Source organism: Artemia sp. Qi Xiang Cuo, chromosome 12 (assembly GCF_049724085.1).
Source record: "Artemia sp. Qi Xiang Cuo chromosome 12, ASM4972408v1, whole genome shotgun sequence".
NCBI lineage: Eukaryota > Metazoa > Arthropoda > Branchiopoda > Anostraca > Artemiidae > Artemia > Artemia sp. Qi Xiang Cuo.
In genome coordinates, this window is record NC_142805.1 from 31,122,573 (window position 1) to 31,183,520 (window position 60,948).

General features: G+C 34.8%; 1 protein-coding gene across 2 annotated transcripts; it reads left to right on the forward strand.

Annotated features, from left to right (window-relative positions):
• Positions 1-32,341: 32,341 nt before the first annotated feature.
• LOC148946009 (anillin-like) lies at positions 32,342-59,568 on the forward strand. 2 transcript variants are annotated; one of them, XM_089097938.1, is made up of 7 exons: positions 32,342-32,421; positions 43,735-44,023; positions 46,918-47,105; positions 48,891-49,043; positions 52,410-52,601; positions 55,534-55,706; positions 57,118-59,568. In XM_089097938.1, the coding sequence occupies exons 2-7, from the start codon at positions 43,783-43,785 to the stop codon at positions 57,242-57,244; spliced, it is 1,074 nt and encodes a 357-aa protein (XP_088954064.1). In that variant the 5' UTR covers positions 32,342-32,421; positions 43,735-43,782; the 3' UTR covers positions 57,245-59,568. The 2 variants fall into 2 exon arrangements, with proteins under 2 accessions (XP_088954064.1, XP_088954065.1); XM_089097939.1 differs by having other exon boundaries at positions 46,918-47,066.
• Positions 59,569-60,948: the final 1,380 nt, after the last annotated feature.

The window sequence follows — 60,948 nt, forward strand, 5'->3', positions numbered from 1 at the left end:
CAGAAAGTTCAGAAAGACACAATAGCCTTATTTAGAGTGAAGAGTTTATTAGTATTATTTTTACACAAATATTCAACCCGTACTATTTTTAAACACCATCCAAAAAACTCAATTCCTCCTAGAATTATTTAAACTAAATACTAACCCGCGCCTCCCACAGACAGTTCAGAAAGACGCAATAGCCATATTTATAGTCGAATGTTTACCCAAATATTTAACAAGTACCATTTTTCCACACCAGCCGCAAAAATCAATTCCTCCTAGAATTATTTAAACTAAATAGTTACCCCTGCCTCGCACAGAAAGTTCAGAAAGACACAATAGCCTTATTTATAGTGAAGCGTTTCTTAGCCGTATGTTTACCCAAATATTCAACACGTACCATTTTTCAACACCATCCACAAAACTCAATTCCTCCTAGAATTATTTAAACTAAATACTTACCCCCGCCTTCAACAGACAGTTCAGAAAGACGCAATAGCCATATTTATAGTCGAATGTTTACCCGAATATTTAACAAGTACCATTTTTCCACACCAGCCACAAAACTCAATTCCTCCTAGAATTATTTAAACTAAATAGTTATCCCTGCCTCGCACAGAAAGTTCAGAAAGACACAATAGCCTTATTTATAGTGAAGCGTTTCTTAAACGTATGTTTACCCAAATATTCAACATTACCATTTTTCAACACCATCCACAAAACTCAATTACTCCTAGAGCTATTTAAACTAAATACTTACCCCCGCCTCCAACAGAAAGTTCAGAAAGACGCAATAGCCTTATTTATAGTCGAATGTTTACCCGAATATTTAACAAGTACCATTTTTCCACACCATCCACAAAACTCGACTCAACCTATAATTATTTAAACTAAATAGTTATCCCTGCCTCGCACAGAAAGTTCAGAAAGACACAATAGCCTTATTTATAGTGAAGCGTTTCTGAAAACAGGGAGCCCGATTTACGAAAAAAAAAAGGGATACCCCCCCGTGCAACTGAACCCCCCCTTGTAACTGAACCCGTGTATAACCGAAATCCCTCCGTGCAACTGTATCCTCTTTAACTGAACCCTCGTGCAACTCACCCCTCTATGCACCCCCCCCCCCGCCTACCACTTTTCAGCCATTTATTTTTAAATTGACAATATTTTTAAAACGTTACTTACGTATTATACAGACCACATCGGCGAGGTAAAGCTAGGTCAAGTCACAATGTCATTCTATCGTTACTTTTCAATTAAGCTATTGAATACTTTCTAGCAATGCCCCTTGTAAGCGTCTACGCAAATATCTTTTCGCAAATATCTTTTCGCAAAAAAAAATTCGCAAATCTCGTAAACTAAAGAAGTAATTACATCACTGTTGTTAGCTCCATCATTAATCTCCAAAAATGTAAATGCATCCCTCATTTTTTTCCTCTACTAATATCCTTGCAAATAAAAACTATTCTCTTTGAATTCAATTCTCTTACTAATATGAAATACAATGAAAATTACTCCTTATATCCGAATCCAACTACTAATCAAGTAGTTAGTGTGACCGTCGCTCTCTCTCTCTGGCTGTCCTCCAAAAATGGGTGTCATAATAGAAAACATGTCTATCAACCCATGTAGAGTTCATTGTAATAGGCAAATGACCCTGGTAACCGTCCAATGCATTGAAAACCTAAACACATATCTATGCCTTCAGGCGTAAGTTCGCATTTAGGTTTTTAATCAGCACCTCTCTTACTACTTACATCCCAGCCAAGAATAACATCAAAGCCTAAGCCTAGGACCACCAAAAATTCCCAAGAAATTTTTCGGGAATTATTTCCTTCAAAAATTGTAACATCCGAAGCTACTTTTAATGAAGTAGGAATTGCCTTTGAATTTCTACCAATGGGTTTTATTCTAGCCAAAGACGGCTCAGCTTTCACCTTTTGTTTGTCAAATATCTCAAAAAGTCTTTCATCTATCAAAGATTGATGAAAACCAGGGTCTACGAAAGCTTGACACTCAATACTATTAACAATAACTTTTTTCATAATAGGGTACTCAGTTTCACCTAATCCCATATAACAAAAATACTCGCAATAAGGGGAATTTTCAACTTTGCCAGATATCGCCCCCTCTTGGTCAATCTGGCCTACTTGTTTTCCTGTAACATGCCCGGCTTCACAGGGGAGGCTCCAGACGATTGAGCTTGAAAACGATTCATACATTCATAGGCTCTATGATCCAAAATACCGCACACAAAACAGGCACCCCTCTCATGCTTGTAATTCCGCTTGTAACAAAACTTGGCACTATGTCCCCTTTTCCCACAACTGTTGCATACTCTACTCGGGCACTCAGCCGCTAAATGACTGAAGCTCTGACAGTTATAACATTGTCTATTGGCGGGAACAACACTTTTATCTCGAGGGGACACATCACCATAGGTTTTACTCAAATCTGAGTTCCTATAACTATTTTTTTCCCTAAAATTTCTACCTATGTTCCTATTTTGACCCCTACCTCCTGCACTAAAATATCTCCCCCTCCCCTGGTCTCGTTTTACGTCAGGCCAGTTCTGACGGAGTCCTTCCTTCTGTCCCGTCCAACGAAATTCAGTATCTACCGCGGTTGATAAAAATTCCTGCCTTTCTTCACCAATTGCATTTGCAATAGCTTCAAAACGCTGCGCATCTTAAACGCTTCAGAAAGGGAATTATAATCATCCTGGTGTTAGAATAAATATTTCTTAATATTTAGTCTCGAGCCTTCAATAAAACAATCCAGGCCTAGACTATTAGAAAAACTTACTGAACCGCCTCATCCAGATCGATATGATTTTGTGGCAATCTCCACCCTCTTATAAAACTGATACACTGTTTCATTGGATGATTGCCTCAATTCAGCTAAATCTTTGAATTTATTTCAGGCTGTCTTTCCTGGTAAATATGCCTGCGTCATTTCCTTTTCAAGTTCCTCTAAATTTATAATATTGGAGGAATCTCTATCCTCAAAAAAATTAAGTAATGGCCCTGTTACTCTAAGTGGTACTGCATCTATCACCTGCGAGTCTGACCAGCCCAGTAATGTTTTTACCCTTCTCAATTGGCTAAAAAAAGGTTTTATAAATTTTACATTTTCAAGAACTGGAATATTTCCCAGGGGATTCATTACTGACCCAATTACTCTTTGATTCAAATTCTCCTTGTTGCTCTTATCCTTAATTGTTGTATCTGTTATATCGTCCTCAGAATTGTTCCCCATATTTATACTACTTCTTACAGTTGGATTTTCTTTGGCCGTTTAATTACCCACAGTAGTAAGAAATTTTTCGATTGAAGTGGGATTATAATCACAACTTGAAGAATCAAAATTCAAAAGAAAATTTAAACCTTTATTTCTTATTTCCTTTAAAAGGGATGAAGCAATATCTTTATCGAATTCAGGATCTAAAATTGGAATTGCACCCATTTTAAAAGAGAAAGAAAAAAAAATGAGTAAAACAAATTAATTAAGTCAAAGCTGTAAAAACAAGGAAAAATCGTTATTCAACACTCCTAACAGATTTCCTACTCGCGTGCGAACTTAAAATGCATGACTTACTTTCGTAAATTGTCCTTCGACGTTCTTCACTTTTTCTCAAAAACTGGAATCTGGAGCTGGAACCTTAAATTGAAGCGGGAACCTGGAACCTGGAACTGAAGCTGGAACGGAACTGGAACCTGGAACTGGAATCTTTGACGATGCAAACGTCACCAATTTTTTTAACTTCCGACGTCAAACGATGAAAAGTTTTTTAGCATGTATCAATAACACAATTGTGCACAAGCCAAAACGGCTTTCAGCGGATAGTCTCTACGCCTCCATTACAGTTGAAAAAGATGAATTTTACCAAAATTGGAAGGTTAAGAAACTTACGACGACAATGTAGGTGAGGGGGCTCAAAAGAAAATGTTAACTTGATATGTAACAACCGCAGATTGAAATGGTATGAACTGCAATCCTCTCCGGCAAAAACCGCTGCACCACTTTGTAAACTTTCTGTGTTCACTTCTCTGTGAATTATCTACTTCTCTGTGAAGTAAGACTTCCTCTCTTTGGGGCCTTATGGTAGCGCTGGCCTATTATATAGGTTCTACCGGTGGAGGATGTCTAGAATCTCTAACCATCACATAGTTTATGTTTAGAGTATAAAATGTTTATTTGTACATATAATACAGTGAATGTACATACTGCAAGGACAGATACAGAATTCAAACTGACTCAACTAATTTAAATTTTTAACATATATTCAGCACAATATTCAGATACACAATGGGCCGTTTGACAGAACTACTCTAATTTAATCTGTCAACTTCCAGGAATTACAGAAAATATTCAGAATTAATATATTTATCAAGGAAATGGGATTTGATTAGCGACTGGACCTTTTTACAGATATTTAGAATTTTAATTATAGTTTTCAACCTAGCAAAACCCACTTCCAAAGTTCACGGGGGGGGAGGTTAAGGCATAGCATTAAATTTTTAACCTAACTTAACCTAGGTACCTTTCCCCTCCCTTAAACCCCTAAAAAAATAGTTTAAATATTGTAAATATTTGCAATCGCTTTAGGTCTTGCAAATAGCCGTTTGATGGGTTTTGTCGGATGACTGTAGCATTTCCCGTTTGACATTCCACATACAGTATAAGGCGGTGTCAGCATAATACAGAAGTACCAAATAACTCAAACAGTTTTTACGTAATTTTTTCAAAAAATCAATGAAATATTTTGGTTACAATATGGAAGCCTCCTGTTTATGCCCAAAACTTTTTTTTATTATTAATTCTTCTAGAACATCCAGAGAACTTTGATTTCGATCAGATATACAAGCCGAGGAGTTCAAGTGTGACGTCGCTTGTTTTTTTTTGATTGATCAGATTCACCGTCTTCTTTCACAGTCTGGTCTGAGTAGTACAATATTATATTTTATTTTCCAAGATCTACATCACTTTCGTAGGATTTTGACCTAGTGAAAAAGCCCATCTTCTTGAATGATTTTGTAGCCAATCCAAAATAAGCTAGCTTATTTAGTTTGAAGGAACCACGCCTCTTTTATTATAAATTATTAATTACGTAAACATAGCTTATACTAGAGATTAAATAAAAAAACAAGTTTTTTAAACTGAAAGTAAGGAGCGACATTAAAACTTAAAACGAACAGAAATTATTCCGTATATGAAAGGAGCTGTCTCCTCCTATACGCCTCGTTCTTCACGCTAAAGTTTTTTATTGTTTTGAAAAATAAAGTTGTGAGACAGAGTCAAACTTTAGCGTAAAGAGCGAGGCGTTGAGGAGGGGACAGCCCCTTTCATATACGGAATAATTTCTGTTCATTTTAAGTTTAATGTCGCTCCTTACTTTCGGATTAAAAAACTTGTTTTTTTATTTAATTTCTGATCGTTTTTTAGTTAATGCAGCTTTTATTTTGGCTCACCGTCATTGAATAAGTAAACAATATTTGCATAAAAATTTTACTTTTCTTTTGCTAAATGGCTGTCTAAATTTGGTTCTGACGTAATTTACAAATTAACTTACGTAACGAACTTCTATATTCGTATATTTTTTTCTGGCAAAAAATACAAAGTTGCAGATTTTTGCAGATATGAGCTTGAAACCTATGTAATAGGGTTTTCTGATACGCTCAATCTGACGGTGGGATTTTTATTAAAATTCTTTCATTTGTAGGGGATGTTTCCCCCCTCTTTAAATATCAAGGAAATTTTCTCAGGCTCGTCGCTTTTGATACTAAACCTAATAAAATGTATATATTTAGAATCAGCATTATAAGCCCATTCTTTTGACACATTTATTGACATCAAAATTCCGTTTTTAAATGTTTCGATTACTATTGAGCTGTATCGCTTGTTTTTTTTTATATTGTTTTTTTTTATTACGTATATGTTATTACGCATATGAGGGAGTTCTCCCTGTATTCAATACCACGCTCTTTTGGTTAAAAGTTAATTTTTTTTTTAATTCACAAACCCCTGAATCACAAAGGCCGTTTATTAATTAGAATAGATATCTCTTTTGAAAGCATTAAAAAAAACTGTAGCGTAAAGAGCGGGGTATTGACTTCGGGGAGAACCCCCTCATATAAGTAATAATTTCTGTTTGTTTTAAGTTCTAATGTTGCTTCTTACTTTCAGTTGAAAAAACTTGTTTTTTTTAAATTTATTTTCTGATCGTTTTTTAAATAATGCTTGGAAATCCGGCGCCCCCTTCATAGAAATGTCACTTACCCCAAAGAAGCATCCTCCACGGAAAGATTCTCCCGAGTACCCCCCTCGTACAGCCCCCCCCCCCTCACCAGAAAAAAATCCTTCCTGAAAATGTATGTATAATTCCCAATAACCAATAGGATATGTAAGCAATGGGCAAAGTTCATAACTTGTAGCCCTTCCCCGGGGACCTGTGGGGGACTAAGTCATCCTAAAAGACATATTTATTAGATGTTAGACTATGCTGAACAAAATGGCTATCTCAAAGTTGTAATTGGGTGACTTTGAGAAAGAATGAGCGTGGGAGGGGGCCTAGTTACCCTCCATTTTTTTGGTCACTTAAAAGGGCACTAGGACTTTTAATTTCCGTTCCAATTGGCACTCCTACGATATTCTAGGACCAGTGGGTCAATATGATTACCCCTGGGGAAAAGAAAAAAAAAAAAAAAAAAAAAATAAACACGCATCCGTGATATTTATTCTGGAAAAAAATGGAAAATTCCACATTTTTGTAGATAGGAGCTTGAAAACTCTACAGTAGGGTTCTCTAATACGCTGAATATGATGGTGTGATTTTCATTAAGGTTCTATAACTTTTAGGGGGTTTTTCTCCCTTTTTTCGAAAATCAGCCAAATTTTCTCAGGCTCTTAACTTTTAATGGGTAAGACTAAACTTGATGAAATTTATATATTTGAAATCAAAATTAAAATCTGGTTCTTTTGATGTATCTAGTGGTATCAAAATTCTGTTTTTTAGAGTTTTGGTTAGCATTGAGCCGGATCACTCCTTACTTACAGTTACAGTACAGATTACAGTACAGATGGTCTGTCAGGATAAATCGTTACATCAGATGCACTGGACTCACAATCAGTTAGTGGCAGTATTGCCACTCGACTGGTACCGCTCCTCGGCGCCGGCCTCGTCAAAAAGTGGCATTTCCGCGGCATCCTTGAACCAAAATGCGGTAAAAACCGCGGTTTTGTATTTTTTAGAGAGAATGGGTGAAAAATCTCGCTTTAATAAGAATGTTGATTCAGTGTCAAGTGAAGGGTGGTGAAGATCTGTCATAAATTTGAGAAAACACATACAGTCTATCCTTCTTTTCAGCGGTCAAAGGTAAGCAAGGTCAGCTCAGTCCGTGAACACACATTTGTCGCTCATCGTTTTCGTCAAGCACGCCACAGAAGTAAAAATGCAGAGATACCACAGCAGGGAAAGTCCACGGTGGGAAAACCGTATAAATATGAACTTAATAGTGATGAAATTAAAAGCGATTTTCCCTTGGGCCTTCAAGCCTATCCAATCGAATAATTAATGGGTAACTAGATTCTCGTATCTCAACCTTTTTCGATTAATGTTTAATGAAATCAATATCAAAAGCTTCAAGAAGGAACATTCAGATAAATAATACAAGACAAATAGACAAGATTAATTTCAGATAAATAATTGCAACAAAGATATTTGTGAAAGATAAGAAACTTAAAGTTGGACAAATTTTACATACGGGAACAAATGCGGTATAAAAAGCCATTTCGCGGCATAATCGTGGCGTGCGGCAAGATCAAAATTTTTGGCATTTCTCTCAGAATCGCGGCGTAATGCCGCGAAATGCGGCATAAGTGGCAACACAGATATATATATATATATATATATATATATATATATATATATATATATATATATATATATATATATATATATATATATATATATATATATATATATATATATATATATATATATATATATATATATATATATATATATATATATATATATATATATATAAAAGAGTTTTTTATAAGTAAAACTCTTAAGTTTTTTAAAAACTTAAGAGTTTTTTATAAGTGGTGAGGTGAAGAATTTAATTTTTGACTTATCGTGCAAACACTTGAATGTTAACATCAAAAAATGGTTTTCTTCTTATGAGAGTGGCACATCCTCACAATCATCATTTTTGATAAGTTGCTCACTTCTACAGTATCTGTTTCGTTTTTTTCTTTCAAAAAATTAGTCAATGTGCTGCTATATATTCCTCTTTCATTTATTTATATTATTACAATATGCTATAGAATTTTCTTTCCTTTATTAATAATCTCTTCTTATAAAACGATATATCATAACTTTAATGAAGAATCTGTCTGTGCTTCTATGTATTTCTCTTTCCTTTACGAAGAATCTTTTTATGGACTGCCATCTCTTTCCTTTATGATTAATGTGTATGAGCTACTATCGCTTTTTCTGTACTGTAGGAAAATCTCTGTTCTTAGATCTCTTAAACTTTAATTTATGTATAATATTCCTATTTTCTACCTGATATTCTTTATTTTATGGCTCACATCTTCTTATACAATGTTATATCCTTCCTTTAATGAAGAATTTGTATGTGCTGCTATCTCTTTCTCTTTCCTTTGCGAATAATCTTATTATGGACTGCCATCTCCTTCCTTTATGAATAATCTGTATGTGCTGCTATCGCTTTTTCTTTCCTTTATGAAAAATCTCTATGTGCTTCCATCTCTTTATCTTTCCTTTACGAAGAATATTCTTATATACTGCCATCTATTTCACTTCTGAATAATTTGTACGTGCTCCTATCTGTTCCTTTTTCTTGTATGAATAGATTATTTATTAGCTGCTATTCTTCTGAATTCACTTACGGAAAATCTCTGTCTGTGCTTTTATTTCTTTTTTTTACGAATAACCTGTCTATGAGCGACTATCGGTTTCTCTTTGCTTTAGGAAAAATCTTCCTTTAACACACATAAAAACACAAAATAATACAAAATAGAGTATCTTACCTCGCAGAATCAGTCTCAATCTTCTCCTCGCACCCCTTGTCCCCACAGAAAGGAGCAAGGATCATATTCTTCTTATCCAGTTCTTCCACAAGATCACTGAGAATAAAACACTCCTTGATGTGGCTTTTCATCTCCTGGTTGATCTTTTCAAACATCGAAAAATGAATAATATCAAGTAAATTTTTCGAGCTTTCTGACTCATCCGCACAAGAAAAGGTTGTATTATCACACGTGTCCCTCCGAATGGCGGCAAATTAATTTTTTTTCAATTTCCCATTGACTAAATTCAATTCTCAAAGGAACATACTAAAATTAATATTACTATAGTCGCATCACAAAAATCAGCACAAAATGGCCTTGTTTTAAGCCATAAAATTTAATAAAAATAAAAAGGCCTAAAGAGGTAAAATTTATAGAGGTCAAATTGACCCAAAGTCCAGAAAAAAAAAAAAAAGATGATAAGAATAAAAAATAAAAAAAGACAGACATTTTGATTCTCGTAGATTTCATCTCGCGGGTAAAATGGCAAGAATTTTCTCGCACTAGCTTTCACAGTCGCCAAAAATGTCAACAAAAGACAAAAATGAAGACACGGTATTGGGAAAAGACAGATAAAAAAAAGAGACAGAAAACAAAAGAAAACAAACAAAAAACACAAAAAAACAAAAAAAAAGACATTTTGATTATAATTAATTTCATATTGTGAATATAATGGCAAGATTTTTCTCACGTTCTCTTGTATATTTTGAAATTTTGACAGGATTTTCGAAGTACAGTTTATAATGGGGTTGGTAAAAATGGCTTCTAAAAATGATTAAATAGATTAGATGGATTTATTTAGCATCTAAGCCCTATGGCCCAAGGCTTGAAACAGTTATAAAAATTTATGAATTTATATAAATTTATTTTTAAATTTATTTATAAATTTATAAATATATAAAATTTACAAGACCGTAAATAACAAATATAGAAAAACAAAAAAACAAACAGACCTGCCCCTGATTATAAAATTCTGCAAAATATTAATTATTTTTTTTTCGTTTTTGTTTCATATACCAGTTTATAAACTTTAAAATTTTTTATTGATACTGAAGCACGAGTCCCCTTTCGTATTTTTTTATATTATGATCTAATTTAAATTTGTCAAATATTTCACTGACCTTGAGTTCCCAATGGCTATACTTCTAATATGGCAAATAGTTGTCCCTGTAATCTCCTTTTACACGAATACCATTACGACCCAATTCCTTTTCAAGCTGATTACATAATTCATAATGGCGCTTTCGATCTCCTTCTTTGGTTTCGACGGTTATTCCACAGGGAATTACAACAACCTAAAAAACAAATTAATGGGTCATTGGAATGGAAACAACAGATTGAAAACAAACTAGTGGGTCAAAGGAGATACATGCCATTTTTGTTTTGTTTCACAAGAGCATTAACCAAAAGTTTTACGAGAGTAACTCACTTGACACTATTAGTAGACTAAGAAGTACCATTTCTGGGACTCCTATGTACCAAACAGGTTTTTCTGGTAGGTAATCTATTCTACAGGTCATTACATCTTTGCCAAGAGATTTACGCAATTAATTAAACCTGTATTATAAAACAAGCGCGTCTTGTTTCGAGTTTTAACGGACGAGTTTTTGAAAAGCAGACAGTTTTTTTTTTGTTTAGCATTTGAAAAAAAGGGGTAATCAGTGACTGGAAAATTTTTTAATGCTTGTACAATCGGAGATATTTGATTAACCTTTGCAAAAAAAAGGGGTAATGGGATTTGCAAATTGGAAGAGATGCCATGATTGTGTAATGAATAATACACAAGTGATGTTTTGGAGCGTATTGTCAATTTAACGAGAAATGGCTGAAAAGTGTTTTGAGGGAGATGGGTTGCATGGAGGGTTGAGTTGCATGAGAATTCAGTTAAAGAAAGGTTCTCCGGGCTCGAGGAATGGGATGCTATAATTAGAATGGTTTTAAGTTGAAAATTGTGACGTAAAAATAACTCAGTTATTTGCTTGCGTGTATAGGAATTCCCATGTTATTTGCTTGTCTGTATTTTGTGTTAAATAAGTAGTTTTTGTATCTTTTAAAAGAGCTTTAAGGGGTTTGAGAGATTCAGTTGCCTGATTCCGTGTGCTTTTTGTTTACTTGATGGTCATTAAAAACAAAATTTTTTTGTTAAATAAGTAGTTTTTATATCTTTTAAAAGGGCTTAATGGGGTTTGAGAGACTCACTTGCCTTATTCTGTGTGGTTTTTCTTAACTTGTCGGTCATTAAAAACGAAATTGTTGTGTTAAATAAGTCGATTTTGTATCTTTTAAAAGAACTGTAAGGGGTTTGAGAGACACACTTGCATGATTCCGTGTGGTTTTTCTTTACTTGTTGGTAATTAAAAAAGAAATTTTTGTGTTAAATTAGTAGTTTTTATATCTTTTAAAAGGGCTTTACGGGGTTTGAGAGACTCACTTGCCTTATTCTGTGTGGTTTTCCTTCACTTGGCGGTCATTAAAAACGAAATTTTTGTGTTAAATAAGTAGTTTTTGTATCTTTTAAAAGAGGTTTAAGGGGTTTGAGAGACTCACTTGCATGATTCCGTGTGGTTTTTGTTTACTTGGTGGTCATTTAAAACGAAATTTTGTGTTAAATAAGTAGTTTTTGTATCTTTTAAAAGAGCTTTAAGGGGTTTGAGAGACTCAGTTGCCTGATTCCGTGTGGTTTTTATTTACTTGGTGGTCATTTAAAACGAAATTTTTGTGTTAAATAAGTATTTTTTGTATCTTTTAAAAGAGCTTTAAGGGGTTTGAGAGACTCAGTTGCCTGATTCCGTGTGGTTTTTCTTTACTTGGTGGTCGTTAAAAACGAAATTTTTGTGTTAAATGAGTAGTTTTCGTATCTTTTAAAAGAGCTTTACGGTGTTTGAGAGACTCAGTTGCCTGATTACGTGTGGTTTTTGTTTACTTGGTGGTCATTAAAAACGAAATTTTTGTGTTAAATAAGTAGTTTTTGTATCTTTTAAAAGAGCTTTAAGTGGTTTGAGAGACTCTGTAATGCAGTAGTTTTTCAGTAAAGACACTCGATATCCTAAAAGAGTTTAATTCAAACTTTTTTAAAACTTCGAAATTTTTCTACTTTATTTATTTTTTTCTTTTTGTACATAACTTAAAATGTCAAAATATGCTTACAGTTCTAACAATTGCACTCTGTGATTGGTCAGAGACACGATGTGACTTTCCCACTGGTATTCTATGACCGGTTATTGACAGCGCTTTTTTTTTATTTCACCTCTTGGATATACAGTACAGATACTTCATTCAAGAAATTATGAAAAAAAATCGCAAGTAAGTAACTTTTTTTTCTCTTTATCACAAACAATTTTCACTTAGCTACACGATGTAGAAATTTAATTCAGGACATTATGAAAAAATTCTCAGTAAGTAACAATTTCTTTCTTGTAGTCAACTCTTGGATACACACTACGGAAATTTCATTCAAGAAATTTTGAAAATATTTGTAAGTAAGTAACAAGCTCTTTATTGATTTCACCTCTTGAATATACAGTACAGATACTTCATTCAAGAAACGTGATTAAACACGTTTTGAAACTACATGCTATTTGCTTGCCTTTCCTTGGCACCTTTCCAAATGAGCGAGGATTCCCACCGGTTCCTACACATTGCAAAAAAGTGAGCAGTACGAAAACTCCACGTTTTCAACCAGACTGGTTTTTTAGCTAAATCTTTGGAAACAGCCCAGCCTCTATTTCTGACCGTTTAAGTTTTAATGTTAGTGTTGTCAGTCAAAATCTATGACCTTGAGAAAAGAGCTTGAGAAAATTGCCTGATTATCGAGAAATGGGAGAAACATCCTCAAAAGTCGACAGGAATGCCCCCTCCAGCGCTTTCTCGGTTATGTTGAATAAAATATGCAAAGTCGACATAGCTTTATTTCATTTTTTAATGTTAATTTAGACGAAGTTACATGCGCGCACGTAACCTCGTCTAAATTAACCTTAAAAAAATGAAATAAAGCTATGTCGACTTTGCATATTTTATCCAACATAACCGAGAAAGCGCTGGAGGGGGGCATTCCTGTCGACTTTTGGAGGATGTTTCTCCCATTTCTCGATAATCAGGCAATTTTCTCAAGCTCTTTTCTCAAGGTCATAGCTTTTGACTGACAACACTAACATCAAAACTTAAACGGTCAGAAATAGAGGCTGGGCTGTTTCCAAAGATTTAGCTAAAAAACCAGTCTGGTTGAAAACGTGGAGTTTTCGTACTGCTCACTTTTTTGCAATGTGTAGGAACCGGTGGGAAATCCTCGCTCATTTGGAAAGGTGCCAAGGAAAGGCAAGCAAATAGCATGTAGTTTCAAAACGTGTTTAATTGCGTTTCTTGAATGAAGTATCTGTATTGTATATTCAAGAGGTGAAATCAATAAAGAGATTGTTACTTACTTACAAATATTTTGCATAATTTCTTGAATGAAATTTTCGTATTGTGTATACAAGAGTTGGCTTCAAGAAGAGAAATTGTTACTTGCTGAGAATTTTTTCATAATGTCCTGAATTAAATTTCTACATCGTGTAGCTAAGTGAAAATTGTTTGTGATAAAGAGAAAAAAAAAGTTACTTACTTGTGATTTTTTTTATAATTTCTTGAATGAAGTATCTGTACTGTATATCCAAGAGGTGAAATAAAAAAAAGCGCTGTCAATAACCGGTCATAGAATACCAGTGGGAAAGTCACATCGTGTCTCTGACCAATCACAGAGTGCAATTGTTAGAACTGTAAGCATATTTTGACATTTTAAGTTATGTACAAAAAGAAAAAAATAAATAAAGTTGAAAAATTTCGAAGTTTTAAAAAAGTTTGAATTAAACTCTTTTAGGATATCGAGTGTCTTTACTGAAAAACTACTGCATTACAGAGTCTCTCAAACCCCTTAAAGCTCTTTTAAAAGATACAAAAACTACTTATTTAACACTAAAATTTCTTTTTTAATGACCACCAAGTAAAGAAAAACCACACGGAATAAGGCAACTGAGTCTCTCAAACCCTGTAAAGCTCTTTTAAAAGATACAAAAACTACTAATTTAACAAAAAAATTTCGTTTTTAACGACCACCAAGTAAACAAAAACCAAACAGAATCAGTCAACTGAGTCTCTCAAACCCCTTAAAGCTCTTTTAAAAGATACAAAAACTACTTATTTAACACAAAAATTTCGTTTTAAATGACCACCAAGTAAAGAAAAACCACACAGAAACAGGCAACTGAGTCTCTCAAACCCCTTAAAGCTCTTTTAAAAGATAAAAAAACTACTTATTTAACACGAAAATTTGTTTTTAATGACCACCAAGTAAAGAAAAACCACACGGAATCAGGCAACTGAGTCTCTCAAACCCCTTAAAGCTATTTTAAAATATAAAAAAACTACTCATTTAACACAAAAATTTCATTTTAAACGACCACCAAGTAAAGAAAAACCACATAGAATCAGGCATCTGAGTCTCTCAAACTCCCTTAAAGCTCTTTAAAAAGATACAAAAACTACTTATTTAACACAAAAATTTCGTTTTTAATGACCGTCAAGTTAAGAAAAACCACACAGAATAAGGCAAGTGAGTCTCTCAAACCCCATAAAGCCCTTTTAAAAGATAAAAAAACTACTTATTTAACACAAAAATTTCGTTTTAAATGACCATCAAGTAAATAAAAAGCACACGGAATCAGGCAACTGAATCTCTCACACCCCTTAAAGCTCTTTTAAAAGATACAAAAACTACTTATTTAACACAAAATACAGACAAGCAAATAACATGGGAATTCCTATACACGCAAGCAAATAACTGAGTTATTTTTACGTCACAATTTTCAACTTAAAACCATTCTAATTATAGCATCCCATTCCTCGAGCCCGGAGAACCTTTCTTTAACTGAACTCTCATGCAACTCAACCCTCCATGCAACCCACCTGCCTCAAAACACTTTTCAGTCATTTCTCGTTAAATTGACAATACGCTCCAAAACATCACTTGTGCATTATACAGTACATAATCATGGCATCTCCTCCAATTCGCAAATCCCATTACCCCTTTTTTTGCAAATGTTAATCAAACATCTCCGATTGTAAAAGCATTAAAAAATTTTACAATCACTAATTACCCCTTTTTTTCAAATGCTAAACAAAAAAAAAACTGTCTGCTTTTCAAAAACTTGTCCGTTAAAACTCGAAACAATACGCGCTGGTTTTATAATACAGGTTTAATTAATTGCATAAATCTCTTGGCAAAGATGTAATGACCTGTAGAATAGAATACCTACCAGAAAAACCTGTTTGGTACATAGGAGTCCCAGAAATGGTACTTCTTAGTCTACTAAAGCAAGACACATAAAAACAATTTTGTATAGGAATTCTGGCAAATTCCCCCAGCGTATAATTTCTCCTGACACTTTCCGCCCCCTGGACACTTCTCTCCCCATGGAAAATTCCCCTGTGGAAAAAAAACCGGCTTAAAATTAGCCCCCCCCCCCCATACCAAAATGTATACATACTTCCCAATAAAAAGTACTATGCGTATGAATATGTTACAAACACTATGTAATGGAGACATTTTTTAACTTGTTTGTAGAGGAGTTGGCCCCTCTTCCCCTGTTGATGAGTTTAATAGAGTTAGTATTTTTTTTTCTTCTTCTTCTTTTTTTGGTGGGTTGAGGAGTCTGGAAAGGTGAGTTATCTATTGTTGTTTTGCATTTGATTTTTAAGGGTAGTTTGAAATAGAAAATTGAAGATTTTGGCTTAAATCTATATAACTAGAATATTAGTAGCGGTACAATTAATTTAAATCTATGTTTTTTTAACAGTTTTCTGTTCCAGACTCTGTCGAGTTTTCTCTCCGTTGGGAATTTAATATGTTGTGTAAATTATAATTAATAATAAAACCTTGAACCTTGAATACCTTTCCCTTGGAGCTATGGGGGGTCATGTTACATCAAAAGGTATAGGTGTTGGGCCTTTCAATTATGATGAACAAAATGGCTATATCAAAATTCTGATCAGACAATTTTGGCGAAAAAGGGGCAGAGGAGGGGGCCTAGTTGCCCTTTAGTTTTTTTGGTCACTTGAAAATGGCACTACAATTTTTAATTTCCGTTCGAAAAGCCTTTCTCTCGAAATTTTATGACCACTGGGTCGATACGGTCACCCCTGAAAAAAAAACGCATCCCTGATCTTTCTTCTTGCAAAAACTACAAGATTCCACATTTTTACAGATAGAAGCTTGAAACCTCTACAATAGGGTTTCGGATACGCTACATTTGATGGTATGATTTTTATTAAGATTTTAATACTTTTGGGGGGTGTTTCTTCCTTTTTTCAAAAATCAGGCAAATTTTCTCAGGCTCGTAGCCTTCAATCGGCAAGACTAAACTTAATGAAACTTATACATTTAAAATCAGCACAATAAGCCAATTCTGTTGGCATATCTATTGGTATCAAAATCCGTTTTTTAGAGTTTCGGTTAGTATTGAGCCGGGTCGCTCTTTACTTACAGTTCGTTACCACAAACTGTCCGACTGAACCCAGCATCCGGGTAAATCTTAGCAAAAACTTTTCTGAATTCACTTTTTTTTTATCTTTTTTAGAATTAGCCTGCGAAAATTGTGGTTCTTGCAGTATTTGAATCCTCCAAATGATTTTTCCACACTAATTTGAATGTGTATAGTGTAGAAACCCCCTGTAGCTTTTAACGGAAAGCGCCCTGAAGAATGTTTCCTAATATTCTTTATTATTTATATTTCTTTGTGTTTTTTGTCCTCAGAAATATATATCATCTCCCTTCCACATAAGTTTCAACGTAGGTGAATACAAAAAATTACTTTTAAGTAATTTTTAAAGATTTGTAAGTCAGCCATTACCAAGTCTAGGAAACTTCAACTTAGTCTAGGAAAGTCTAGAAAATACTAAGTCCTAAGTCTAGAAACTCCCCCAAGTCTAGAAAATGCTTTTCCAGATATTTCAGATTTTTACATTGAATCTTACTTCATCCATCATTATGTTGCATCAGTTTTGATTTGGCAAATAATACCTTATTAGATTAATGCAATCACGTTTAGTATTTTTACTAGTTTTTAAGTTCAATATGATATTTCTATCATAGACAGCGCGTTAGCGCTGCCTAAGTAAAGAACGATGTGGAAACAATGTGTTTTTGGTTTTTTTCTCCATACCCGGGCACTTCGTATATAAGAAGTTGTCGTAAAAACTTCGAAAAGGGCTAATTCGATTGGAAATTGGAGTGGCTAGTGCCCTTTTTAATAGTCAAAAGTAATTGGAGTGTAACTAGGCCCCCCCCCCACGCCCATCATTCCCTCAAACACACCTAATCAAAACTTTTAGATAGCCATTTTGTTCAGCGTAGTTGATTTCCAGATTGAAAATAGGTTTTTGAGGAGGACACTCTCCCACAACCCTCAAGACAAGGGAATTTAAGTTATGCCCTGGGGGCATATAAGGTTTTTATGAAGGCGTTGTCGTAGAAACTTCAAAACAGAATCATTCGATTGGAAATTCAAAGGGCTAGTACCCTTTTTAATAGCCGAAGTGATTGGAGGGACACTAGACCCCCCCCCCACACTCCGCATTCCCCCAAAACACATCCAATCTAAATTTTGAGATAGCCATTTTATTCAGCGTAGTTGATTTCCAGATAGAAAGTATGTGTTTGAGGAGGACACTCCTCCACAACCCTCAGGGCAAGGGTTTTAAGTTATGCCCTGGGGGCATACAAGGTTTTTATAGAAGGTCTTGTCATAGAAACATCAAAAAATGCACATTCGATTGGAAATTTAAAGAGATAGTGCCCTTTTTAATAGTCGTAAGTGATTGGAGGGCAACTAGCCACCCCCACGCCCATCATTTCCCCAAAAACATCCAATCAAAATTTTGAGATAGCTATTTTGTTCAGCGTAGTTGATTTCCAGATAGAAAATATGTTTTTTAAGGGGGACACTCCCCCACAACCCTCAGGGCAAGGGTTTTAAGTAATGCCCTGGGGGTATATAGGGTATTTAAAGAAGGCGTTGTCGTAGAAACTTCAATAAAGCTCATTCGATTGGAAATTCGAAGGGCTAGTGCCCTTTTTAATAGTCGAAAGTGATTGGAGGGCAACTAGCCCCCCCCCCTCACACCCATCATTCCCCTAAACACATCAATAAAAATCTTGAGATAGCCATTTTGCTCAGTATAGTTTATTTCCAGATAGAAAACATATTTTGAGGAGGACACTCCCCACGACCCTCAGGGCAAGGGTTATAAGTTATGCCCTGGGGGCATATATGATTTTTATCGAAATCTTTGTCGTAGAAACTTGAGAAAGGGCTCATTCAATTTGAAATTCAAAGGACTGGTACTCTTTTTAATAGTTGAAATTGATTTGAGGGCAACTCCCCCCCCCCTAACCTAACATAAACCAGAGACGACACACACAGAGACGATACACACACATAGAGACGACACACACACAGAGACGACACACAAACACAGATGACACACACAAAGAGGCGACAAACACACAGAGACGACAGACACACAGAGACGACACCCATATAGAGACAACACACACACAGAGACGAGACAAACACAGAGACGACACACACACAGAGAAGTCACACACACAAAGACGACACACACAGAGAGACGACACATACACACAGACGGCAAACACACAGAGACGACAGGCACACAGAGACGACACCCACATAGAGACAACACACACACACAGAGACGACACAAACACAGAGACGTCACACACACAGAGACGTCACACACACAAAGACGACACACACAGAAGACGCACACACAGAGACGACAGAGACGACAGACACGCAGAGACTACACACACACAGAGACTATACACACAGAGAGACGAACTAGCCGCAGAGAAGACACATAGAGTGAGACAACACACATAGAGATAATACCAATACATAAACATATAGATAAAGTTTTTTACTGGAATTTTTGTTGTATTAACTTGAATAATCGCTTGTTTAATATACACTTCTAAATGCTTGTGCCATTGTAAATAGTTGAAATTGATTTGAGGGCACCTAACTCCCCGCTCATGCTCATCTGTTACCCAAAACCTCCCCCACAACCCTCAGTGCAAGGATTATACGTTATATCCTGGGAACATATAAGGTTTTTATTGAAATCTTTGTCGCAGAGACAATACACATAGATACACATAGAGATAAGGTTTTTGCTGAAAGCTTTGTCGTAGAAACTTGAAAAAGGGCTCATTCGATTTGGAACTTAAAAGGCTAGTACTCTTTTTAATAGTCGAAAGTGATCTCAGGGCAACTACCCCCCCTCCTCTCATGTCCACCTTTTCCCCAAACACATCCAATCAAAATTTTTATGTAACCATTTTATTCAACATAGTTGAAAGTTTTGGAAATTAGGTCTTTAAGAATGATACCCCCCTCCCCCCACAGCCCGCAGGGCAAGGGTCATAAGTTATGCCCTGGGGGCTTATAAAGTTTTATTGAAAGCGTTGTCGTAGAAACTTCAAAAGGGCTCATTCAATTGGAAATCGAGAGGGATAGTGCCTTTTTTAGTGGTTGAAAGTGATTGGAGAGTGACTAACTCCCCTCTCGCACCCACCGTTTTACAAAACACATCCAATCAAAATTTTGATATATCCATGTTGTTCAACGTAGTTGAAAGTTCTGAAAATGAGGTCTTTTAGGATGATAACCCCCTCAGAGCCCTCAGTGCAAGGATTGTAAGCTATGCCCTGGGGGCATTAAAGTTTATATCAAAAGTTGTTATAGAAATTTCAAAAGGGGCTCATTGATAAATGTTTTTACTTTTATAACTTTAATAAATCAAAAAATAATATTAAGATTTTGATTACTAAATATCAGTAGCCTATATGTATATTAAACTGACAATGCACATTCATTTGTATTTTTTTCAGTAAAGTGCAAATTATGTTCTGGCCTTGGGAAAGCATAGGGGTTTTGAGCCCTAATCATGTTAATTTCTGCTCGTTTTGAGTTTGACTCCGTTATTTATTGTAATTTCTGTACGTTTTGGTTTTCATTGATTTATCGATGCTGCTTTGAGGTAGTTTCACACTTGGTAGATTATTTGATTTTATTTTTCCTCTTTTTTTGTTTAATGGAGTTCTTTACTTTTCTTTGAAAAACTTTTTTTGTAGAAAAAGTTTTTTTTAATTAATCCAGGAACAAGGTCGTCTGACACGAGCTGTGAAGCTGTCCTTGGACAACCCATGTACTGAATTTTGTCAAAAATGTCTTGTTCGATGTTAACGTTTTGACGTTTCTCTTTTTCTATATATATATATAAAAAGTGTATATCTTTTTAACTGAACATTATAATTAACATATAACAATAATTACGCTGCTTCTGCGAGCTCATTTTTATGCATTTTTAAGAACTTTTAAATCAGAGCGTTTTCAAAGACTTTTATTACCTGAAAAAAAAAACGATTAAGAAAAAATTTAGTCACACTAAAAAAGAAATGTCGTTGACATTTATTCAAAAACATTTCCTGAAATCTTAAACTTCAGTAATTACTGTACGTGACTTAATTCTCCATTGTTGAACTATTACTCATGGGATATAAAAATAAAACTCTGTAATTTATTTGCATTTTCAATTCTAGCTGCAATGAGGACAGACACATTTTCTCTCGTACTTGCTGTTGCTCTATGTGGGTTTTTAAAAACACATCTTTTATTCCTAAGAAAAAAAAAATCTAATTGCAAGTCTTATTTATCTGTAGCAATGAACAACAGAAGGCTTTGAGGTATTAAAAATAATCAATAAAATTTTTGTAACCCTGACCTGTACGCGTATTTAAATTTTTGCTTAATTTGTACGAAAAGCCACAATTCACCAAGAAGTTGTCAGGATAGTTATATATATATATATATATATATATATATATATATATATATATATATATAAAAATATATATATAAAAATATATATATATATATATATATATATATATATATATATATATATATATATATATATATATATATATATATATATATATATATATATATATATATATATATATATATATATATATATATATATATATAGGACAAAGTGGTCATTCAGTTTTGATGAAAGAGACATCCACATGCTGTTGTACAGTTTTTCATAGTAGCAGGCACCAAATTTAAAAAAAGAAGCATAGGTAAAAAAAAATCAGAAAAAAATAAGCTAAAACCTCTGACAAAAAGAGCTCAGAACCAACAGATCGTTAATGTTTAAATTTCTGCGCACGAAAAGCGCGGTGGAATTTAACAAATTAGATTTCCCTTTTTTTCAAGATTCAATGCTGCAACGTTGACGAATATTGGATACTACACTAAAAACTTCCTAAATTTGAAATTAAAAAAAAAGAAAAATCTATTTTGTAATCTCATTTATTTGCAAAAATTATTAACATTTTAAATAAAGAGAGTAGAAGTCTCTTTATTAATTAACGGGTTAATTAGTTATGAAGTCATATAACATGCTCCCAAATGATAACAAAAAAAATCCAATGAATTCTCAGAATTTGGAATTATGAACTATTCAAAGTGAAAAATACTATCGTTGCTTTACATGCGGGAAAATTTTCCGGGGGAAAATTGTCTGGAGGAGGTTTCTCCCGGGAGATTTGAGCAGGGGGACAAATTTCCATAATGCAATGAATTTGGTTTGCATACCTTTTTCTTACTCTTTCCATATGTAATCACTTAGATACTTCATATACATTTAGGGTTTATTCAAAGGATAACTTTATTCAAACTTGGATTAACTCAATCGCGGAAGGCATGACGCTTAAAAAATTTTAATACCCTAATGAAAAAGAATTATCAAGGGGGGGGGGTACTTTCCTTGAATTTCAACAGATTTATTCTTTCTGGGATTTTCTCAATTGGGGGAAGCATGAAGTTTGAAAAAAAAACGATGTTTGTGCTTATCGATTCAGTCCCTTATCGTGTTTTTCTAATTATAGGCTCAATACCTCAAATTTTGGGCATTGGGGATGGTCCACGGGGGAGTTCTCTGTATTCTTAAATTACAAAATATGATCGTTATTAATACGCGGGTAGAAATTATGTGTGGTTGGAACCTTGCATTATTACTTTAAACTGCATTTACAAAGGGAATAGTTCTTTTATTGTTTTTGGTTGCCCTACTCCTGTCCCTAAGGAGAATAAGCCTTTAAAGAAGTTCTCATCGTAACAGGTAATAACGGTAGCAACAACTTTTTGCTAGATCATTGACAAGTTGATAATATTTGAACTTACTAATAATTTTTGTATGCCTCCATATAAATTTAAGCTTCAAAAAGGAATAGGCAGCACTCATGGCCCGACAGCACTGTAAGTTGGGAGGCTTGTTTTGGGGAGTCATGATGTTTGTCTTTCGTTTTGTTCAATAATTCACACTCATAGCCTCATTAAGCTTTACAAATACGGGGTCAGTACTTGCAATATCCGTACTTTGTATGATGTGTATACTCATGTAATTGATAAAATCAAATTGCCTGACTTAACTACTACAGAGATTGCCATGACTGTCAGTCCTGGCATGAGATATGGTGCCCTTACATTTCCATTAGCGATTGATAACTGTTTTTTGGACGCACAATCCCAAGTTGTTACGCCTTGTATTTTGGAAGGTATAGATGTATCTTTTATTGCGTATGCTGATGATCTCTTCATCTCCTGTCGAACAGTACTGGTGTTTAACTCCCCATCTACTGGTGTCATGGGGAGTCGAACTCCCCATCTACTGGTGTTTGAGAAACATTTTGTCCTTTAGAGTCGAGAATGTTCAAAGACAAATCTTAAGTTTAACACTGAAAAGTCAACCGTCGTACTATTCAATTTGGGACCAGTTTCTGAAGGCCTTAAAGTTAATCTTAATGGAGTGTCGGTTGCTCCTAAACCAGAATTAAAATATCTAGGCCTTCCATCCGGTGATTCTCTTAAAGCTACTAGAAGGCTCTTTATCCATTATTTCCAGCGCCAGACATCTGGTGGCAATAAGTATTCAGTAAACTTTTCTTTAATCGTCGGCTGCTAGCTAAAACTGTATAATCCTTGCGCACTCCCTTTTTCTTGTCCCTTGCCCCTTTTTGGCCCCCTTTCTCGGTAAAAGATTTGAAAAAGCTCCGGTAAATTTGCTACTGATAGGCTAAGTTTCTCCTCAGCACCCCCACTTTGGGAATGTAACTCCTGGGCCACAAGGAGATACAACATCATAGACCCTAACGCTTCCATCTGCAGGATCATTGATGCGTGTGAAAACCGCATCAATGGCACACCCAGGGTGTGCCATTTTAAAGCAAGAACTATGCCGCGTTTTTTTGTCATTATTGCGCCTGTGTTTTCTTTTTTTGTTATATTTGTCATTTTCCACATTGTGTTACCATTGCGCGTGTCTTGCTTGTATTTTATGAATCCCTGTTTTTAATATCTCATTTTCTAGTTTTTCTACCTCCATTTCTAGTTTTTCTACCTCTTTACTAACCTCCATTTTTTAGTTTTTCTTTTTTAATATGGTGAACCGACCACAAGTTTTTATCTAAATTTTAGATTTCGCAGCAAAGGTACTAACGAGGAAGGTTGGGATGTAGTTCCACCAATAGCCCCTGACTCGGGAAACAATAATATACTCTAAAAAAGTTAAATCTCTTTCAGAAGCAAATGGAAGCCCTTTAAGTCGTGTGTATTTTTTTTCAAACAGTTCGTGGTAACTAACTGTAAGTAAGGAGCGACCCGGTTCAATAGAAACCGAAACTCTAAAAAAAGGGAATTTTGATACCAATACACACATCAAAAGAATCAGATTTTTATGGTGATTTCTAATACATAAGTTTCATCAAATTTATTCTTACCCATCAAAACTTGGCGCTTGAGAAAATTTGCTTTATTTTCGAAAAAAGAGGGAAACACCCCCTAAAAGGCATAGAACCTTAATGAAAATCACACCCTGAGATTCAGCGTATCAGATACCCCTACTGTAGAGGTTTCAAGCTCCTATCTGCAAAGAAGTGGAATTTTTTATTTTTTGCTAGAAGAAAGATGCGAGTTTTTTTGTTTTTTTTTGGTTTGTTTGTTTTTTTCACCAGGGATGATCGTATCGGCCCAGTGGTCCTAGAATATCGTGGGAAGGCTCATTCGGATGGAAATTAAAAGTTTTAGTGTCCTTTTTAAGATACCCTAAAAAATGGAGGGCAACTAGGCCCCCTCCCACGCTCATATCCCCCCAAAGTCAACCGATCAAAATTTTGAGGTGGCGTTTTTGTTCAGCATGGTCGAAAAATATAATAGCTATGTCTTTGAGGATGACTTAGTCCTCCCCAGTCCCCGGGGGAAGGGCTACAAGTTATGAACTTTGCCCAATGTTTACGTATAGTATTGGTTATTGTGAAGTATACAAACGTTTTCAGGGGGATTTTTTTCTGGTAGTGCTAGAGGGGGTGGATCGGAGGTCATGTGGAAAATATTTCCATGGAGGAAGTTTTTATAGGGGAAGGGACATTGCTATGAAGGGGGCGCGGGATTTCCGAGCATTATTTAAAAAAAAACGATCAGAAATCAAATATAAAAAAACAAGTTTTCAACTGAAAACTTTTCAACTGAAAACTTTTCAACGTAAAAACTTAAAACGAACAGAAACTATTACGTATGTGATTGGGGTTACCCCCTAGTCAATACCTCGCTCTTTGCGCTAAAGTTATTTCATAAGAGCTTTTTATTCTAATTAACGGCCTTTGTGATTAAGGGGTCATTCTTAAAGAATTGGAAAAATTTGAATTTTAGCGTAAAGAGTGAGGTATTGACTAGGAGGGCGATCCCCCCAATATACGTAATAAAAATATACGAATATAGAAATTTGTTACGTAAGTTAATTCGTAAGTTACGTATATTTATTACTAATAAAAACGTTCGTAAATAAAATTAAACAACTTTCGAGAAAGCCATTTAGCCAAAAAGAAAGTAAAATTAATGAAGAAGTTTTTTATTGTTTTAAAAAAAGTTTTGAGACAGAGACAAACTTTAGCGTAAAGAGCGAGGTGTTGAGGAGGGGACAGCCCCTTTCATATACGGATTAATTTCTGGTCGTTTTAAGTTTTAATGTCGCTCCTTACTTTCAGTTAAAAGGAACTTGTTTTTTTTATTTAATTTATACAAAACGACGTAAATTCTTCCCCATTCCCGATATCTTGATAGTCTTTCCTTTATCCTTTAGATATGTTATCCTTATCTTATTTCATTATCTTTTTAGTTTTTGAAAATACAAGCTGTCGCAGTCCACCAAATCGCCAAAAAATAACTCAAGAGGATGAGTGTGACCTCTCTAGACCTTGCCCAGACAAATGGGTTTGCATTTACGGTAGATGCTTCACTAACGAAGATTTTCCTAAGACTCCAGCTTTTCCGAGAACTCCTCTCCCAATGCCTAAACAACTGAATAGGGTGGAAGAGCCACAGTCCCTTTGCCCACAAGGTCAATTTAACTCAAAAGGAGAGTGTTTGTCTGTCGATCACCAAAAAGAAAGTGCTGAAAGTGATGACAATGGTAATAGCCAAGGAAATACAGATGATGAACTGATTGAAGCAGTAAGACCCGTCAAAGCGACCGATACAGACCTAAATAAGCCCAATGCTGTCGACTGTAAAGTGTATTTCAGGGTGTATTCTGCAAAGAATTTTTATTTTAAGTCAGAAAATTGCTAATTTTTTGAATCGGTAATTTGCAGTCCTTAAAAAAAAAAATTTTACTTGTCGTTTGGATTTTGTCCATTTTGGATTTTTTTTTTTTTTTTGATCTTTTTGTGCTTTATTTGTGTGAATAAAATATGTTATCAGTTGTTTTAAATTTTAGCGAAATAATCGCTTATGATAGAATCAGTTGCAGTAAAATAAGCATTTCTGTTTGTACTCCAGGCTCATTGACAAAAACGTAATACGTTTGAAAAGAAGTTTATTTGCATTATGTACATACCATAAATAAAAAAAGGTAAATTACTAGTTATATAAATTACAACCTAGCAAGGCTCAGGGTACCAAAAAAAGGTATTTAGAAGACGCTGTCCCATGAGGAAATATTTTGAATTAGTGCTTAGTCAGAAATAGAAGCCATTACCAGAAACTAGTTTCATTTGCTTTCATAATCGAAATCTTTTTTTTAGTATTTTAGAATGGAGTCTGAAACCCTTGGGAAACTATTCCAGACAAAAAAAAAAAAAAAAAAAAAAAAAAAAAAAAAAAAAAACATCATATAGATTGCCCCTGTCAAAAACTACTGGGAAAAATGCCTCTTCATCTATATTAAATTGAACAGAAAAAGTTTGTCCTACTAAAAGTAGGAGCAACATTAAAACTTGAAACGAACTTTATGTTACTTAAAACGAACTTTTATTTAAAACTTAATACTTTTATGATACAGCGCCAACCTAATATTCTTCATCTAAATAGAACCTGTTTCTCTGACGCTCAATCCTAATGAAATATACCTAATTATGATAAAATATAATGCTTTAGAAACAAATTAGGGGTGGGGGTAAAGTATTGCGGGTCTGTATGCCTAATTTGTTATGCCAATAGTGATTTCAACAATAATTAGGGTATTGTTGGCACTTTCAATTTTTCCAAGAAAGTCCGAGGGCAGACAATAGGATCTGTATTTGGACATGTAGGGATCCATATTAAATTATTAAATACGCTGATTATTTGACTGGTGTTCATGGTGCCAAGTCTAGTAGAACACTGCCTTCGGGAGTGATTTCCCAATAGGTTTCAAATTGATTTAGTGAGATTAGTGCAATACTCTCAGGTAATGGGTCAGCAAATGTACACTCTAAACGCACACTCCCCGTTCGTACTATACTCATATCCTCGGTGCCAGACAGGTCTAGTACAATGATACCATGTCTTTTAGCCACTATTTCCAATTCATTTTGCAGTTACTGGTCAATCTGTGATATTATGCATCCATAGGATTTGATGTAAAACATCTTCCACCGTTATTTCTTACTCAAATCTTGGCAAGACTAGTACCAAATAATAAAAGAGGAAAACTAGCGGGATTTAATTTTGTTTTGTTATGAAGCGGACAAAAGTTTTTTCATTTCTGAAGTTAAAGCAACGAACGAGGGACTATTTTTTTCCTTGAAGGCAACAAAATGGCAAAATGAATTAGAAATTATTTTGCATATTATGAAGTAAATATTGTTTTCTAACTTCACACTGTCCAAATACTTTACCTACAACCCCAAACCCACACCATAATGTGCTAATATAGCCCAAATTATATATTTTTAATCTATTCTGTCACTTCTCTTTGTATTTAATCACGATACGGTGAAGTAAAATTACAAAAAAAAACCGGTTCTATAGTGCGTAAATGGATGAACAACATGAGTGATCGTCGATGTAACATATAAGTACCCGAACAGGAATTACTACGCATATGAGGGGGGTCGCCCCCTCGTCAATACCTCGCTCTTTAGGCTAAGTTCGAATTTTTTCCAATTCTTTAATAATGACTCTTGAACCCCTAAGGCCGTTTAATTAGAATAAATAGCTCTTTTAAAGCACTAAAAAAACTTTAGCGTAAAGAGTGAGATAATGACAAGGAGGCACCACACCTCATATACGTAATAATTTCTGTTCGTTTTAAGTTTTAATGTTGCTCCTTACTTTAAGTTGAAAAACTTTTTTTATCTAATTTCTGATCTTTTTTTAAATAATACTGGGAAATTCGGCTCCCCCTCCATGGAAAATTCCCTTCTTCCATGAAAAAAGTCTGTTTGGAATGATCCTCCTACGTAACTCCCCCCCCCCAACAAACCCCCACTAGAAAAATCCATCCTAAAAACGTCTGTATACTTCCCAATAACCAATACTATATGTAAACAATCGGCAAAGTTCACAAGTTGCAGCCCTTCCACCGGGGAATGTGGGGGGTTAAGTCATCCTCAGAGACATAGTTATTAGATTTTTCTACTATGTTGAACAAATTAGCTATATCAAAATTCTGATCGGGTGACTTTGGGGAAAATGAGCGTGGGAGGGGGGGCTAGCTGCCCTCCAACATTTTTGGCCTCTTAAAAATGGCACTAGGACTTGTAATTTTCGATCAAGTGAGCCCTCTCTCGATATTCTACAATTACTGGTTTGATATGATTGCCTATGGAAAAAACAAAAGCAAAAAATTTAAATAAATAAAGACGCATCCATAATCTTTCTTCTGACAAAAAAATAAATTTCACATTTTTGTACACACGAGCTTGAAACCTCTACGGGAGGGTTCTCTACTGGAGGGATAATCTGATGAAGTGATTTTCATTAAGATTACTTGATGTTTTGGGGGGTTTTCCACTTTTTTCAAAAATTGGGCAAATTTTCTCAGGCTCTTATTTTTTTGATGGGTATAATTAAATTTGTTGAATTTTACATATTTTGAATAAGCATAAAAATTCGATTCTTTTGATGTATCTATTGTTAACAAGACTCTGTTTCTTAGAAATTCGGTTACTATTGAGCCGCAACGCTCCTTACTTAATGTTCGTTACCACGAACTGTTCGATTCCTGAAGGCGGTAATCAATATCTTCAATAATTGAAGATGACCATATTTCAGTATGTGAGTATTGATATTGACGTATATGAGTGTAGTGGTTTACTAAATGGTTTTAGGGTAACAATTCAAGGCTCATTTAACGGATCTGTTCGGTCGGTCGGTTACTTATGTACCCTGACTGAAAGTGTCCGAATAAAATACCCTAAATGGAACCAGATGAATCCAGGTCTTATCCTTCCCCACCCCTAAGATTTTAAAAATACCTTTTTTCGTGTTTTCATCAAAAAATATTTTCCTTTTTTGTATTATATTTAAAAAAAAAAAAAAAAACATTTTTCGGTATTTTCATTGAAACAATTGAAAAGTCAACAAAGCTTTCCCTCTTAGATTTTGTAAAACACATTACCCCTCCCCCCATACATATATTTCTATGAATTGACAAGGGGTGTAATTGATATTAAGCACGGGAGCAATTGCCCTCCCCCCAGACACCAGTTTGCCCCTCCTCATAGACCCCAGTTCCCTCCCCCCCCCCAGCTGAAATTTAGTTTCTTCAAATAATCTTTTCAAAACTAAGATAAGCCTAAATAATTCAAGCATCCAGAGAAACAGATCAGTTTCTTTTTGCCTTTACGGTACTATATGGGTCATTTTTCTTTTTTCACTGTAATTTTCACCTGATTTGGGAAAATTTAGCTCTAAATTTGCCCCCTCCAGGATTTTGAGGAAATTACAGCACTGGAATTGACGTCAACGAATACATGGCATGCTTCCTCATCCACTCACCAACGAAACTGAACAGAAAGTGGAAGAGCCCACATCCCTGCCTCATGCCAAAACTAACGTCAAAAAGGGAGGGAGACCACGGGGATGATGTTAATATCCCTAGGTTATACGTATTTGATTCTATGTCAAACCATCTTTAACGCATCATGGTAAAGATGGCGCTGAAAGCACTTATGCGTAGCTGAAGGCTGTTTCGTTATGAAATGATGAAGATGGCTGTAGGGATTGAGTTTAAAGAGTATGGGTAACTGATATCAGTTACCCCCACTCTTTAAATTCAGTTGTGTCTTATGTTTCGCTCGAGAACCTTTAGAAGCGCAAAGAGTTAGTGGTCTAGCCCATTCCAAGTCAAAACTCTGTCTATTCTATGTGTCTAGTCGTGTTTTTTTAACCAAGAAAAAGAGCCAATAAGAACCATGGTGAATATTTTGACAGCAATACTTACGAGATATTCTCTTTGGCAACAAATGGGATACTTTTCGTACACGACAAAAATGATTGGTATTTTCTAGTGCAAATTTATGGAAATAAGTACTCTTTGATCCCAGATGTTCTTGGGAGGTTTCTGTAGGTCAGGAGCAAGAAGCATTGACTCCGTTTTGTGAATATTTGCTGATTTTGTATCAAATTCCTAGTGCTTTCATATTAATCAGTTTTCTGGTTGCTGCTATTACTTCGTATTACATCGTCAATATCGCACTTCTATGTACGGAAGCTACTACTGGGGTGGGAGAATGTCACAAAGAAAGATTTAAAGGAAATGGGAACTTCCTGGGAGGGTGTAAAGAAGGATGCTTTGAATGGATTGGGATGGAGGAGGAGCAGGCGTAGCTGTGTTGGCCTCAGGCGGCCTGGTGATACCATGAGTTGTTAGTAGTATTAGTAGTAGTAGTAGTAATAGCTAGGGCATCGGCATATCCTGATCCTCGTTAAAAACCGAACTGATGCTGAGGGGTGTGACATATTTCTTTAAGTTCTGTTAAGAACAGCTGCTCGAAAAGCTTGCAGAGGGATGTAGCAACGGCGATAGGACGAAATGATAAGCAGTGGAGCTCGAAGTCTCCTTTTCTTAAATGGGAGGGGGGATATCTTCGATACAGAAGGAAGAGGGGACCAAACCCTGGGTGAATATCATCTGCATAGGAAGAGAGAGATGCATCGTTAGAAGTTCGCCACTGTGTTTCAAATGGATTATACTAAGTCTTTCGACACCAGAGAAAGACTTCCATTTTAGCTTTAAATAATAACTTCTACATAACTATGAATTTCTGAAGGTCGACAACTGACAGCCACTATGACATTACCTTGTAACGATTTCACCATTTATCTTTCACCACGTAGTGAGTATTACGACCAGAGGTTATTCTTACCAGTTGTGTTAACATCAGTTGAGGGGGGAGGAAGGACATTTGCCCCCTTGAGTTTTTTCCCTCCACCCTCTAAATTTTTACAAATACATATTTGAGGTGTACTTATTTTCATTGACAAAGGCCTATTTTTTTGTATTTTCGTTACAAAATTGAAAAAACAACAAATTTACAATGCACCCCTATATTTTGAAAAGAACATATTCCCTTCCCCCTAAATATTTATGAACTGACGATATTAACTCTTACTGGTCTGCTTAGTTTAGAATTTTTAATTTTAAATTATTCAACTAATGACTTAGCCTCCAAGTTTAGAAAAATCCTATAATCGAAAATTTTCTCGATCTTAAACATTTCAAGTATTGTGAAGTTAATTGTATAATTGCATTAAGCCATTTGAAGACTTAAAGAGCTCAATGAATTATGGACTAGGTAAAAATACGGATTAAGGGATCGGATTATATTTTTATCTTTTAGTTTCCCTTAGGTTGAAAATAAAAGATCCATTTTTTGGCAATATGGCATTTCAGGTATTTTTCTGTACAAGTTTTTTTTTTAATAGCCCGTATTTAACAGGGTAACTTATTCCAGCTACTTTAAAATCGACAAAAATAATTTCAAAAGAATACACATACTTTCAAAAATTGGTTGGCTAAACTAACCTCACTTTTCTTTAAACTTATTTTTATTTTAAGTAAAATTTATATTTTTACTTAATATCAATAAAAGTTTAAAAACCAATGAGTATGCATTAAAAACTACTTTCTGCAAATACCTGGTGGACCGTTTTATCACAACTGAAACCCAAGTTTTAGTAATACGAATGAAGCTTCTTCCGAATTTCTTTAGCTGACTTAGCTCTGCTAAATAGTACAGCTCCGTCAGTGGCACAAATAGTTATTAGTACCAGGGAAAAAGAGTTTTTAAATCTTTTTTGCGAAGCCAATTTAATTTGATTTTATTCGGAAAACCTTTTTGTATATTTGTACCAACATATTATTCTATGCTATTGACAATCAAATTGTAATTAAAAAAAATTAGTAAAGATACTGATGTTTAGCAATATTTATTATAATTCCTTCAAGTAGTTGTGACATTCGTGTGAAATTTTTTTTTTCAAAAATTACGACTAAACCAATTTTCCCAAAGTCGCAACCTATCTAGAACGTTTTTTTTTCACACCGAAAAATGGTAGCAGACCAACTTTCAGAAATAATTATAGCGCCGTTCTTAAAAAAAACACATATAAACATAAATAAATATATATACGTATGCTATATTACAACTTTTGTTCATTTAGTATAAACTTCAAAGATTCCGGTCTTCTGTTTCTCATCGTCCTTGGGCTCTCCTTGATGCAGTTTTTTGTCTCCCACAGCCGCCCTACTCCATAGCCTCCCAGTGGGAGGTGCATTTTTTGTAAGTAAATACTCTTTCGTACCATCTATTCTGTCATTTACAATCAGATCCTAAGATGGGAGACCAACAAGTAGGTTTATTCTAGATATTTAAAAGTAGTAGGTCGTTAGATTTTTTCGACATCTTGAAGAAGATCGGTTTCGACACTAATTCAAGACTTATATGGCTGTGTAAATTTCCACTTGACCAATTTAATGAATTAGTTTTCATTTTAGGTGTCCTTAGTACTTTAACTTATAAGTTAGAGGCAGGAAAATCTTAGTGTTTTTTTGTTGTCTTGTAATAGGCTAGATCTGAACTTGCGTTTTAAAGCTCCTAGGCTACCTCCATCTCTTCCCTAGCTTAGGTCTAGGCTTATTCGTGAGGTCAAAAAGATTCACGGTAGCCTAGGCTATTGCAGTTTAGCAATTGTTTACTTACTCACAAAAAGTTAGTAGCCTAGGGCAACTCTTTTGACTGATCTTCTGAATTAAACATTTTGGTAAATTTTTACCAAATTGTATTATTGACTTACAAATAAACATTCCACTCAATGCGTTTTTGTTATGCTCTTTCTAAATATAATAATCATTTTTGTCAGAAATGGATTTTACCCCCACCTCTATTTATACCAATTCAGGGTATATATTTGCACATTAGGGGGGTGGGGGTAAATTTTATCTATGATGTAAATGAGAGGTAAGTTTAAACTTTCCCCCCACCCCTCTACTGTGCAAATTTATACCCTGAATTGGTATATATATGGGTGGGGGCTAAAATTCATTTCTGACAAAAATGATTGTTATATTTGTATAGATCATAAAAAAAGGCATTGAGTGGTATATTCACTTTATTTGTAAGCCAATAATATGATTTGATAAAAATTTACTAACATTTTAGGCTAACAGTAAAACTATAGTAACCTACTATTTGATTCTTCATTCAAAAAGGCAATTTTTCATCTCAGCTTAGCCTAACTGTCACTAGGCTAGGCCTACAATGGCTATTGTGTCAATGATGGTTCTACAGAAGGACTGCTTCTCTAATCAAAACACTGTAGCCTACTGAGAAAATATTAGTTCCTTGTTGAGAACTCTTTCCAAAATAATATTCTTTAAATCCTAGTATGGTCTAAAGGGTATCAGTAGGCTAGTTGCATTCTTACTCTCAAGAAGGAGGTACTGTTATGTTCTCAAAATGACAATGAAAGATTCTAAAATACTTACTTAGCCTAGCTATACCATTTCTTAAGGCATACCAATAAACTCTACTCTCCTAGGCTAATGGTAAAAATATTAGCTACCTCAAGAAATTTAGCCTATGTATAGAACTGAAATTTTCACATGCTAAATTCTTCTTGTTTGCCACTAAATGAATTTGGGAAAAGAGTCAGCATAGGCTATGAAAAATCCATTGTATAAATGTAATTTTGGGAACCCTATAGGCTATATTTGATCATTGTGGGATAAGGGATAAAGTTTAAATGATACACCTCAGGGAATGGTATAAGCAAATATTGTAGAATTTTGGAAATGGTTTTCAGAATTTTATACTGTTTCCTTCTTTAGAGCTGGAATGATATGCTGATACTACCTAGAATCCTACTCAAACCATTAGGATTGTGTAAACACAACCCAGAGTCAAAGAAAAGTACAATCAGCCCAAAATTAAGGAATAGTAATTTTTGTGCTAATTTCCACTAGATTTAATGAAATAGAGCTGTCTTCTAAAATTTTTCTAAGCCCTTGAAATAGGCAAAAGGTAGAGACACAAACTTAAGAATACATTTCCAGGGCATAATTTAGGCTCTGAATTCATTCTTGAAAGTGGCATTCTCTAAACACAGCTGTTATACAAGAGAGTCAAAAGCCCCTCATCTAGAATTTGCAAAAATAGCATTGAATTGTTCTTTTTTCTAATATGAGGCTTATAGTGTTTCCTTAATATCAGTAATCTTGCTTTAGACTTGTTATGTTAGACTTTGCTGATCCTGTTGGTTTGTGTTACTTCCTATTCTATTTCTCATCAGCAGTTGGTTTACAATGCTAATTAATGCTAACTCTAAAAGAACCCAACAAAATCAGCAAAGTTTTATATAGCCTTGGGCTATATTTAGCCCTATTAGGGAAGGGGGCTTGTTTGCAATTGTCCTGATAACAACCATTAAATTTGGAAACAGTTTTGAACATAAAATCAAATAATACTTTTCTCCCAATTGAACCTCCACTGCCTCTTCTCCCACTCCTTGTCAAGGTGACATTTGAAAGACTGGATAGAGGGAGTGCTGACAGTGGATTCCTTCAATTGATTCCAATGGTTTATGACTCTTTTTGAGAAGTACATTTGACAGGTTTTTGATTGAGAGCATAGCTTTGGCAGCTTCTTAGAGTGTCCTCTTGTGTAATGATGGCTGGTGCTATGACTGCTGCTAAAGATGGTATAGTTTTCTTCTCAAACTTTGTAAGTCAGCATCATATTGCTATGCATGCGTCTGTAGACAAGGGTAGGTAGCTTAAGTTGCTTGAGGGGGTCCTCATATGAAGTTGATTTTAAGCTTTTCATGCACTTTGTTGCTTGCCTTGGAACATTTTCAATGAGCCTTTCATCTTGCCTATAAGAAGGACCTGCAAGGCACATGATTTTGGTTTGGTTATGATTCCCCTTTCAACCCTCTTTCCAAACGTGATAATTGCCTAACTTTACAATTGAATACAAGCCCAACTCCTAAACTCTAGATACAGCCCTCATGTATATTCACAACTTTGCTGATTATGTTGATATGTTTTTTTCAAATTTTATTTCTCATCAATAGTTGGTAACTCTTAGTGATGTCCTCAGGGGAGTGGGGCTATGATTAATTAGGACAGTAGTAGTTATATATTTGAAAAAAATATTGATTGAGGCATCTCATAATATTTGTTTCTTCTAGCAAGTAGATTAATTACCTCTAAAAAAATTACCAGTTATTAACTTACAAGATGTAGTTTATTTGTGAAATTTTTCTGTTTAATTATTCTGTAATAATTTCTGTTTAATGTCCTGCAAATATGAAAATTGTGTTAATTGCCCTGTTGTTGTGAACTGTTGTCCTGTATATATGTAAATAGCAATAATCCAACTGTGACATGAAGATTATCAAGTCAACGTTACCTGGTGATATCTACAGGTTCTTCAACCTTAGTTGCTAGAAGATGCAATTTAAGGTAATTGTTCCCATAATTGTATGTCTCAATGTGCACTGTCTAGTTAGTTTGTCATGCCATGTTAATAACTTACAGGGTGCAAATTTTCTCTTTTATTCTCAAATGTAGAAGCTGTAGTAAGCACTATTAGTCTAGTAGTTTGTCATAGTCATGTCTCTAGAGGTCATTTATAGGAAGCTGATTTTTCTAGAAATGTCCAGGTTTATTATTGAAGTTCTTAAGTATGTTAGCTTTTAGTGCAGAATTTACAAAAAAATTACAGTTATTTACAGTTCAAATGCTCCTAAAATCTGCTCTGGGCTCACTTGGAGCTTCTGTTTTGAACACTTTTAAGGAATACACTCTAGGGGTTTCAAGCTTTGCAAGCTGAAAGTACTTCAATCCTGAGTCTTTCCATTGTTTTCTGTTTTTTTCATCTGTATTTGGTCCCCTTATCCATGTGTGCGCTTTAGGGAGGGCAGCTATATGGTAGTTTTAGTAGTCAATCCTGTTAGATCATTTTGAATTGGAGCTGCCTTAAAGGAAGTTACTGCTGGCCAAGCCACATTGTGTTCATACCCTTTGAGAAAAATAAAATTTTGTGTGTATTTTAGAACACCACTTCCATGCTATAGTTGTAACTTAAATACAGTGATATAGTATAAAACAGGCCTAATTTTTGTCAGGAACCTATCATTTTACTGTTAGTTCACTGCAGCTCTGTTTGACTATTCTTAATTAACATCTTTCATGTTTACTTCTTTTTTAGAGTTCTGTTTCAGAACCAATGATTTGTTTTTATATAATGCTTGCGTATTTAAACACAAGTTCCAAAAAGTTATGCACGTAATATAGCAACTTCTATAGTCACTTAGTAACTGACAGTAGTTCCATATTCAGAAACAAGCATACACAGCAAGATATCATTTAATAAAATATTTTTTGAATGAACTGCAAATGCTTGCATAGATGGGAAGATACAAAAGGCATAATTTCCTCTTACCAGAAAAATTGAAAAGTGTAGACGAAACGACATTTTCTAATTTTTATTGTGCAGCTTTTTAAAAGTGCAATCAGCAGATAAAAATGCACTAACAGGATCTATGATGAAAAATAGAATACAAACAATGCATAAAGTAGGCCTACAAGTAAATTAGTCATTGGATTTGATAAGGCCTAGACTTCTAATAATTATGCTTTGGTCTCTATTTTGATATGCAAACATATAACCAGTTTCAAAAATATACAAATGCAACCTTTACTCTGAGCCACAAAATACCAAGAAATCCTTGTTTTATGAGGATATATGCCACACAAATGCCGGAAATTACCACAAATACTTGTGCAATTTTCATGTGTATTGGCATTAGATTTGGTAGTTCTCACATGGTTTGAGATTTGTAGTTCCATCAAATTTCCCATTGAGCTATGGAAGCACAGCCTTTTTTTTCAAAATGCTATTGTGGTGCACGGCAAATTTTTGTATTACATCAAATCTGTATTTTTACAAGTTTCATGGAAACCAGCTTGGGAAATACAGAGCTTCTGCTTCTTTGTAAAACATGTCAAAGAAATTGAAAGTTCAGAAGAAAACTTTTTGTGTAATTTCAGTACACATTTTGTTAGATTTGGTAAGAGCCATGATTAGGGCTAATGCTAAAATTCAACAGATACAAACAATTCTAGCATAATTGCTGATTTTCTGTAGCTTAATTTAGGCATTAGTTTCTGAGTGTTGTTGTAAAGATAATCCTTATAAATTGGAAAAAATTTACAAAATTGTTTTCTTTATTGACAAATTATAGTCACAATGTCTATTGTCAGAGAAAATGCTTTCAAATTATTTATTTATAAAATATTTATCACACATATGCTGGCAACAATTTTACAAACAACTGTTTTTCTGTAAGCTAAAAGAAAAGCTTTACTGAGAATCATGAATTCTTCTGAAAAAAATGTTAGTCAGTTAAAATCACCCATCTTTAACCTGATGTTAGCATTCCTTTTATAGTGGCCATTATAAAATTGCTGTTTATTTTGACCAGTGAGATGCCTGTAGTAATACTCTCCAGGAAAAACTACAGGAGATTCTGTTAAATCAAGATTTTTTCTAAAATCTTCACCATTTTCAGGAGTGCTTCTCTTACTGAAAGGAGCTTCGTCTTTTGTTTCCCAATCTTAGTCAGCAGCACCAACTCCATCATATTCATTAGCTGAAGGAGGGGTCTCCCCACACCAATAAAAACACTGCTAGGCCACATATACCTACTGCAAAACTGTCAAGCTGATTAGTTTAAGAATCAATTATAAACTATTATGTCATGCACAAATTAGCTCTTTGAAAACAAGTAGCCTATTGTTCAGAGACTTGTCATAGTAAAAAATGATGGATATAATAAAATAGGGATGCCACCCATGGTCTCTTATTGGTGGTAATTAGACTTCTATGAATTGTGTCCCATGTAGATCATAATTGGGGATCTAATTTTTCTCCATCACCTCCCAATACCCTGGAAGCTGTACATAATTATGTAGTTCAAATAGCAGTGGACCTGCAAAAACATGCTTGGCTGACTAAATTGAGATTGTTGTTTGGTTAAATCCCCCAAAGAGAAAGAGTTTCTTAGAAAAGACATTTATTTTTCCTCAAAGACTCAAGCCTAGGGTAGAAAAAATATTTCATGAACAAACTTTGCTAAGAAGGCTGATCTTGGAATGTCCAGTATCCTAGAATTTGTTTCTATGAGAGGTCCATAACACAGGATTGGGGATCTAATTTTCTCCAGTTGTTCTTCTTCACCTCCCTACACCCTGGAAGTTGTAAATAATTACATAGTTCACAAACATAGAAAAGCATGGTTGCCCAGCTAAATTGAGAGTACTGTTTGGATTAATGCCCCTAAAAGAAAGAGTTTCCAAGAAAAGAAAGATATTTTTCTTAAAGACTAAAGCATGTGGTAGCAAGGGTGTTTGATGAACAAACTTTTGCAAATAAAACTCATCCTGGAATGTCTTTGCATAAAAGGTCCATAACTAGAATTGATGTGCCCTTGAAGCCTATACTTCTTTTGAAATGAAACCCAATCCCTCAACTGGGAAGTGAGCCTACCTTAGTGTTAAGCCAACTGTAACCCAGCTAAAAACATCTTATTCTAAATTCTTTTGTTCAGAATGTCTTTGCTGAGCAAATACTTGAGCCTTTCTAGTCATATAAAGATTTGTAAAGATGGCTCTGCACAAGATTAGTAGGCAGGAATGGTTGCTGTTATCCCATGCATGAATCTTAACAAATCTGCCCACTTCCCACCTTAGTCCTCTGTTTATCTGTAAATTCAAATGTTAACAATTTTAGTGTATCTTAAAATATTCTTTTTGTTATTGAGCTGTAGTGATATATTTTTGCTCAAAAGATTAACACATGTTAAATATGACAGCAGGCTAATCGAGCCTTTCTAGCCTTAAAAACCTCACCTAAGAGTTACTGATAGGTAGAATCAATTCAGTTTTTTACAGGCTGAAATTGGAAGAAAAAAAAATTAATCAAAGGAACTTATTTCCCTTTGTCAAAGCCAGTGCTAGGACATTCCGTTAACGAGGCTGTTAAGTCTGTTAAGTCAAATGTCATTTGCCCTTGATGTGATTTATTAACAATTTTTGTTTATCTTAAAATGTTGTTTCTGTTATTGAGTTGTAGTGATATATTTTTGCTCAAAAGATTAACATATGTTAAATATGACAGCAGGCTAATAGTTATCTCAAGACATCTTCCAAAACAGCATTCCTTGGGTGATTTGTTGTATTTATAACCCATTCCCAGCAATAAATGTATTAAATATAATGAAATAGCAAACCTACATTTGTCTATAAACTTCACGGTAAGGGATATTGAGAGAGTCAGGACCCCCCCCCCACACACACAAAAATAATCAATATTTTTTCTTCAAGAGGTGGGGCAGTTATGTGCTTCAGACTAAAACTAAGAACCCTTCGAATAACCAGAGACATGTTTGTTTGGAGGATTCACCATTTTCTTCTGTGTTATGATAGTTTCTCAGTTGAAGAGAACTGCCTCATGTCATATTTGAAGCTAAACTCTTCAAGCAACTTGGTCCCAAGTAAAAATTTTAGATATTTTCAGTGCTATTCTGAAACCTTACATTCCTCTCTAAGTTGTAACAAGGAACTAGGGATCGAAGTCTCGAAAAAGGTTCTAGTTCATTAGGTTCCAGTCAATGTCTCCTTATTGTTTTTAGTGAGAGCTGGCACCTTTTCCTCATTGACTTGCTATCCAAATTAAGAAGGTGCTGCCACATCAATAAAGAGGTGAAAGAACCAGATTCTGGTGTTTATGGATCTTCTATGACAGGCTGGTGTATTTTTTGTACAACATTCAAATAACATTAAGAATGAAAATGAATTTTGAAACTTTTGTATGTTTAAGAAATCACTTGAGAAATAATTTTGTTTTTCTGTCACAAGTTTTATATTTCATTTTTATGCTTGTTGTGAATTTCGAAATGCTGTTTTAAATCTTTGTTCACATAAAAGAGTCCTATTTTTTCATATTCTTAGTAACAATCTTTGGTTAATTAATAAAAGATTATACCTCTGCACCAAACAAAAACGAGCTCCAGAACCAACTGCAACTACAACTCCAGAGACCGTTTCATTGTCTGCAGCAAAGGTAATACTTTTGGAATTTTTTTTTTTTTAAGGAAAAACTTGTTCTCACAACACTAAATGGTCCGCATCTACAAACCCAGATGGGTTGATGGGTACAAAATTTACATTTCAAAAATTCCAATAATTTGAGAAGAAGGGAAAATGTATTTAAGCTTAAATTCTTATTACACGCCCAACAATGTATGTATTCATAATCAGTCAAGAAAATGTGTCAAAAACGGTATTGATTTTTTTCTTTTTCATTTTAATTTTTCAACTATGTTTTTTTCCGCATTCACAGAATTTTCATTCAACATTTTCGAGGGAAATGCTACATTTTCGTCTAAATTAATACAGTACAAAAAATTAGCGAAGCTAGTTCATTAGATTTGGCGCGTTTTTCGGCTATAAAAGTTTAGACATTAATAATTTGATGAGTCCAAAGACCATGTATCCTTCAGAAATACTTTAATAGGTTAATAGGTTTAGTTATACTTTAATAGGTTTAGGTGTTTTCTCCTGGAACATCCTCCAACCCCATTAAGAATAATCCCTGAGGAAAATACTCTCTCCCCGAGTCATAGTTGAAAATAGTGTTTTTTAAATTTAATTTTCGATTTTTTTTTAATTCATGCCCATGCTTAACCAAGACATGATGTGGGCTACCATCCAATTTAACACATGAATAAACGGACGAAAAATCGTTCAGTAGCTTCCAGTTTTTCAATTTTCGGCTAGAGAATTCAAGTATTAGATTGTAAGCAAACTTTATATACTAAATAGATTAAAGGAATTGGATTATTATACTGATTTCAAATATATAAGTTTCATCTAGTTTAGTCTTACTCATCAACAGTTACGCGCCTGAGAAAGTTTGCCTTATTTTCGAAAAAAGGGCGAAACAACCCCTAAAAATCATAGAACTTTGATAAAAACACACCATCAGATTCAGCGTATCAAAGAACACTACTTTAGAAGTTTCAAGCTCCTATCTGCAAAGATTTTGAATTTTATATCTTTGCCAGAAGAAAGATCACGGATGCGTGTTTATTTGTTGTTGTTTTTTTTTTTCCAGGAGTGATCGTATCGACCTAGTGGTCCTTGAATATTGCGAGAGGGCTCATTCGAACGGAAATTAAAAGTTCTAGTGGCCTTTTTAACTTACAAAAAGAGGAGGGCAACTAGGCCCCCTTCCACGTTAATTTTTTCCCAAAGTCACCCGATCAAAATGTTGAGATAACCATTTTGTTCACCATAGTCGAAAAATGCAGTAACTATGTCTTTGAGGATGACTTAATCCCCCACAGCCTCCGGGGGAAGGCCTGCAAGTTATGAACTTTGCCCAATGTTTACATAAAGTATTGGTTATTGGGAATTTTGCAGAAGTTTTCAGAGGGGATTTTTTCCGGTAGTTGGGGGGAGGTCGGGGGTATACGTATGAGGATCTTTTCAGGGGGGAAAAGACATTGCTATGAAGGGGGGGCCGGATTTTCCAGCATTATATAAAAAACGATCAGAAATTAAATAATACAAGAAACAATTTTTTCAACTGAAAGTAAAGAAATTATTACGTATATGTTTGGGCTCGCCCCCTAGTCATTAACTCGCTCATTAAGCTAAAGTTTTTTTAGTTTCATAGTAGTTATTTATTCTAATTTATATATTTATTTTATTTAGTATTTTTTATTAAGGGTTTATTATTAAGTAATTTTAAAAAATTTTGAACTTTAGCTTAAAGAGTGCGGCTTTGACTAGGGGGCGAGCCCCCTAATATACGTAATAAAAATATACGAATATAGAAGTGCGTTACGTAAGGTAATTTGTAAGTTACGTCTGAACAAAATTTCGTGAAAGCCATTTAGCCAAAAAAAAGTAAAATTAATGTGCAAATTTCGTTTTAATTATACTTGTACGGTGAGCCAAAATCAAAGTTGCATTAATTCAAAAACGTTTAGAAATTAGATAAAAAAAATAAGTTTTTTTTAGTTGAAAGTAAGGAGCGACATTAAAACTTAAAACGAACAGAAAGCGTAAAGAGCGAGGCGTTGAGGAGGGGACAGTCTCTTTCATATACGGAATAATTTCTGTTCGTTTTATGTTTTAATGTCGCTCCTTACTTTCAGTTAAAAAAAACTTGTTTTTTTTTATTTAATAAAGAAAAGGTTTAAGCATATAAACTACTTACTATACAAGAGAAAACCTAATTAATCATTGTGTTGTGCGTGTTCGGGCTATTTGTATGATGATATTGGAAGTTAATAAGATGTAAGTTTTGTATATTGTTTTTGTTTTTCTTTTCTTAGTGTGTTTTGTTTAATTTAGCTTAATATTTTTTTTCGTTGATAAATGCTTCCGAAAATGAAGTCGAAGTATTCGGATTCCTTTATTATTTAAAGTTAGTTGTTGTCTTTTTTTTCTTCTTTTTTTGTCCATTCCTTTGTTTAAAATATTATACCCGTTTTCACTATATTTTCGTTTGTTAAATTCGGGACAAAAAAAAATTTCTGTATCTTGAAGTATGGCAATGAATTGGGACAAGATAAGAAACGATTTTTGGGGAGGGATAGAGGATGCACTTGCCCTGGGCGTAGAAATTTTAGTGGCGCAAAATTTCAAATAAATAATTTAACAGTTATAATTATTTTGTAATATTTGAAAATTTTATTTTTATTAAAATACGGTAGATGGCACAGTTAAAAATGAATTAATAAATTATTATTTGATTAATAAAATGATAATAAATCAAAAATCAATAATATTGAAAAACGAAAAAACAGAGGCATCGTAATTCTCCTGCACTCAAGCTTTTCTAACCTAGTTTTTTCTTCATAGCAGCGCAGAGCGTTTGACTTCTCTGTTTAAACCTTATTCTAGGGTTTTTTCTGTCTTGAACTTGGATTTGCAACAGGACCAGGCGTTTCCTTCCCACCTGGTATTTGAAATTCAGATGTTTCGTGGGGATCTGTTTAACCTTAAACTCCCCAGGCTCACGTTCTGGTTCTGTCAGATTTAAGTATTATTCAACTCTTCTCGGGAAAGGCAGGGGGGTCAAACTGGACAAGAAATTTTGGAGCAGAAACCAAAAAAGGAGATATAGATCATTAAAAAATTCGAAGGGGGGTCGCTCTATTTATCAAAAGGCTTTAGGAGAGAAATATAAGCATTGGCTTTATGGATGATATTTTAACATGGACTTACAACCTTAAATCAGAATAAATTGTAACGCCAAATAATTTTAAGAAAAAAGCCGAAATTTCAGCTAGGATTAACTAAAAGGGAAGATAATTTAAGGAAAGTTACTGGTTTATGGCGTGGATTTAGAAGGGTTGGCACTCATGTATAAATCATGGGTATCAGGTGCAATGTTATTGAGGACACTAATAAGGTATTCTCGTGAAGTTTTTATGTTAGGTTTCTAAGGTAGGTCATCGAGAAATTTGTTTCTGTCGGGAATTCCTTAGCAAAATTGCTAGTCACAATTGAACAAGGAGTGGACCTAGGAGAGTCACTTTAAATTGCTTGCTTACTGTCACTTAAATGCTCCAAGATAGGTGGGAGCATGTCATTGATAGGTCATGTCATGTTAATTTCAGATACTAAGGAACTTTGATTGGTTTGATTGGCTTAAGTGACATGTAATAATTAGATATTGAATTTTAGCACCAAATTGAGAAACTGCAGTTGGAAGTAAAGAACCAAGAACGATGTATGGAGCAAGTAACGTCATTACTTACGGAAGTAGCATCTCAAGTAGCACCTTTACCAACAGAAATGGCCCTTCAACAGGTGGAAGCAGAAAAAGTCCTTCTCGTTGCCGGGATGAAAAGAGAAGCCGCCTTGAGAGAAATGGAAGATTTGAAATTGCAGTACCGGCCAAGTATTGGAAAAATTAGTTTCAGCAACATTAGTTTTGGACTGAAAGAGGAATTTATTAAGCATATAAGGAATGGTATGTTTTTCATTTTCATTCTCCCAGTTTTACTGGGGATCAAAACAGTCTCTTTTTTTTATCTTTGTTTTTTATTAGTAAAAAAATTACTCTTGCCACCAGAAAATAAGAATTGTGTTTCTCTTTTAGTATACTACCTGACATAATATATCATCTGTGGTCAAATGTGACTCTTTTTTTTAATTTAATTTTTTTTTAATATTAATTAATATACCCTTACTTACGTTCGGTTAAATTGTGAGCCTTCTTCGGGTAAATTTGCTGATGTTAAGAATTTTGGAGTCCCTTCTACCCGCCGCAGAGTTTGGATTAAATCTAGACTCCCATAAACTGCAATAAGGATATTGACTCGTGCTCCTCTCCAAATTTGATAAAGATCTGACTATGTTTTCTGGAAGACGTTATAGCGACAAGAATTGAGGGTCTCTCTTCTTCTTTTCACAAGAGAGGTTGCGTCAGTCATGTCTCTCTCCCCTCTAAAAATGGCACAGCTAGACACTTACTCCTATATCCCTGATGTTCCCAAGATTATCTAATTATAAATCTTCCCAATATATAACGATAATGAGGTAATTGTTCGTTCGCCATGTTTCCCTTCGAAAAGAAATAGTTTAATTGAGGTTTTATATTGATGGTGCTAGGAAATAACTGTTATTTCTTTTGTGATTTTCTCCTTTTTTTATACCAGCTTTTATTGCTTTAAAATCCAGAGAAATATCGAATTTAACTTCATTTCTTTCCCTTAGCTTTCTTTTTGTTTGAACAGAGTTCTCTGTATTTAACAAGAGGAAAGGGTATATGTCTTGTGGAGATACAATTAGCTGAAAGCTTCGTGATGTCCCCTGTTGGACGTCATTTGGGTCCAGTTATTTGAAGTATTTAGCCTTTGCTGTGCTCCTTAGGACAACGAAAAAAAAAAAAAAATAAGTAAGAAGCCATCAACAACGGGATTTTCAGCCAATTCAAAAGAAGATAACGAAAAAATAAAATAAATATTTTGGCGTAAATACATTCTTAGACCACACTGGCTATACATGAAAAATGAAACTCGGTGAGGAAAGAAAATAACAAAATGAAAAATAAAATAAAAAAAGGTGAAAAAACGAGGATTTTGTCAGCCAGTGGAAAACCATGAAGAAGAAGAAATAAGCAAATATTTCGACAAAGACTTCCGCCAAGGCGTCCTCATTGCCAAACAAAAAAGAAAAAGAAAAAAAACGAAAATCTAACCTTTTGAAGTTTATCGGACAAAAACAGAACAAACACTAAATAAAAACCAGACAGGAATCAATTAAAAAGAGTTTACCAAGAGGATTGAGCAAAAACCCTTTGCCTTGCAATATTCTTATCTGGCCTACAGTTTCTGTTTTCATTAGATATGCAAAAAGATTTTTTTAAGTTACACCGGGTGAAAATATTGATTGAGTCCTTCAAAATTAAACTGTCGTAAATTGGGCTTAATGAAATATCTCCAGTATCTCTATTTATTGCTAAATTTTGGTTCATGTTTTTTTTATCTCAATTACCTCTTTAAAAGTTTGTGGTAGGCCATTTAGAGTTGATATTAAGGTTGCCTCGTCAAAAAGAACCAGATGGGTCGGATTTACGAAAATATGCGAAGCCAATGCCCTAAATCAAAGTTGTCATTGTTATTTTTTAATATGAGGGACTTATCTATTGAAATTTTGTGCTCATGCAAACGTTCACCTAGTTGTTGATGGTTCCTACCAATGTAAAATTTCCCACATGAAGACGGGACTCTGTAGACACCACTACCCAATACAGGATCAGTTTTATCCTTTCCTGAGTTGAAAAAGTGTTCAACTTTTTGCTCGGTTTTGAAAGAAAGTGAGAGATTATGTTTTTTTTTTAAATTTTGAAGTTGATCGCTAAGTTTTGGGATGTATGGTAAAGAGATGAAAGTTTTTTTCTCAATTGCCGGGGTAACTGAATCAAGGGGGACGAGCTCCCTATTTTGTTGTTTTATCTTTTTTAATGTTCTATCTATAATATTTTCAATAAGTTTGATCGGGTAACCATTGCAGAAAAGAATGTCTTTGATATAGTTTAATTCAGAATTTATATGATTACGGGAACAAATTTTTAGAACTCTGGCGACTAAAGAGATTATTACCCCTCTTTTCACAGAAGGAGGGTGATGGGAAGAGAAATGTAGATATCGATCATTATGAGTCGGCTTTCTATATATATATAAAATTCAAGGCTAGGAGTATTTTTTATAATCAAAACATCCAAGAATGGCAGCTTACTAATGCCAAAAATATTTTGGCAAGAGCCTCCGCCAAGCCGTCCTCAGCGCTGAGGAGACACATACAAAAAAAATAAAGTGAGAGGAAAGAAAAAATTCAAATATAAAATGAGAAAGCAACTAGACCTTTGAAGTAAACAGACAGAGAAAAGAAAAGGCATTCGAAAATTAGATTGGGCAAGAATTCTTTCTCTAGCAATAAACACAGTCTGTCTGCTGACTCGATTTGTGTTAGCATGGTGAATCAAATGGTTTAACAAAAGAATATGCCTTATTTTAATGAACTTAATTCACAATAATTTAATACAAGGAGAATTAACAAACTGTGTTTTTTTAAATGTATTTATTGATGAATAATAAACTCTCTCTGTCTTTCTCTAATTACTTCTCATTTTCAACCAAGATCAATTCACCATACTAGTCATGGTGTTTGAACTGGTTGTCTGAACCGGATGAAGAAGTTAAGGGAACACACAACTGGATGAACCCTAGAGTTAGTAACAAAAAAGAAAATTCTACATGTAGTTCTAATTTTTTTTTTGTCTTTCTATTTTGATCCCATCTAGTTTTTACTAACTGGTTATAAATTGCTATTCGTGAAATGTGTTTCGTAATTTAATTTCAGGTCATTACCATTTTGTTGCTGTTTTCATCTGTAGAGGTCAGGCCAAAGCCACGCAGGTGATTTCAACGACTGATGAAGGTGTAAAAGAAAACCGATGTCTGTCTTTTACCGACTTGATTGAATTTAATCAAGTCACACCAGAATTCAAGGTGGAATTGAACGTTTTTGCTCTGTTTTATAAAAAACAAGTATTTACCAATCCTTTTTTTATTTACTTATTTATTTTACTAATAACCTGCTTGAGAACTTTGTATATGTAAATGGGTTTCCTTCCTCTTTCGTTTCCTTTTCTTATCAGTTTTAGTGATGTTTTGACGCCTTACCAGCTTTCTTTCTTGCTTTTCCCGAAGTTTTTGGAGCCATGTTAAATGATGCCTTGACAAAATCCAATTATCAAATAAATAGCGTTTACGAAATACGACCTGCTTTTATACAAACTACAGTTCGCGCACAATTTTTTCGTCTGAGGAAATGAGTTCGCTGGCTGGATTATAAATTGTTTGCGCTTTAGCTATTCAAGAACAGGCAACATTTTGAATTTATTCGTGATTAAGGGTCCAAGTGAATTTTGTCGCCTAGAAACCATGTCAGGAAGAGGAAAGTGTGGAAAAGTGAAGGGAAAGGCAAAGTAATGTTCAAACAGGGCAGGTCTCCACTTCCCAGTGGAAAGGATCTACCGTCTTCTGAGAAAGGGCAACTATGCGGAGCGAGTTGGCGCAGGAGCACCTGTTTACCTTACAGCAGTGATGGAGTATTTGGCTGCCGAGGTCATTGAACTTGCTGTTAATGCTGCACGAGACAACAAAAAAGCTCGTATCATTCCTCGTCGCCTTTACCTAATATAAGGAGGACGGGAAGGCTTCTATCTCTGATTTTTTTTTCTACCAGGATCCCTTTGGCACAACAGTTTTCAACAAAAGAATAGTCAAAGGAATTCGGATGCATTATTTTTTTTTTTTTTCGTAGCAAAGGCTTTTATAGGCTTATGGCGTCTTGTATTTCAAAATACCAAAAGCAGTGTTGGGACGAACCAATATGTTCAATGCTTAGCATTGAAATGCAATGCATTTCAACGGTGAAAACCAGCAAAAAAAAAATAGAGATGCTTGTTCTTAGAAGCCTTCCTGTCCTCCTTATATCATCTTAATTATCCTCTCGTCTCTACCACTAGTGCAGATTTAGATATAAAACCTAAAAAGTAGTCATGCTTTACTTACTTATTCACATAAATGTAAAGATTTTCCATTTGTTGGATTTTTTTCCGATTATGCTAATTTGTGATTTCATTCAGACCACTGAAAACAAGACTGTCCAAGATATTTTCTTGATTAATATCGTCAAGCTTGACCTCTATTTTTGCAATTCGATTCTCTAGATTAAGGGTTTGCATCCCATACACTTTCAGCTCTCGCTCATTACTGCCTAGGATGGGCTTGAACTCCTGTGACACAGAATTGTGTAACTCATCAATTATAGTCTCAGCAGAGTCATTAAGACCAGATTGCGCTCTTGCGCCAAACTTTGCAGAAACCTGACGAAATATCTCCAAAACCATAGATTCTCTAGTTTTCTCTAACTTCTGTGGATAATGGGTAATGCAGCAGCTTCATCGGATACTTTTAATGTAGAAAATGCTTTTGAAATTGACCTGTAAATCTTGGGAAAACGCTCAACCTCACCAAATGCAAGTTTAAAATTCTTCGCAGTTTTAGTAGAAGCTTCTTGAACATTGTTTTCATACGATATAATATTACTCTCAGAAACAATTTGCTCGTTATGGTCCCTGTAGCAGAAAATCAATTGTTTATTCGCTTTCCATAATTGTTTTATTTTATAGGTCGTACAGGCCACAGTGGATAGCCTGCAAATTTCACCAGTGCTAAATCGAATTGCTCGTATAACATAATAATTAACGTGAGCAGGAGAAAAAAGAAAGAAAAAATTTGGCTTAGGCCTTTCATTTATTTATTTAGGAAAAGAAGCCCTGGTGGATTCCCAAGAAATCACAGAAGATGGAACCGAAGGGAGCAACAAACAACAATCAAAGAACCTCGAACTTCGGTCTTGTGGGATACGGGGTGATGAATAGAAACTCGCAGCTTTTGACAAATGTGAGCAATCCGAATGTGAGTAAATATTAAAAATCGTTTAATGTATTATTTTTTTTAATGATCCTCACAGCTTACATCAAAAATGATGATATGCCTGGTAATAGACCTGGTAATTTATTCATTTTATTTTCAGCATTGATGCATTTGCTGAACTTTCGCTTGAATGCTTCTAGTCAGGGATGTATAGAGATTACCTCTGCTGAGAGGTGACAATGGATTGTTGGGAGAAACTGGTTTTTGGTTTTCTTGGCCGTGTTTACCCTATTCAAGGTGGTCCTACAGTGTTGTTTTTTGTCGAGTTACACTTAAAGACTTTGCTCTTTCAGGAACGAGCTTTGTTAGCTTTTAATGGACAGGAATCCTTGCGTTTCTAAAATATCGACATAGTTGTAACGTCAAAATAGTTTTAGATTGATTGGAGGGGTGTGGCAACAGGGTTTCTAGAAGCTACTGCACGGGCTGCTTGACTTTCGGAATCTGATTTAGATTCTCTGTCTAATTCGCTCTATGGTTTGGTGAAAGAAGTTTTCTCGGATGCGTGTGATGTGTTAAAGCAAGCGTCAAAAAGAACAGCCTCACTGAATCTTTGGTTGACTGCTTGACTTCTTATAGGTAGGACGAGGAAAAATAATCTTGGGAGGCTTATGGATTTTGTGTGAATCTCGACTTCTACTTTTTAAAGCCTATAGGTGAGTTTGTAATTCGCTTTATCGAAAAGCGAGTCATCTTTTTATTTTAGGAAATTCTCTAGGAGTGTAGTAATGACATTAGAAGAACATGGTAAGTAGTCAAATCTGTCATAAAACCATAGTCTCCTCCTCCTTGTCTCCTTCTGTCACATGTTTTGATTGACGGCGAAATGGTAGTGTGTGAGCGTAATGTTCAGAATGCTTTTAATTTTTATTTTGCTAGCAGTGGCAAAACAACAATCTCTTTTATAAGTCCCTCTTGTCTTCTGCCTGATTGTATGTCTAACTTTAGACCTCTATGTCTTAAATCAAAGGTTTTGGTACCAGTGTTTGAAGTTTAAATAGTCAGAATTTTCAATAACTTGAATTGAAAATTTTCTGGCCTTTACCATATTCTCACTAAGGATGTCAAGTTAATTCTTTCTGTCATCGTTTCTGCTCTCGCGAGACTTGTCAATCTTTCTTTTAAAAATGGTGTCTTCCCATGTGCTTTAAAGCCTGCTCGTGTTATTATTCTTTTTTAAGGTGGAACATTGAATGGTCCTGTAAATTATCGTACAACATCTAATAATAATAATATACTGCAATAAAAAGGCTTTCGCTTCTATAACTGTTTTCATTCCCTCAAAAACTTATATCTGAGCTAATATCTGAGCTACATTGTAGTACTACAATATTGTAGTATTGAGCTACAATACTACAATAATATCTGAGCTACAATACTACAAAAATATCTGAGCTAATATTGTCAGGTAGGTCGTTTACAAAAAGATTGAAGAACAGGGCCCCGATGTTGCTGCCTTGTGAAATACCGCTAGATACTTTTGTCTCAACTGTGCTAATGTGGCCATCTACTTTTGCCTTCTGAGTTCTGCCTGCCAAATTCGTGATCCAGCCGAGAGCTTTGTTCGCAATCCCAAGGTTTCTTAACTTATGAAGGAGCTTTGAATGGTAAACTTTACCGAAGGCTTTACTAAGATCAAGGTATATTGCCTCGAATTGTGTGCCTTTGTCGAGATTTAGTCTCCAGATGTCAGTAACTAGAAGTAGCCGGGATTTGGCTGACCTATGTCTTAGGAATCCAAACTGGCTTTTTTTGATTAACTTATCGGTTAGAAGGTATTCTAGTAATATGTCTGCTATGATGGACTCAAGGATTTCACAAGTGATGCATGTAAGACTTATGGGCCTGTAGTTGATTGGGTTTCGTTTTTCACCTATCTTGAAAACTGGGTTGATAATTGCCTTTTTCCAGACACTAAGGAATTTTCCCGTATCTATAGATATCATGAAGATGAGAGATAGAGGTCTTGTGACTTGTGCTGTAATTTCTTTATGAATGCGAGGGTGTATGCCGTCTGGGCCTTTAGATTTATTTTTGTTTGGCTTTTAAAGTTTTTGGTAAATGGACTCTTCGTCGAAATTTATTACTGAGAAGCCAACATTTTCTTCCTCTATTCGTGCTGCCTCACTTCTATCCTCCGATTGTGGTGTAAAAACTAATGCTAAACGATAATTAAATAGATTGGCTTTTTCAGTGGGGTCCAATGTTTTTCCAAATAAAGGATCTATTAGAGCTGGGATGCTAGGTCGGTCATGTCGCTTGGAACTTACATAATTCCAGAAAACCTTGGGATTTTTTGTTATATTTTTCGTGACTTGTTTTGCTCTATGAGCTGAAAAATACAGCCTACACGACTTGCTTTCATATATCTGCTTGATGAAGAATCACAGAATATGATTGCAATAATTTGTAATTACATAAGAGGGTGATTTTATAATAAATATGTAACTTCTAACATTTCTTAGCTAGTAACACTAGTTAAAAATCATATAAGAGTTTCACTCCGTATATGAATCTAACCATTTTTTAAGTTAAACTTAGTTTAGGTTTTTTGGTACTATCCCATTATGAGGGCCTCTCTAAAAAGTCAAGTTTGGTTAATGCTAATGAAATAAAATAGGATGAATATATAATAGTTTATAATCAAAGTTGGGCTATACTTATTTACACATTTGGTGGGGGGGGGGGTAAAGCATTGCATATATTAAATACGTACTCTAACCTAGCTTAACCTAGGTACCTCCCCCCCCTAAAATCCAAAAAACCACAGTTTAATATCGTATACGCAATGAAAATCTTGCTATGTGGTTAAGTCGAGAGGTCCTGATAATGGAATAGAACCGGTTTTTTATTTCTAAATCTATAAGGTAAATAAGGTTGACAATGCCATCTATAGTTTGAGTCATCATCAGAAATTTTAATATTTCGTTTCTATTCCTTAGTTGATAAATGAATTAAATTATTCCGGCGAGATAAGCAGCACTTTTAGATTTCAGGCACACCAATTCTGGGGGATGGGGCAATCCACCGTGTCCCTGATGGATTTCTCTATCATGGCTGCAAAATAACCGCTCCCCTGCCGAGCTTGCGGTTCTGGGGATTTTTGGGACGGAAGATTTTTTTCCTGTTGCCGACGTGGAAGTTGTCTGATGTTGAAAATTTCTGTTGATTAAATAAATTGTAAACTCTAAATAATATAAAGATCCTCAGTAAAAAAAAGACCAAGAAAACAAAAGGCAGGAAGAAAAGAGTGCGGAGAGGTATTATTTCAGCCATGTTAAATTTAAAACTTCAGCCAAATATAAGCAACCTCAATGTAATTTTTTTTAAACTTTAAATTATTTGCAGTTCCCCCATGCCCCCTTGGATGAATCTCTACAAGTCAACTTTAAGTGTCATTGGACATACACTATGGAAAAAAAGGGCTTCCTCAACATTTTCGATGAAGTAAGGGGTGTTGGGACATGGCATCGTCCCTGGTGTGTTTTAGCCGGAGATCGAATAAATTTGTGGAAGGACCTAGATGATGAGGATCGTATGGTACGTAGTTTTTAGTACTAACCCTCCTCCCTTTCTTTCATTCGGAGCAAGATTTTGCACCCGCCCTTGGCGGGTGCAAAATCAATGTATGCAGAAAATAGTGTAGATATGCTAGCTTCAGGTTGTTACAGATTTTGGTTGTGGGGATTTAACAGAAGCTATGGTCTCTTTAAAGTAAGACCCCCCCCCCTCTTAATTGATTTAAATTAATCAGTTGGTTGCAGTTGTTTAGTATATTATTAATTTTCTATATACAGCCCAACATATAAGTATTATTTTATTTTTGGGGGGATGGGGTCAAAAAGTGTTACTCAGCAAAGGTATAAAGTTAGTTTATGAAAAAAATATACCTACCTCGTCTGTTTTTTCCCCTTTTTACTTTGATATAGGTAAGTTGATATAGTCAACGATCCAACTATGAATTCAAACAATAAAAGCAAATACATCATCAAATAAAAGGCTTAATGGCAACGAAAAAGCGTAAGTTATGCGGGAGATAGAATAACTTCTTTTATCAAAAAATGCAATTTTAATATTTGTATAATTTTTGTATAATTTTATTGACTGCAAATGGAATCCAAACTTTAATGATAAAATTAGGTTTGATCTGATTTTTCTTTTTAACTTCTGCTGCGTAACACTTTACAGTCAGGGGTGCCAGGAGTCTCTAATTCACATCACAACCATGTTAAAGCTCCAAAGGCTCCTCACTTATCAGTTTTTTAACTCTTTGGTAGTATTATGAATAAATGAAGGTAGGTACGGCATTTTAATATTATATTAAAAATAAATTATAAACCAAAGACTGTTTTCAACTTATAAAAGTGAAAACTGGCGTTACCCTAAAAAAAAAAAAAGAAAAAAAAAAAAACTAGCAACGCCATCTATTTGTTGGCTATGTTTAGCATTTTTTTAATGTTTAACTTATTCTCACAACACCAAATAGGTTGTTGTCTTTTTTTCTTCTTTTATTTGGCTCATTGTTTTGTTTAAAATATTATACCCGTTTTCACTATATTTTCATTTGTTAAATACGGGACAAAAGTTTTTCTGTTTCTGAAGTATGGCAATGAATTGAGACAAGATAAGAAACAAACTAAAAATAATTAAAACATAAACTGTTAATTAATATCAGCCTCTTATGCTGATATTTTTCAATCATCAATATATGTTTCTTGGGCTTGCACATACCAATTTTTGATTAAAATTGACATAATACAGCCCGAGCTTTAAAATTTTTTGTTTTATTTTTACAGACTAAAACTTTTAGTTTGATTCAAGTAGTTTGATTAAAAAATAAAAAAATTATATGCTCTTAGAATTTGGAACATGTTATAATTTAAAAGTAATTTATTTTTATTTTCAACCTTGCCTTAAATACTCCTTTCCTCTGTGGCACTCAGGTGTGAACAAAATAAATCCTTTGAACTGAATCCTAAAATAGCACCAATTTAAATTGATTTGGAACCTCACAAGTCTACATATGTAAAAGTGGCAGCTCAATTGAATTTGATTGTCTTACTATGAACATAAAACTAAAGTTTCGTGACCCAAGTTCCTTCGAAGTTCCCCCCCCTTCAGATTAAAATTAGAAATTAATTATGCATCCAGGCTGTGTTAACGAAGGACTCTAAAGCTTGAACTTATCCAAATGTAAAATTATACCCAAATGTGAAAACAGGGGTCTCGGTATACTGTATTGCGGATTTTTTTTTGAACTTTTTTGTGACAGTGATTTATGTGTGCTATGAGATTGTTGAAGGGATCTAACCTCTGTGTTTTTTTTTACCCAAATAACTGTATACGCCATCATTTAAACTACGCATAGTTTGAAGCAGAATCACTCATGGATCCCAACCTATATTAGTGAGGCATAAGGAGGGGATGTAGTTGTTTCAAGCCCCTTCCCATTACTATTTCTTCAACTATTCAAGGAAAGGGTGGGCATATTGGTCCTTCTTTGAACTGAAATCCTGTAAATATTTTCAATCTTTGTGGCGAAAGATGTGGCGAACTGGTTCCTTCTAAACCTCCTTCTCTCCTCCCATGAACAGTTGAGGATGAACCTGTATAATTGGATGATCAAATTGAGTCATGGAAGTTGTCGGTGCTATTTGAGATATGTGTGTGCCAAGCAAAATACAGTTTACCTGGTGACTGATTGTTACAACCCGTTATATATTGGTTTGTAATGGCTTTTGGGGCCTTAATGGTCTACTGACTCTTTCTTTTCATTCGGGACTGTGACTTGTGATTAGCCATAGCATTAAAGTTTTTATTTATACTATTGCACAGGATTACATTTGACAGAAATGTACATATGAATGTGTTTATTTATTTGTGGGGGGGGGGTCGTCAAAACATAAGGGAATTCGTGAATTATGTGAGAATTCTTCAAATAAAATCGTGAAAACAACCCAATTATGGAAGCGTATCTTAACCTTCCACCCCCTTCTATCCTCTTGTCTCCTTTTTACTCTCTAACTTTTCAGAATTTTGATTATGCAAACATTTCTGTATTTAAACTAACTAGTAAATAAGTCATGATTCATGTGAGACAGTCTGCTGAGGATTATGTTTGGTTTCGATTATTTTTAAAGATAATGTATATTGTCAAAAAATGAAAGAATTAGTGAACTATGTGAGAACTATTCGAACAAAATCATAGAAACAAGGAAATTATGGAAGGGTTTTTTGATCTTCCGCCCCCTCCTACCTTCCTGTCTCCTTTTTGCACACTAATTTTTCTAAATTTTGATTGTGTAACCATTTTTGTATTTGAACTAACTGGTATAAAAGTCGTCATTCATGTGAGACAGTCTTCTGAGGAATATGTTTGGTGTCGATGATTTCTAAGGATTATATTGTATATCCCACTTCATTTTAGTATTTTTTTTTTTTTTTGTATTTTTATTTTTTTTTGTATTTTTAGGAACCATTGAGTATTATTGATTTAAGGGATTGCATTATCCCTGAAGCCAGTGCCGTACCACGTGAGCTGTGTGCCCGGCCGAACACATTTATGCTCGTGCTGTCTCGGCCAACTCAGGCCGGGGATTCAAACTCTTTGGTCAAGACTATGCAGAAGAACAGAACACTTACTAGGTAATTCAAATTCTACCTTTTACCTAGTTTAAAATTTTATCTAGTTCATTTAGGGCCAAGACACCGAAAAATAATTTTCCAGTACACAGTGAGTGCCCTTTAATGACGTTTATTAGGTTAGTGTATATTGGGTTAGTGTAGTGTTTCATTTAAGTGTTTTATGATGATCGCTGATCAAATTTAATGTAATTTGTGCCTTTCATTTATGTTATTTTACCATGTTCATGGCCGTATATTTGGCTTTAAAATACACTTCTCTATCTATCTATTTAATATACAGAATACTTGTACCAAACACATTTTGCATGCAGACCCGCTATACTCCCCCCGCCTCATTTTCACGGGGGGGGGGGGTAAACGCCTTCCACCTAAGAAAAGTCTTCAAGAATTTTCGAATAATTTCAAATTCTAAAATAAGAAAAAAAAGCGTTATCAGCCCTTTAGATATTGAAGGCATATCAAAAATTGTCTACCATTTACTTCAAGATTACGATTATTCATTGAAAAAGTCTTTTCTCCGTATTTTAGCCCTACACGAATTAGGTAAGAATTAAAAAGGTAAGAACTGACTCACTGAGTTTGGGCTGAATCACCGAATTCGGTTGGCCGATAAAACACAATCATTATTTTTTTTGGTTGAAAAAAAAAAATACTGAAGTTGTCATTTAAAAAAAGTCAGGCGGGGGCGGGGGGAGATTATAGCGGGTCTGCATGCAAAATGTGTTTGGTACAAGTATTCTGCATATTAGATAGATAGATAGAGAAGTGTATTTTACACTTCTACGTTTCTGCCAAAATATTTTAACTTCTACTTTAAAGCCTAGCTTTTATAAAAAAATAACGGTACTTATGTATTATACCGCCAACACTCAAATTTACGCTTTGTAAAACTCTACAACAAACCGGTTTTATCGGTCTGTATTAAACACAGTATAAAGATATAGCAGTAAGTTTACCGCAGATAATTTCTGCCTCTTCATCCTCGGTGTCTTGATGCAACCTACTGCAAAATATTTGATAACTGCAATTTAAAATCAACGGACTCGGTGCGAACAAACAGCTCCTCCCACTTATTCTTGCATTAGTGCGTACAAACAGCTCCTTTCATTTGATCTGCCATCAGCGGTCCAATTACCCTGGAACACGTATTTTGGTAGAAACTTATTTTACACACTGTATTTTACACACTACGCGGAAAATACCCTCCCCCTCGTGGAAAATGCCCCCCTCCGGAAAATACTCCCTCCTGGAAAATACCCCTCCCCCCACGGAAAATACCCCCCCAGGAAATACCCTTCATGCATACCATCCTTATGGATGGTATGTTGTGCGCGAACGGTGTTCTCCCCCTAGACCAACTTACTGAATGAGTAAAATAAAACACTGTAGCCTAATGTTAGGTCTTTTTCAGTCACAGACTCAGCGCCGATTCTAAAGAAGAACAAAATGATTGGTGTGAAAAAATAAACGCTGCTCTCAAGGAAATTCGAGCTTGGGATATGGATGCATTGCAGCCGAGTGATAACTGTGAATTTTAGTACCTAGTGTAAACAGTGTTTGACGAAAGAGAAGAAACAGTGTTTGATCTCAAAGAGAAGTTATATTCCCGGTTTTTGGTGAGGGGTTTATTTTCGAATGGAGGATAATGTGATATGCTTTAAGAAATGTGATTTTTTATTATTCGAATTTAGAGGTATCTAAACCATCTGGATAAAAGTATATTCAAATTTTTAAAGATGTAATTTAAATACTTATAAAAGTATATTTTAAAAGAGTTACGATAGAATTTTAAACCTTAAGGAATAAACTTTCTTGAAAAAAACTTAATTGGTTATTATCTGAATTTAAAGGTACTTAAGATCAGAGTTGGAAAAGAACTTAAGTACTTACAAAAGTATGCTTAAAAGTTTAATTTTAAAAGAGGCAAGAAAAGTTTTACACGTTTAGAAAAAACTTTGCTTGAAAAAGAATTTGACAATTTGTTATCTCAATCTAGAAACATGTTTCAGAAATCTACCAGAATGCTTTGAATATCATACTTTCAAATGTATGACTTGTAAAGAGTGATGGTTAATTCTCTATATCTAGAAATAACGGAGAAACTTGCTTGATGTAGGAGAATGTGCTGATTGATTGTAAGGACTTAAATGTGTCTAAAATCAGTGGTGGAAAAATTGTATCCCCCTCCCCCACCCCGCAAAAGAAACACCAATAGCCGCTGGTCTATTGGCGCCCCCTCGTGCATGGTTTAAAAAAACCTGTGTATCCCTTTTTTTGCTTTCGAGAAGAGCCTCAGTTTGCTCCTCAGGGGATCTTTTCTTAAGTCACGGTCGGCACTTTACATACCCAAGGGATTGATCCCTTGGGCATGATATTGGTAGCCATTACTTGGTTCAAGCCATCCAATGTCGGCTGCGTATTCCACAAAATACCCAGCCTTGTGGTCAGATACTGGGGAAAACGGCCAGTGGCTGGAAAGGGGACTGAAATTAGCAGTAGTATGCCTCTATTTATGCCCAATACTCTTAGGGCCGTCATGAGGAGGTATTCTTTGTTAGAAAAGAATTTAACGATTTATTGTTTGCATATACAGGTAACTAAACTCAGTGTTTGAAGAGGATTTAAACGTTTTTGATAAGGGCGCAAAAAGACTGTGTCCTAACAATACCTAATTTCTTCTAAATAGCCAGTAAGGGTGTAAGACAAACACCAGTAATCCAGACTACGCTTGGTTGTTGTAACCAAAGTATAATCACCTACGGAACAACTACTGACAAAACCTATCCTCTCCACACACAAAAAGTGACCCTTTGTATACCTATGTGAACCTGGCAACTAAAAACCGTAGTTACACAATTCATCCCGGTCACTCGTCGCCTGAATCATGCTCTAGCATAATTATTGGCCGGAGCAAAGTACTTTGGCTCGGAGCGATTAAGTAGTACAACATTTTGCGTCTAGAGGCGCTGAGGTACGCGGGGTCTATTTTGGAGAGTTTTGTCAGTACTTGTTCCGTAGGTGATTATACTTTGGTTCTAACAAACCTGCAAAAATTAATAAATAGAATACGTCAGGAAACGCTGTATAAGCTCTGTGTTGTAAAGGTTTTAGTTTTAAGAGTTTTAACGAATTTGGATGTGCAGCCGAGTGATAAGTGTGAATTCTAGTACCTAGTGTAAACAGTGTTTGACGAAAGAGAAGAAACAGTGTTTGATCTCAAAGAGAAGTTATATTCCCGGTTTTTGGTGGGGGGTTTATTTTCGAATGGAGGATATGTCGAAATCTATCTTTGAAATGTAGGGCTCCTGATTACCTGTACCTGTTTTTTAGTGTTCGGAGGTTTTTCTGCCAAAATAATGCATGGTTAGGGGGCAGCCCACTATCACATTTTTCTATAGTTCTCTTCTTTCATTCCCAAAGGAAAATTTCCAGTAAAAATACTAGAAGTTTTGTTTTTGATCTCTTTTAAATCGTGGAAATCTCTCTCTGTGGTGGAGACACCACTCTCTCTCTCTCTCTCTCTCTCTCTCTCTCTCTCTCTCTCACTCTCTCTCTCTCTCTCTCTCTCTCTCTCTCTCTCTCTCTCTCTCTCTCTCTCTCTCTCTCTCTCTCTCTCTCTCCATGGCCTACCTCTCTACCATGGTTTTGCTTACCATGTCCACCATTCCTTTTTGTTCTTTCTATATTATTTTTTTACTATTTTTACATTGCGGACGGCTAAAACGATTGCTTAGCTCTAATAATTGCATTATTTTGGTGTCTTCCTTTCTGAGTTTTTCCATTTATTTTGCCGGCGATTTTTTTTATTTCGTTCTTACTTAGTTAAATTTTATAATATAATAACAATAAATTTGTTTTGTGATTTTTTTTTTTAAATTTAGAAGCCGAAGGGATATTAAGCAGAAAAAATAATTTTCTGATCTAGCAACAGAATCTAAGTTTATTAATTTTTTTTACTAGGCTTTCTAAATTAGGCTTTTTCGTGCAAATTCTATTTTAACTTGTCTAAGAAAACGGTACATACAAGTATAATAATTTTATTACGGTTTTTAGAGGATTTTGAAAGGAAAAAGTTGACTTTTAAGTTTTTTTCCTAATTAATTCAAAAAGACATTTTCATTAGTTTATTTGTTTCTACTAAAAGTCGTTATCATCAGTTTTATATTAGAAAGTCTTGAACTGTTGCATATTTAGTTTCAATAGGTAGGCATAAATACCAGGGTCCAGGTGATAAACGGTCAGCGTTTCAACTTGTCTTGGCTGACATCACAAGTGAATGTTTCAATGGTGTGCTCCGTCAAATTAGGTTGCAGTCAAAGATTTTGAAAGACGAGAAAGGCAATTAAAGAAGAACTTGGCAGTTCCACTGTAGATTGTAGCGTTTTTTTCCAAGCATGACACACATTTGATACCGCGCGTATCGTCCCTGGCAATATACGTCATAACCTTAGTTCAGTTTTGACAAGCTCATTGTGATGTGTAGATTGGAAACAATTGTCATTGCGCGTGCGGAAGGCGTATGAATCTTGTGTGGTTTTAAATCTGTGTCAAATATTTTTAATGGAGAGTATAGCCTTTGTCGATACTGTATATTCTGTCTACTGTGGTTATTTCTCAAAAGTACTTTGTGAAAGGTGGTAAGGAAGCGTAACAAAAGAGGCATTGGCTTGGTTACTGTGCAGAAGCACAGAGAAAAACTAAAGCAAAAATACAAAAAGTTTTGGAAGACCAGGGCCGTATCCAGAATTTTTTTTTTTTGGGGGGGGGTGGGTGTTTTACAAAGGAATTTTTTTCGGGAGGAGGTGGGGTATACAAAAAAAAACTCGAAAACGCATAAAAATTTGATTACAACCATTTTGTTACGTGTTTAAATTTTCAAGTCAGACGAACATTTGGGGGGGGGGGTAAAACCCCACCCCTCCCACCTCTGGATACGGCCTTGACCACGACTTCCATAACATTTAATCGACTTGAACGAGACATCTCTTCAAAGAGACCGCAGTAGAACTCCCAACACTGAAAGTTATAATTGCTGGTCGCAATTTAGACTCGGATATTTTTGAAATTCTCGCTGGATGATTAATGAGACATATTTTTTAAAGAGCTGCGAAGAATTAGTAATGAAACGTATGTAAATACCACTTAATTCATTTTGTAGTATGTACGTTTCCAAAACCATAGACTCATTATAGGTTTGTATGGTTTTAGGGGCTTAGGTTCCCATTATCACACTTCTCTCTGC

What these genes read in the sequence shown, in the direction of transcription:
- LOC148946009 (XM_089097938.1), top strand. Translation starts at nt 43,783, where the DNA reads ATGGAGCAAGTAACGTCATTACTTACGGAAGTAGCATCTCAAGTAGCA. An exon ending in TATTAAGCATATAAGGAATG is followed by an intron (nt 44,024 to 46,917) that starts GTATGTTTTTCA and finishes ATTTAATTTCAG; the next exon opens with GTCATTACCATTTTGTTGCT. An exon ending in TAGATGATGAGGATCGTATG is followed by an intron (nt 52,602 to 55,533) that starts GTACGTAGTTTT and finishes TTGTATTTTTAG; the next exon opens with GAACCATTGAGTATTATTGA.